The sequence below is a fragment of the Apium graveolens genome, chromosome 4 (genome assembly GCF_009905375.1).
Source record: "Apium graveolens cultivar Ventura chromosome 4, ASM990537v1, whole genome shotgun sequence".
Classification (NCBI taxonomy): Eukaryota; Viridiplantae; Streptophyta; class Magnoliopsida; order Apiales; family Apiaceae; genus Apium; species Apium graveolens.
In genome coordinates this window covers 311,114,073-311,186,161 of record NC_133650.1, presented here as the reverse complement: position 1 = coordinate 311,186,161, position 72,089 = coordinate 311,114,073, and the positions used below count along the sequence as shown (strand labels likewise).

Below are 72,089 nucleotides of genomic sequence, written 5' to 3'. Positions count from 1 at the left end.
AAAAATCAAAGAATAATATCAGGTACTCCTTTGAGATCTAGAGTAAAAATGTGAATGGGACGACCCAAGTGCATAGCTGGTATTAAGTAAATATGCATTAGAAAAGCAAAATATTTTTCTTGGTGACTGTTCACACTCTATGATTACTGGAGAAATACTCTGATAATAGCATAAATTCTGATAAGCAGTCGTGACTCACTTACACTGAGAAGCCACTGTAAAAGAGAATTTTAAAGATGCATAAAATTAGCACAAAAACAGTTGAGGTGGACTCATGCATGAACTCATTTATCAGTAGGTTTCAGGATAATGACAGCTCTTTAGCAAAATTTTAATTATGACTTATTTCTAAGATGTACTGAAGTAAATCAGACTTTACTCTTTATTAGTTAATTTAGCTTAATGCACACACAAATCACTCCATATGAATGATGAAATTTTTGTGGTGGTCTATGTTCTTTTAGACAAACAGTCACTGTGTCCCTTTGCACAAATTCTGAGGACACGTTCTAGTTATATGGTCTGATGATTAAGTCCTGAAGACTATAACTCAGAACTTGTATGAAAACTTACTAAGATAGATATTCCTTGTTCGAGTTAAGACATTATGTTCTGATGACTGTTAAGTTCTGGTATAGGTCTAAGTTCTGATTTTTCAGTCTAACCCTTTACTTGACTTATCTGTGAGTAAAATTTGGTAACAGTCTCAGATTAATTTCGAAATGTTGAAGTGGAAGATTAATAGTCTATGGTTAAAACATAATGGCACTCGTCCTTGAACAGTTCACTCTTGTTACAAGTGCACATTCCTTTTCCAATGGCTATTATTCTTTTTCAAGTCTAGGGAGACGAGGTAGACTTAACAAGTCCTGACACTTCCAAGGACTCTAAATTACCAAGGACATACCAGAAACAGAGGGCAAAAAGGCCAGTTTCAGATGATGAAGAGGAAGCAGCTAAGGAAGGGGATCAGGAATCTCTGATCTCACAAGAAAAAGAATTTGCTCCAGTTACTTCTTCTCCATCCACTCAATCTCAGGAAACTGTATCTGACAAGGCTAATTTCCCATCTGTGTCTCTTGGTCATCAAGGCACAAGTGCTGATAATGCTGATCAACACTTAGTTGTGCCTGGAGTAATTTTCTTAGAAGCTCCAACAACAACAAATCTTTTGCCAACAACTGTTACTGATGCTATTAAAACTCCGGAATTATCTAAGTCACCTTCTCTGCATCTAGACACTGATGATCAGACTTTAGGTGAGCATCAGGATTTGGCTGTTGATCAGAACTTAGCATCAGATCAGCAATTAGAGGATGCTGACGCCTCCATTGCTACTCACACTGCTATTATATCAGATGATACTGATTCTATAAGTTCTGATGCTGCACATGCTGGGGATACTGGTGATGCTGCTCCAACTGCAAATACTGATGCAGCAGGTCCTTCAGGACAAATTCCTCTTTCAAAGTCTGAACTAGTAAAGAAGTATGTTACAGAGGAACCACCAGTGCCTTGGAGTGAAACTCCTGCAGGACAGGAGTGGACTAAGGAATGGAACTCAGTCTCATGTATTCCATCTGCGTTACATCTTACTGAGCACTTTACTAAAGCTGATGAAATGTTAAATTCTGATGATTTCAAAGCTCAGCTTCGTGTCACTGCATTGAGTACTAAAAATCTACAAGGTCTTCATTCAATTACTCATGCCGAAATACACAAGATTCAGGAGAACTTTACCAAACAAGAACAAGTTTGGAAACTTGATAAGAAAAAGTTCTTTCAACCATCTATGGACAGGATTGCTTATATTGAGAAGACTCAAGATCGCCAACAAGCACAGATTGATAAAATTCTGCAAAATCAAGCTTCTCAGCAATCACAACTGACAGAAATCCAATCTTCAGTGGAATTGCTTATCTCTCTTCTACTTCCTACTGATGCCAAAAAGGGGGAGAAAGTGATTAAGTCCAAATGCAAGGATGACAAGACACTGCAAGGAAAGGATGATGAAAAAGATGACCAAGGAAACTCTGGAATGGGTGGAGGTCATAGTCAAAGTAAAAGATTCTCATCAAGAAATGCTGAAATTACAAGTCACAGGATAAGTTCTGATACTGGGAAGAGATTAAGTTCTGATACTGGTAAAAGAATAAATTCTGATGAACTTCTAGATCTTGATGAAGAAATGTCAAGACAGTTATTTCTTCAAGAAAATCCAGGAATGGACTTGGAAAGTTTAAAGGAAGAAGAAGCTAGACTTAAATCAGAGAAAGTCACATCTAAATCCGAAGCTTCTGGTAAAAAGTCACTTCCAAAACTGAAAGGTATTGTGATTAAAGAAAAGGCACAAACTGAAGCAACATTTGCTAAATCACAACCAAAGATAGACCCAAGATCCAAGGGTAAAGAAAAGGTTGGTGAACCTGTTAAAGTCTATGTACCTCCTGAAGATGAAGAAATTACTGATGACAAAGATAATCTTGCTCTGACTTCAAGAAAAGTTCTTAAAACAACCTCTGACACAGCTCAAGTTGTTCAGAGTCAAGAAATTAAAAGTTCTGATATTCAAAAGAAGCAAGTAACCTCTGACACAGCTCAAGTTAACTTGATATCAGAAGGAAGATCAAATACACTCCTACCAGGATTCACTAAAGCAAAACAAACTCAACCTTTGAAGACTACTGCAAGTCGTTTTGAAGCTAGAGTAGTTACTGGAAAGGAAGCAAGAGATAAAACTGGATTGGGAAGTGCTGATGAAAGAAGAGTACACAACACTACCAATGATCCAACTTCCTTGTGTGAACCAGGAATTGGAGCAACTCCTGAAAGATTAAATCAATTGGAATCTGTACAAATGGTTTACCATACCTACTTGAAGGAACACATCTTGTTGTATTTCATGACAGATGGTAGGGTTTATCATATAAGACAAAATGCCATTCCATTGAAGTATTTTGAAGAATTGGAGCATGTATTATTCTTACTTCAAGTGGATGACAGATTGACAGGGACTGCTGCAAATTATTTGAAAGAACAGATTCAGAGACAGAAAAGACTTTATTCTGTTAAGTCTGACAGCATATATGTTCCAAAGTACAGAAATCACAATGGTGATATTGTTGATATGAAGCCTAATACTGCACAGATCAGAACATATCTTGGTATTAAGGGGCTTGAATTCAATCTAGAGTCTAACAAAGCTTATGTCATAAGACTAGATCGGGAGTTGAGAAGAGCAAAGATTAATGATCTCAGAGCTGCAATATTTCAAACTGGTGAAGATACTGCAGAGCTTAAAGATGTCAAACGGAGAATGATTGATGAACTCAGATATGCTGAGAAATGTTTGTTGAAGAATTATCTCAGAACAACTCCTGACATCAGAGAGATCAGAAAATGATGAAGCCAAGTCAAAGATCTACAACTACTTAAATTCTGATGTGTATACAGACTAAAGTTGTTATCAGAAGTTGAATTGGTAAAAGCTTTAAGGACTGTAAGTTGTAGTTATCTTGTCTATTTCTCATGCATTTGTACTTAATGTTTTTGACATCATCAAATATCTGTTAAACTTGTATATTTTGATAATTTACAAGTTGGGGGAGATTGTTAGATATATTTGATAATGTCATGGCTAATATGTTTTATGTTTAGATTTCAGATCTTATTTGAACAGAACAAATCAGTACTTAACTGATCAGTACTTATACTGGACGTCAGAACTTAAGGGATATCAGTACTTATGTTATCAGGAGATAAGCATCAGGAGATAGATATCAGAACTTAAGTGCTGAAGGACGATCAGATAAGGACAGTAGCTGATTAAAGTTAAGAAGATCAAGATAAACATAAGAAGAGATATGCATGAAGAAGGAATTCCGTAAAGAATGGAATACTTGGAAGGAAAGATATCTGATTGATATATATTAGGAAGCAGAATTATATTCCATATCAATTAGCGATTATCTTGTAACTGTGTAATATATAAACACAGACATAGGGTTTACACTATAAGTGTTATCATTATCGAGAATATTATTTACTGTAACCCTAGCAGCTCTCGTGATATTTTGTTCATCACTGAGAGATAACAGTTCCAGATTGTAACAGAGTTTATTATTTCAATAAAGTTTGTTTTCTGTTACATAAGTTCTTGAAGTTTGATTTGATTGTAATAAACACTGTATTCACCCCCTCTACAGTGAAAGTGTGACCTAACAGTTTCACTGTGGTTAGGGGATGACTGTGGAGTATAGTGCTGATGCGATAAGGAGGGTGATTGAGCAACCCGCGAATAAGCCCGGTCAAGACACATGGAATGATAAGACTCCGGAGGACTTTGATCTGGATCTGATTGTTGCTACTTTGTGTGTGCCTGAGACTCATTGGAAGTTCAAGAGGGGCACGACTGATTATTCTACATTCCCTGCCTCGGGCATGAACAGGTTTACACGTGCTTGGAATTCGTTTATCTGTGCTAACATCATGCCATCTTCTCATGTGCATGAGATTACTGTGGAGCGTGCTCATCTGTTGTGGGGTATTCTTCAGGGGGACTATGTGGATCTTGGGATGGTTATTTACCAGGGTATTTTGAGGTTTTTGCGAGGAGGTACTACAGGTTCTATACCCTATGCGTCCGTTGTGACGAAGCTGTGCATGGCAGTTGGTGTTCATTGGCCCGCACATGAGTAGCTGTAGCTTCCCAGTGCTCCTATCGACAGTTCGACGCTGTTGAACATGAGCTTGGATATTCTTATGACCATCTTCCAGGTGGAAGGCTAGCGTATCAGACATTTGCTGGTGGGACTTCGCAGGCTCGTCGAGTAGCATGGAGAGCTCAGTTGGGAGAGGAGGCTAGTCCTTCGGGATCGCAGCAGCAGCAGGAGGAGGCATGAGCAGATGTTGGAGCTGGTTTAAGCACGACGCAGTATAGGCGTCTAGCGAGGATGATGGATGCGATGCGTGACATCCATAGTCAGTTTGCACGTGATCTCACCCAGGCACTAGGGACTGCATTCAGAGCCACATGTGTTGACATCCAGTGGCCAGTATTTGGTAAGGACTCCGTGTATCCACCTCCAGACATGCCTGACACTCCACCCGTTGAGGGTGATGATCCTGATTCCGAGTAGGTATGCCTGATTCCTTACTATTAGCTTTACCGAGGACAGTGAAAATTTTAAGTTTGGGGGTAGTAGTTGAAGAAATATATTTTGTGTGAGTCGCATATAGTTTGCATGTTCATGATAGTTTAGTGCATATAGTTGCATATTTTGCATGTAGTTTTTTTTTATTCTATTTTTTTGGTAGTTTTTATGATAGTTTATTCATATCGTTCATGCATTTGCATTATAACATGATCCCTTAGATGATTTTTCTGATTGACTTGTGATATTGATGCTAGTGTAGTGATGTCGTATTTAGTGATGTTAAGTCTTGTTGAATTAATTTGCATGCTTGATACAATTGTATTTCACTAATTCTTATAGGTTGCTTGAGTGCTAGATCATGATCATGGTTTATTTGTTTGTAGAAGTTTAATCGCTTGTTTATATTTAGAATTTAGGATATTCTCTTAATGCTAAAATAAAATGGATTTTGTAAAAATTTTTGGAGAAAATTGGATTTCATTGCTAGCTGTTGTGGCTAGGTGTCAAATGGGTAGTAGCCAGCTCATATTTATATGAGTAGTCTAGGGTTGAGCGAGATGGAGTGAAACACACTCGTTCAGAAATTTGTGAAAAAAAAGAAAAAAAAGAAAAAAGAAAAAAGGGAAAAAAATAAGTGTTATGTATAATTGATCACGAGTGGGCTCTTTAGTACTCGAGTTATTAAGTTCTTAGGGGACTTTGTGCCTAGTGACCTAAGGCTTTTATAGTCTGGGATCCACTAACCTAACGCTCGCTACATGGGTACTATTGTATAAGTCTTTTATGGACCTCACTCATTGCACGGTCAAGTAAGCATACTTGTCGTTTTGTTGTGAATAAAAGTATGAATCCATATAAAACTCCAAAATAAGAATTGAAGCGTTATAAGTTATTTTGACTCTAGCTTTTATTCTATTTATAACCTTACGATTACTTTGATGAGTAGTGAGTCATGATTATTGATCTAGTTGCGATAGTATATCTGTAAGTAGTTGCACACATGCACGTCTCTGGTTTGTAGGTTAATTTATGGGGTTTGATTGATGTTTATGCGAATAAATGTATTTATTGAGATGTTGCTTGTTGATTGGTTTAGTTATTCTATTGAGGATCGTTGCATTCATTTAGTTGTATTCATGCATTTTTATTTCTTGTTCTTTGAGTCTGTTTATGCTTGAGGACAAGCATTGATTCAAGTTTGGGGGTATGTTAAGTGGAATTTAAGACACTTTATTACGCTTCGTAAAGCTTAGGATTGGTGTATTTGTACTCGAGTTGTTGGTGTTTTTACGTGTTTTTGTAGTATTTTTGCATTGCAGGCATTTTTCAGGTAATCAGGTAAATTAGCATGGTTGTAGTGCTAATTTGGTGTTTGGATGGTGTTGGAATAAAGGCTCGTGAAAAGACCGGCTCAAATCAGCAAGGAGAAAGAAGAAGTCAGAATTTTATGCAAAAGGACGGGGCGCCCGCGCTGGTCAAGCGTGCGGCCGTGCCAGGTCGGGGTAGTAGAATTCTGTTTCTATTAGGAGTTTGAGAATTTGAAGCCCTGGTCAATTCTACAGCATATATATATATATAAAGACGTTTTACATACAGAGAGACATAACGGAGCTTAAGGAGAAGACGATAAGAAGACCTATAGCACAATTCAATGAAGGCGAAGAAGATCTAGTTTATTCTTGTGAATCTTTGTTCTAAGTTGTAATCTTGGATGCTCGTTTCTTGTTTTGTTGAACCTAATACTCTGGATTTCGTACTTTGTATATTATTTGTTTATAAAGACTACGTTTATTATAACATGCTTTCATCGGAACCCACGTTAATGATGAGTCCGATTATGGGCTAATCGTTATCGTGGGGTTTTAGCGGATTTATTTATGGATTTCTTTAGTTGATTTATTTCGATGCCTTAGTGTGTGGTGATTGTATGATATGATAACCTAGTATTGGTTGTGCTTATTCATCTTATGAGCATCGCGAACTTATAAGATAGTATGTTAATTCTTAATGAAGCAAAAATGAATTTAAGGATTTAGAACTTGCCATGCTAGCATAGGTTCATGTGTTATTGTTATGCATGATTCGTAGGTAATTTTAACCATCTTACTTGCCCTATGTAATCACGATAGATAACTTGTGCATTAAACCGTTATATTGTCAAATTTTATAGACATATAGGGTCTCAATATAATTGGTGTCTATTCAGATTCTATCTCTTTTGTGGATGTCTTGTAGTATGGTATTCGTACAACAAAAGTTGGCGTTTATCAGTTTCGTGTTATCTGATTAGTGTCATCACCATTACATGCTAAGGTTAAGAATGAAAAGGCTATTGAATGAAGTACTTAATGAAGTTAGAATCCCATGTTTGTGTCATATATTATTCAACTCTATTTACTCTCTTTAGTTAATGTTCTCTAGTATAATTCTCAATAGTTAATCGTAGTATAATCAAAACCCAATTTGTTATTCGTCTTAGCATTGAATAATAGCCATATCATTGTTGCATAAGTGCATAAATCACAAAGTTAATCTAAGCCTGTCCCTGTGGGAACGAACTAAAAATAATTCTATATTACTTGCGAACGTGTATACTTGCGTGAATTTTAGCGCGTGTTTAGAGACTAACAACTCCTTCAACTAAATGTATATCATTCAGTTTATGATTTAAAGTAGACATAATAAATCCAGGATAGAATATTTCTTTACCTCTAATTTCCAAAGGCATGGTTAACCTTGTGCTCAGCCTCCAAAAATCAGACTTCCAACATCAAGGTGTTTGTCACATGCCATTGAGTACACCTGCTTCTGGACCACACTTGAAATATTGTCATAACCTGTCTTCCTGCATGTAAATTCCCTAATAATGGTGTCAAAAACAAAAGACCACTTTTTTCTCATGTTCTTTTTGTTCAACCTGGCCATGTCAATCTCCTCACTATAATTGATAAAGTCCATGAATTCAGCCAGTTTTTAAGAAGTAGGGGCTTCAACCATGTTGTCAGTAGAAATGCCTAGTGCTTTGTTGATGTCATCTGCATTGAATTCCACAGCCACACCCTTCATTGTGCAAGTGACCATCATGGAAACTATTTGATTATCATCTATATTGGTATAAAGAACAACAATGTTCCAGAATTCGTTGAGAACATCCAAGTATAGCACAGGGTTGGCTGTAAGGGCTCCTGCAAGGTAAGAATCAACCATAAATTTCGCAAAGCACTTGAAATTTTCAGGTGCCTGTGTTGGGCCAACAAAAACAAGATAGTTGGTTCCATACGTGGGGATTACTGCTCTTACAGTGTTGCTATTTGATGTCATTTGATATTATTTTGAATTTCAATGGGTAAGTGTTTGTGAGAGAGAAAGTTTGAAAGGTTTGAGAATGGTGAAAAATCGTAGTAATTATGTTAATAGAAATCTCGAAAGCGTAAATAGGGGTTATGTCGAAATGTCTAGGTATTTATAGTATAGAGGTGTGACTTATCGATAAGAGAATAATGGACGGTTGAAAAGTTATGACCATTCAGGATGCTGTCCGGAACACAAATATGATAACAGGTACCCTTCTGTTAAATTCAGAATGTGCAAATGATATATTTGATCCCGGAGTGACCAAGTCATTTATATCTCAAACTTTTGCTAAGAAAATAAATCTTAATGTTGTACCTTTACGTGAGGTATTACAAGTAGAAATAGCGAACCCAGAGATCATTCCTGTTAATCAAGTACATCCCAGATGCGAGTTGAAACTAGAAGGGAAAGTCTTTGAGGTTGACTTAAACCCATTTGTGTTAGTAGAATTCAATGTGATCCTAGGAATGGACTGATCTTCCAGTAATGGAGCGCAAATAGATTGTGAGAAAAAGAAAATAAAAATAAGTTTGCAAGATGGAAAATAGATAGTGTTTAAAGGTCAACAACAGACACAAAAATTTTTGACCATGGTCCAGACCAAGAGGTTGTTAAAGAAAGGTAATGAGGCCTATTTGGTCTATGTGATGGACACTAAGAAAGAAGTCCCTGACATACATGACATACCTGTAGTGAATGAATTCGAGGATGTTTTTCCAAAGGACTTACCGGGGTTGCCACCCGACAGATAGATAGAATTTGCTATAGAACTAGCACCAGGAACTACACCAATATCTAAGGCCCCCTATAGGCTAGCCCCAGTCGAGATGAAAGAACTAGCTTCTCAACTATAAGAATTATTAGACAACGGGATGATAAAACTAAGTGTGTCATCATGGAGTGCACCATTGTTATTTGTAAAGAAAAAGGATGGAATTTGCTATAGAACTAGCACCAAGAACGACACCAGTATCTGAGGCCCCCTATAGGCCAGCCCTAGTCGAGATGAAGGAAGTAGCTTCTCAACTACAAGAATTATTAGACAACGGGATGATAAAAACTAGTAGGGAGATATAATTTGCTATATAAATTGCGACAGGGATAAAATTTGCTATGGAACTAGCACCAAGAAAGGCACCAGTATCTACGGCCCCCCTATAGGCTAGCCCCAGTCGAGATGAAGGAACTAGATTCTCAAGTACAAGAATTATTAGACAACAGGATGATAAGACCAAGTGTGTCACCATGGGGTGCACTTGTACTTTTTGTAAAGAAGAAGGATGGTAGCATGAGGCTATGCATAGACTATCGAGAGTTGAACAAACTGACCATCAAGAATAGGTACCCTCTCCCTAGGATTGACGACCTATTCGACCAACTTTAAGGTTTTGTGCACTTTTCCAAAATAAACTAGAGGACATGATATCACCAGTTGAAAATCAAGACTAAAGATATACCAAAAACTGCCTTTCACACTAGATATGGACATTATGAGTTCTTAGTCATGTCATTTGGGTTAACCAATGCACCCGCAGTCTTTATAAATTTGATGAACAGAGTGTTCAAGAAGTACCTAGACATGAATCTACTCAAAGACAGAGCAAGAACACGCGGAACATTTGAGGATAGCCTTAGAAATTTTGAGAAATGAGAAGTTATATGCCAAGTTCTCAAAGTGTGAGTTTTGGTTAAAGGAGGTTCAGTTCTTAGGACATGTGGTGAGTAGCGAAGGAGTGCTAGTCGACCCACCAAAATAGAAGTGGTATGCAATTGGGAAAGACCGACTACCCCAATCGAGGTTAGGAGTTGTGGGCTTAGCAAGATATTACCGGAGATTTGGGCAAGACTTTGCCAAGATAGTCAGCCTGTAATATCTGGGATATCGCAAGTAATTATTTTATCAATAAATGATTATTATATGATTATTATGTGAATTCTGGTGACTTATCTGCTGATGGATATTGATATTTAAATATTTATATGTGATAAATTGCGAGTGTTTTAATTTTATTATGTCCAGAATGTAATATAGATAATTGTGATATTTTTCTGGTAATTTTTGGATCGTTATATAATTTTATAATTATTAATTGATTTAATAAATATTTTCTGAATAATTACAAAATTATTTTATAAAACCGGAAATCGTCTAATCTCAACTATTTTTACGTTTTTAAAACCCAAAACTCTTCGGAAAACTCCTTCCTAACCTAATCTGGTAGTTCCGGACATTTTCCTTGTTTTGACTTATTCAATCCGGATTACGGTTTGACCCGTACGCGTCCCGGCGTACAATTTTTGTATGATAATCATTTCTATAAATCAACAAAACCCGTATTCTTGAAAGACGGGATATTATTACATTATTTTTGTAGATAGTGTTTTATAAGAAGCCCGGTTTGGATAATTATCCAATACGGGTATCAAAATGGATCATTTTTGCAGTTACTTAGCGGCTAAGTAACTAATTTATCGATCCAATACGATCGAACACGAACCAATATTCCATAAATATATATATATAGCCCTTTTATTATTTCATTTTATTCGTATAATCATAATCAGTCAGTAAAATCCAGTGAAATACAGAGAAAACCCTAATTAAACGTGACGTTCTTGAAAATCAAACGCACAAATGAAGGCGTTATCGAACTCCGATTCAAGCGTGCCATATATCAAATCGAAGCTCTCGAAAAGACCATTCTGAATCAATCAACCATTTTAGTACAGAAATCGAGGTATTTTTCTTATTTAATTATTTTATTTTGAATTAATTAAAGATTAAATTAGGAATTTTTGTTCTTAATGTTGTTGATATGATTTGATGCTAGAATCATGTAGATCTTTTCTTCCTGGTCATTTTGGTATATTATATGTCAAATTTGGATTTCAATAACATGTAGAAAAGTTGGTTTGATCTTCGAGTTTGAGTGTTCTTGATGTTCTTGAAGAAACTCTCCGGAAAATTCATACTTTTGGCCGGATTTTTGATCCGTTAAACCTGGGAACATAAAACTTACATCATTAAACAGATCGTGTGAAGGGAAACCAATTGGTAGTGTCCGTTTTAATAGGGGAAGTCAGAATCGACTTCGCCGAAAAAGTGGGGAGGAAAACGGCGGGAGGAACCCCGGCCGTTTGGCTGTAAATCTGGTGATTTTGAATTGATGAACTAATTTCTGTAATGACAGAGAGTTAATTGACTTATTTTTACACCGTTCTGGGTGAGTTGAACGTCGCCGGGAAGCTTCTAGCCGGCGGCCATGGCTGCCATGGCTTCGCTGGCGACAGTCGGGGAAGAAGTGGGAGGAAGGTGGTAAAAACCCTGACCCCCCAGGTTTTTTCAGAAATTGCAAATCTAATCCCCAATTTTTCAAAATTAAAAATTAAACCCTTTTGTTTAAAAATATTTTAAAAATTGTATTTTTATTATTTGAAAAATCAGAAAAATGTTTATTTAATTATTTTAAAATCAGAAAACTGTTTTTAATTATTTATTTACTTAAAAATAAATTTCATTTATTTTATTAATTAATTTTAATTAGTTTTTAATTATTTCAATTAATTGATTAATTTTTATATTAATTGATTAATTAATTAATTTAATTATTAATTGATTTAATAATTAGATTTAATTATTCTTTTTGATTTAAAAATCCTGAAAATTAGTTTTGAGCTTTCAAATATTATTTAAAATTATTTTCAAAGTTCGATAATTAGTATTAAATCATTTTAAAGTCAGATTCGGGCGTTCAAACCCTGTTATTTAATTATAAATTGATCCGGAGACCCGTTTTAATTCAGAAAAATGTTCAAAAATTCATATTAAATACCTGGAAAATCATTTTAACCCCAAATCTTCTTTGAACAATTATTTTAATTAAATATCTTATATTCTGCGTGTTATATGTGATCCAATTGAGGTATAATAGGACTGTATGTACGTTGTTTGACAATTTTATCCATAAATTTCAATCCGTATGGACGAAGGGTAGTTAGAAGCTTGTAATGAATAGAACGAGAGGAGAAGTAATATTGATAAATAAATGTGATTTTTAACAAAGGAAGCGAGACGTAGAAAGGGAAAGCAAGTGATTGACGAGTGGGAACCAACTGACAAGTGTTGGTAAAGTAAAAGCGGATTGATAAGGCAAGTATCCCTGAACTTTCTTGTATTATAATTCCAAGTATTCTTGAACTCTCTTCATTATGTTGGAATTATTCCAATTAGTTCTTATTCTATGTAACACCCCCAGATCCGGGGTCGGGGATCCGGGTCGTCACGGTCTTTCTTTCCACAATATCACTTCACTTAATTAATAATAAATAACCTTATGCTGTGACCCCACACTAACACACACCACAACCCGTTATAGTCTCAGAGATGAAATTTAAATAAGTACAAGTCTTTGAATCCACAATTTAAAAGTTATTACAACCCAAAATGATTACTTGATAAATTTACAGTTAATTGCCATTATCTGCCACAAGTTATAATTATACATAATTGATTCTCAAAAGTAGATGGTCTGATCTACAATAGATCTACCTCTGCAGCTCTAGCAGCTACAACATCAACGGGAAGACGCGGGACGCTTCCCACGCGCTTGCGCTGGGTCTGCTGGGGTCTGGCCATCTTTCCTAACTGTTGTTGTGTGATGAAGAAATAAAGCAAGGGTGAGCAGCAAGCCCACCAAAATAATATGTATAATGATTTACAATATATGAGCCTACTCATAATACTCATGAAAGTCTTGGTCAAAAGAAATGAACCAAGTTCGATATCTTAATGCGATGAAGTCGCAAAATATTCAGTATATATACATATATACTTTTCAAAATATTGGAAGTCCTCTTCCATGCATAATATACACAAAGTCCCAGTGTATAACTGTATATAAAAAAAATATCGTTGCAAGGTGATCTCATATATCTAACCTTGTCTCAACGTTTTTCTGAAAATCTTTGTCATTCATAAGACAATTATTACTTAGATATAAGTTTAAAAGATGAGGTTACCAAATACCCCAATATACTTATATCTTTCCCAATACTACTTGAACTACCACCGTTCAAGTTATAATCAGTTTCAAAAGTTCATCCCACTGATGAGACCACAAGATAAGACTTGAATAGATTCAATCTTTGAAATATTATTGAATGAAAAAGTTATGAGATACTTTATTTAGCCCCGATATATATATATATATCCACATATATATATCCCTTTAAACATTTCCTGGAACCTCTGTTATGCAAAGTATGAACAGAGTTTGAAACATCCAATGAATTTTGGAAAGGAAAAGAATTTTGGCATAAACCCGATATCTCGCTGATCAGGCAAAGATACCAATAAGTAACCTTTTCTACTAGTAGATGGACGAATTCCCCACTGGTCATCACCCTGGTCATAATTAAGACCTATGCTGGACTGCCACTCAGCCACCTATGCATTTGATGGACTCCCACTGAGCCACTTACACAATAATAGACCGTACCTCGGCCTGTCGCTTATGCCGACTCAATGAGAGGGGCTTACTTCCCGAACGTTGGGCAAGTAATCAATTCATTTACCAAATCTGCAACCTTGTTGCGAATGTAAATACACCACAGAGCCGGATTTCCCAGGTTTTGAGCGAGTATTTAAATCCCCTTTAAAAAGGAAGATCTTAAATATAAAAATGAGTTTTGGGATCCGCTCTGACTTTTAAAAATCATTTTGAAGACTCGAAAACACTTTAAAGAGTGTTTGGAGTAAGGCTGATTTAATGAAGTAAATCAGTCCCCAGAATATTAGAAAATATCTGAATATTATTAATTAAATAATATTCCCATAAAGAATAATCTTTATAAAAATAATTGAAGTAGAAGTATTAAAACTTATACTTGAAATAAACATTAAATAACCAAAGATATACTTATATGAAAGTATTATCTTTATTTGAATAATCGAAAATAAGTTTGATTATTGACATCTTATTCTTTAATAAAATAAAGAATATATCTCAGCAAATAATCGGAGTCATAGATCCTCAAATGAATATTCAAATAATATTCAATAAATAAAATAAGCTGAGTCATAATACCTCGAATGAATATTATAAATAATATTCATTAAATAAAATAAAGGAGTCATAAGTCCTCGAATGAATATTCAAATAATATTCAATAAATAATATAAAAGAGTCATAAGCCCTCGAATGAATATTCAAAATAATATTCAAAAATAAAATAAAGCTAAAGTTATCGAATAAACCTTATTCGATTAATAGTTTGGAAAACTATAACCATATATATATATAAATATATATATATATATATATATATCCATATCCATATATACAAAATCTACTCGGGATCCTCGACTCCCGGTTTTAGAAAATATTTTCACCTTTGGGTCCCTATACTAAGGGTATATGCAAGTTACCGCTATCCTCTATCATAGGTATTATGCAACTAATAAGCATTTGAACCAACAGATATATAAATCAAGAATACGAAACAGGCATGCATATATATACCATATCAGCATGCTTCAATATATCGCAACATTTGCTAATTAACCAACATGCATCTATCGCAAGATAATGCATATACATATATTCATCACAACAACAGTATAACGGGTAGAAAACTTGCCTGAGCGACTGGGGTTACGAATGGCTCGGGACGAGTCTGGTAACCTATAAGCAACAAGTAAGTTGGAATTAAACCAAAGTCACTTGTAAATCTATACTTTAACTAACTTAGACTCTAACGCTTGTTTTGCGCTCACTGATTCGCTTAAGTCACCCGGGTACCCTCGGCTCCACCATTTTTAATAATTTAACCTTTACGAGTTTTAAAGCGATTCCTTCGCGAGTGTCTTATCAACTGCCTAACACACTCTACATAAATGTTTCATGCTCCGATTAGTCATTTAAGGGCCTTAACCAAGGTTTCAAAGTAAGGCGAGGGGTAAAGGTTCGTTCGCGAAACACCGTTACTTAAAACGGTCGTTTCTCCTAAACCGTGCATCGGAATCGAACGAACTACATATCAAAACGAAGCTTGAAACATGAACTATCTAATCATGGCAATGGTCAGTTCATGGTAGTTAGTGTTCGGGTGCAAAAGTCATGCACAAAACAGTTTAAGGAAAATTGGGCATTACGACGGCTATACCTTAGCGATTCCCAAATTTTACCAAATCAATTCAATATCAAATCACCACCAATCAACACCAAACCAACCACAACAATCCAAACATCAACCACAAACAAACCAACCTACCACTCCACCATTTTCTAAGTCAAAACATCCATGGATCATAATTCTAATACCAAGTATGATAACGGCTCAATAATTAACTACAATAACTTACATACATAACTAAACATGCTTAATCTCTCATTCACTAATTCAACCATTAAAACCTCCATTTACAATCCAAGCTCATACAAACTTATAACTTAAATCAAAGGGGAAAGCTTGGTTATACCTTCTTGGAGCTTCTTAATATCATCAAAGAGCCTTGAAATTCCTAAGAGAGCCCTGATCTAAGCTTAAACAACCTTGAACTTCCAAAAGAAATCAAGAAATCAAAGTTAGTTCTTGAAAGTTACTATTCATTACTATTCATCATCATCTTTGATGAATTAATTAGCTAAGAAAGACATGATTTTTGAAGCTCAAACTTCTAGGATAACTAAGTTATAATATCAAGAAGCCATGGGAATTACCTTGAGAATTATGAATGAGCCAAGCTTGGACTTTGAATTTCTAAACCTCCATTTTTCATGAAAAAGTCGAAGCTACAAGGTGGGGAGAGAAGAAATGAGTTGCTTGGTTGATTACTTGGTTAAAAAATGTGATTAGAATACTTGGTGGAGGTTTAATCTTGGATAAATATCTTGACTAATGCTTGCATCACCATGCTTACCTCACCATCTAGCCACTTGTCTAATTCTTATGGATTGATGATGTCATCTATTTTCTACTCCACTTGATTAATCTCCCTTGCTTCTCTTACAAGCTTGTTTCTTGACCGTTTATTTATTTTACGGTTCGCTTAACTTTTGTTCTCGTTTATCGTTTGAGGGATCATACCCGGGATCTTATTACTTGGGTTCCCTTAACCTTTCTCAATACATTATATTCCTTTTATGATCCTCTCTTATAATCCTTGAATTTAAATCATTTTAATCATGTTACCTTATACTCAATTCTTTCGGTATCTGGTGGATTTTCGGGAAAAATTAAAGTGTTCGGATTTGGATTCTGACAATCTTTACATACACTTATATACCACATAGAGTACTAATAATATCTCAGAATATCCATATCAGAACCCCTACATAGTGTGGCATGAAAAGTTTTCTCGATCAGCAAAAACACTATTCATAAGGGTTTCAAAATTTCTCAAAAATTGGGGTTATTACATTCTATATTGAAAGTACTTTAAAGTACTTAACCCTAAACCCTGATTCTTATTGATTTTGAGCTATAAGCCTTATTCTTCGTAAACCATTAATTGTTGAATTCTCAGATACGAACCATACATATACGATACTACTCCACAAATACATATATACCACCTATGCTTCGAGATAAATATTGTTTATGATTTAGTTTATTGATTTACATTGTTTATCATATTGTTATTCTGGAATTGGATTGTTTTTAAATATGGACCAGATTCGTGGTCGGACCAGATTCGTGGTCGGACCAGATTCGTGGTCATAATAGGCCAATGTGTACCTTGAATCCAGTATATAGAGCAAAGCTGAGAGCCTTGCTCGGGGTTAGTGCGTGACTGATCAGCAACTTAACCTTGGTTTTTAAAATGAAAGTGAGCATCCAATTCTAATCATTGTTTGTCAGAAAACTTGATTCCTTGTATCATTTAAATTGATCAATGTTTAATCTCAGTGTTGTTACTGTGACTTGCAGAGCTAGTTAGCTCACTCTTGCAAATCTGTTTATATTCTTTTCCAGTGAAAAAGGAAACTGGTGGTAGCGAGGATCCCCAGATAAGTGTGCGAGCTAGGTATCCTGGTTGAGATGGAATAAGCTAATAGATGACATTCGGCTTAGTTTGTGTTGATAGTTTGTAATAAAGTTTACTGCCGTTGTAAGATAAATAAACTGGAATTTGGAACGATTGTAATATAAATAAGGGTGTGACTTGTGGGCATACTTTAAACTACTTCGATCCGTGGATAATGGTAAGTAGGGTCATTTCATATATATTATTATATTCAAAAATAGGTTTATATATGGTGTGTGTGTTATGGACCCCAAACTTCTGACCCGGGTTTGGAGGGCGCTACAGGTTTGATATCAGAGTTAAGGTTTAAAGTCACTGCCACAAGCTTAGATTGTCGGGAATGGGTAGAGGGTTAAGATTAGGATAAAGAAATAGAGAAATAGAACGTCGAGAGGTTGAGTGTGACTAAACAGTAGATTTTGATATGATTCGTGATGAGATTCAAGATTCTTATCTAGTAGCATAATTTTCAGATAGCAGCGATGACAGATCTTGATGTTCACCCGTCCCCTCACCACTCATACCTTGTTCACTCCCCTCAGGGTTTATGGTAGTTGTTACAACTGTTGTCTTTTGAGAAACAACAGAGGTGGTTTTCTTTGACTTTGGTCTTGAAACTTTAGGTTCGGTGGCTTTGGTAGGAATTTGTTGGGACAAGGACACAGATTCCATGGCCACACTTGAAGGCAAAGAATTAATGGGGTTGGAAGTAGTAGGAGTTGGAAAAGTATTTACCTCACTTACCTGAGTTGCATTCATTATTGGTAAATATACCAATGACACCTGATTGTTGAGGTTAATTCTCAATAGGTCTGCAAGGACCCTTTTCTCTTATGCCCAACATTTGAGTTTATTACTCTCATTGGTTATGACCAAACCTTCAGCAACATGGTTAGCCAATAACATAAAGAATCTAGCATAGTAGATGTTATGAGGTCTATTAGCTTTGTTACCTAACCTGGTACCCAATTCTAGCATGACATAGTTGCTAAAATTAAAATACCTATCAGAAACTAGCATATAAAGCATATTAACTAGAGATGATGTTATTGCATCAAAATTACTAATTTTCCCAGAGAAAACCTTGATAAAGGCATCACCAAAAAAACTCCATTATTTCCTAAGGCATTTCCTTCTAATACTCCCTAAACTAGCAGAATCAAAAGAATAGCCTATGGAATCTAACATGCTAGATACATCATTATCAGTGTGTGGTGTCATGGTATTGTTCTCAGGTAGTTTGAAATAGGACTGTATATCATCACAGTTAATACAGTAATCTTTACCTTTGAAAGTGAAAGAGTTGGTCATATCAGTGGGGTTGAACTCTGCAGTTGTCCAGATCTCCTCAATTACCTCACAGTAAATAGTTGGGGCTTCCAGCATTGCATAGCTTAGTTTGCAGTTTTTGATGAAGTCCATCAACTTGTGATAATCTTAGTGGGCTTCATTCTTTTCCACCAAAGCTATGAAATTGTTTTTCTCATAGACAAATCAAGACTGGGACATTATCTTTACCACTGGTGCCATCGTAATGGGTAGAGGTTGCAGCGAAAAGTTGAGAGTTTTGGGAGAGAAAGAGAGTAAAATCTTTTAAAAAATTGTAAGAACGCGTAAAGTGAGAATAAAAATTCAAGAGCTTTTATACGTTCTCAAATTAAAATGTAAGGAGAATGATTATCAATATTTTTAAGTAAATTACAGCCGTTTGATAGTCTACTGACCTAAAGCTTGGATAGTCTGGGATCCGCTAACCTAATGCTCGCTACATGGGTACTATTGTATAAGTCTTTCGTGGACCTCACTCATTACATGATCAAATAAGCATATGAGTTTTGTTTTTTTTAAATAAAAGCATGAATCCATTATTAACTCCGATATAAGAATTGAAGTGTTATAAGTTATTTTGAGTCTAGCTTTTATTCTGTTTATAAACTTGCGATTGTCTTGATAAGTAGTGAGTCTTGATTATTGATCTAGTGGCGATAGTATATCTGTAAGCATTTGCACACACGCACATCTTTAGTTTGTGAGTTGATTTGTATGATTTAATTGATCTTTATGCGAGTAACTGCATTTGCTGAGTTGTTGCTTGTTGATTGGTTGAGTTATTCTAGTGGGTATCATTGCATTCATATTAGTTGCATTCATGCATTATTTTTTTTATTCTCTTATTTTTGAGTCTGTTTATACTTGAGGACAAGCATTGATTCAAGTTTGGGGGTATGTTGAGTGGCATTTATGACACTTTATAATGCTCTATAAAGGCTTGGATTGATGTTTTGTACTCAAGTTATCTGTGTTTTTGATGTATTTTGTAGTGTTTTTGCATTTCAGACATATGTTGAGGATTCAGCTGAATTAGCATTGTTTTGATGCTAATATGGTGTTAGGATGGTGTCTAAAGAATAAAGTTCTGGAAGCCAACTTGTTTGCAGTAGGAATTAAAGAATTTCAGAAGTTTTCCAAAAGCAGGGCGCGCCTGCGTTGGTCAAGCGCGCGCCCGCGCCCATTTGTCATAGAGCCAGCGCGCCGGCGCTGAAGAAGCGCGCGGCCGCGCCAGGTCGGGACTTCAGAATCCTGATTCTAATTGATTTAAAATTTGGAGGACTTCTATCTTACTTGGGCTGCTATATAAACAACTCTAGGTCGATTTTAATGATATATCAAGATAGAATGCAAAGGAGAAGACGTCAAGAGACCTATAGCACAATTCAATAAAATCAAAGACGATCTAGTTTATTCTTGTGAATATTTGTTTTGAGTTGTAATTTTGGATGCTCGTTTCTTGTTTTGTTGAACCTATACTCTTTTTTTGTACTTGGTTTTAATTATTTGTTATAAAGACTACATTTGTTTTACCATGCTTTCATTGGAACTCACGTTGACGATGAGTCTGATTATGGGCTAATCGTTATCGTGAGGTTCTAGCGGATTTATTTATGGATTTCTTTAGTTAATTCGTTGATGCCTTAGTGTGTGGTGATTGTATGATAACCTAGTATTGGTTGTGCTTATTCGTCTTATGAGCGTCGCGAACTTATAAGATAGCGTGTTAATTCTTAATGAAGCGAAAGTGAATATAAGGGTTTAGAACTTGCCATGCTAGCATAGGTTCATGTATTATTATGCATGATTCGTAGGTAATTTTAACCATCTTACTTGCCCTGTCAAGATAGATAACTTGTGCTTAAACCGTTATGTTGTCAAATTCTATAGACATATAGGGTCTCAATATAATTGGTGTCTATTCAGCTTCTATCTCTTTTGTGGATGTCTGGTAGTATGTTACTCGTGCAACGAAAGTTGGCCTTTATCAGTTTCGTGTTATCTGATTAGTATCATCACCATTGCATGCTAAGGTTTGGAATGAAAAGGCTTTTGAATAAAGTATTTAATAAAGTTAGAATCCCATGTTGTCATACATATTAATTCAATCAATCTTATTTTTGTAGTTATAATTATTAGTTTAATTCTTAGTTAATAACAACCTCAAATTGTGATTCGTCTTAGCATTGAATAATAACCATACATTATTGCTTAGGTGCATGAATTAATTAGTTAACCAATACAGTCTTTGTGGGAACGAACTAGAAAAGATTCTATACTACTTGCGAACTCGTATACTTGCATGTATTAGTTGTGCTTGTTTAGAGACTAACACTTATCTTAACGTCGCATCATCTCTGAGGTTTATAACGCTTAGCTCTGATACCATTTTTGTAACACCCCCAAATCCGGGGTCGGGGATCCGGGTTGTCACGAGTTCCATTTCCCTTAATAATACTTAATCTTAATAATCAACCAACTACTGCGTACTGTGACCCGACAATATACACACACACCACAAGTTATAGTCTCAGAGATGAATACCAAAAATAACACAAGTCATGTTATTCCACAATTATAAACCATTACACCTTAAAAGGGTTTCTAAATAAATTTACATATTCTTTGCCATTAATATAATTCATAATATACATAAGTCTGGTACATTAACAGGTGAAAACCTAGTCTATTGGTAGTTCCTACCTCAGCTATAGCGGCATCAACGCCGACAGGAAACTGCGGAAGGTTTCCTATCCGCTTGCGAATTGGGAGCTTGGTCCTGTTCATCTTGTCTATCTGTTATTGTGTGATAAAAGAAGAAAGCAAGGGTAAGCAACAAGCCCACCAAAATAATATGTATAATGATTAACAATATATGAGCATTCTCATCATAATACTCATGAAAGTCTTGGTCAAGAAGAAATGAACCAAATATGATATCTTAACGCGACCAAGTCACAAAATATTCAGTATATATGTATATATACTTTTCAAAATCTTGGAAGTCCTTTTCCATGCATAATATACACAGAGTTCCAGTTTATAACTGTATAAAAATATCATTGCAAGGTGATCTCATATATCTAACCTTGTCTCAACGTTTTTCTGAAAATCTTTGTCATGTATAAGATAATCATTTACTAGATATAAGTTGAAAAGATGAAGTTACAAGATAATCCAATATACTTATATCTTTTCCGAATACTACTTGAACTACTACCGTTCAAGTTATAATCAGTTTAAAAGTTCATCACATAGATGAGACTACAAGATAAGACTCGAATAGATTCAATTTTTGTAATATCATTTGAGAGAATGAAGTTACGTGATACTTCATTAATTTCTGATATATATATATATATATATACATGCCTATATATATATATATACATTTCATACGCTCTTCTACTATGGAAGTATAAGCAGAGTTGTCATTCCCAAGAATTTTGGAATGAAGAAACTTTGGCATAAACCTGATATCTTACTGATTAGGAAAAGATACCAATTAAGTCACCTTTTCTACTAGTAGATGGATGAATTCCCCAATGCTCATCACCCTGGACGCATAAGGACCTATGCTGGACTGCCACTCAGCCACTTACGCATTGATGGACTCCCACTGAGCCACTTACACTTTCATGGAACCCCACTGAGCCCATGTTGCTTATGCCGACGCATTTCGATTGGGCTTACTTCTCGAATATTGGGCAAGTAATCAAACTCTTTTATCAAGTTAGCAACTTCGTTGCTCCAAAAATACACCATGGAGCCGGATCCCTTAGGTTTTGAGCGAGTATTTATATCCCCTTCGAAAGGAAGATCTTAAATCTGAAAATTAGTATTGGGATCCGCTCTAGCTTTTAAAATCATTTTGAAGACTCGAAAACATTTTAAAGAATGTTTAGAGTAATGATGATTAATAAAATAAATCATTTCCGATATGTTAGAAAATATCTGAATATTATTATTTAAATAATATTCCCATAAGGATAATCTTTATAAAAAAAATTGAAGTAGAAGTTTTAAAAATCATACTTGAAATGAATAATAAATAACAAAAGATATACTTATACGAAAGCACGATCTTTATTTGAATAATCGAAAATAAGTTTGATTATTATTCAAAACTATCGAATATACCTTATCTGATTAGTAGTTATAGAAACTATTGTTAGGTCTCACACACTGTAGAAGGGGGTTAAATACAGTATTTATCACAATCAAATCGAATATAAGAACACAGAAAACATATTTTATTTAACACAATAAACTCTGTTATAATATGGAACTGTCCTCTCTCAGTGATGAATAAATTATCACGAGAGCTGTTAGGGTTACAATGAATAATAACTTCGATTATGATAACACATATAGTGTAAACCCTATGTATGTGTTTATATACTACACAGTTACAAGATAAATTCTAATTGATATGGAATATAATTCTGCTTCCTAAAATATATCAACTAGTTATCTTTTCTTCCAAGTATTCTATTCTTCATAGAATTCCTTCTTCATGCATATCTCTTCTTACGTTTGTCTTGATCTTCTTTCCTTTCAATCAGCCGTCTTCCTTATCTGAAAGTCTCCTTAAGTCCTGATATTATCTCCTGATAAATATCTCATGATAACATAAGTTCTGACAACTTAAGTTCTGATATCTTAAGTTCTGACTTCAGTATAAGTACTGATTTCCAGTTAAGTATTGATTTGTCCTGTTAAGTAAGATCTGAAAACTAAACACAAATCATATTAGTCATGACATAGTCAAATATATCTAACAATCTCCCCCATCTTGTAAATTAGCATAATATACAAGTTTAACAGATATTTGATGATGTCAAAAACATTAAGTACAAATGCATGAAAATTTGACTAGATAACTACAACTTACAGTCCTTGTAGCTTTACCATCCTCAAGGTCTGATAACAGCTTCAGTCTGTATACACATCAGAATTTAAACAGTTGTAGATCTTTGACTTGGCTTCAATTAATGATCTATTTGATATCAGGAGTTGTTCTGAGATAGTTCTTTAACAAACATCTCTCAGCATATTCAAGTTCATTAACCATCCTCCTTTTAGCATTCTTCAATTCAACTGTATCTTCACCAATTTGAAAGATAGCAGCCCTGAGATCATTTATTCTAGCTTTCCTTATATCCTGATCTAGTCTGATTAAATATGCCTTGTCAGACTCAAGATTGAATTCCACAGCCTTATAACCCAGAAAAGTAGTTATAATCTTAGCAGAGTTAGGCTTCATCTCGACAATATCACCTTTGTGATCTCTGTACTTGGGACAGTATGTGCTGTCAGACTTTACAGAGTAAAGCTTCTTCTGTCTTTGAATTTGAGTCTTCAAATAATTTGCAGCACTATCTGTTAATCTGTTCTTCACTTAAAGTAATAATAGAACATGTTCCAGTTCCTCAAAATACTTCAGTGGTATAGCATTCTGCCTAATATGGTATACCCTTACATCTGTCATAAAATATAACAAGATATGTTCTTTCAAAAATGTATGGTAAACCATCTATACAGATTCAAGCTGATTCAATCTTTCAGGAGTTGCTCCAACACCTGGTTCACTTAAAGAAGTTTGATCATTAGTTGTGTTATGTATTCTTCTTTCATCAGCACTACCCAATCCAGATTTATCTCTGGATTCTTTTCCTGTAACAACTCTTGCTTCAAAACCACTTGTTGCAGTCTTCAAAGATTGAGTCTGTTTAGCTTTGGTGAATCCTGGTAGGAGTAACTTTGAAGGTTTAACATAAGCAATGTCAGAGGTTTTCTTTTCCTTATCTTCTGATATCAAGCCAACTTGAGCTATGTCAGAGGTTGCTTGCTTCACTGTCATATCAGAACTTACTATATCTTGACCCTGAACAACATGAGTCATGTCAGAAGTTGTTTGAGAAATATTCCTTTTTATCAGAGTAAGACTAGCATCTTCATCAGATATTTCTTCATCCATGAATGGCACATAAACCTTTACAGGTTCATCAACTTTTTTTTTGCCCTTGGACCTTGGATCTATCTCCACTTGTGATTTGGCTTTAGTTGCCTCAGGATTTGTCCTTTCTTTTATCACAATGCCTTTAGCCTTAGGAAGTTTCTTTTCAACAACAGAAGCTTTAGCTTTGGAGTTGACTTTTCTAACTTAAGTCTAGTTTCTTCTTCCTTTAGACTCTCAAAGTCCATTCCTGGATTTTCTTTCAGAAATAACTGTCTTAAAATTTCCTCATCAAGTTCCAGATGTTCATCAGAACTTATCCTTTTACCAGTATCAGAACTTATTCTTCTCCTAGTATCAGAACTTGTTCTTTGACTTGTAGTTCCAGCTTTGCTTGATGAAAAACCTTTACCTTGACCATGACCTCCACCCATTCCAGAGTTTCCCTGGTCATCTTTTTCATCATCCTTTCCATTCAGTGTCTTAACAGTTTTGTATTTGGACTTAATTACTTTCTCCCCCTTTTTGGCATCAGCTGGTAAAAGAAGAGAGACAAGCAATTCCACTGAGGATTGGATCTCATTGAGTTGATTTTGATGAGAAGCTCGATTCTTCAAAATTTCATCAATCTGAGCCTGTTGCTTCTCCTAAGTTTTCTCAATGTACTCAATTCTGTCAAAGGTAGGTTTGAAAAACCTTTTTTTGTCCAGCTTGACAAGCATATCTTGCCGATTTAAGGATTCTTGAATCTTGTCTACCTTGGCCTGAGTTACAGATTGTTGACCTTGAAGGTGCCTTGTACTTAGTGTTGTAACTATGAGTTGTGTCTTGAAATTATCATTGACTAGCATCTCATCAGCTTTAGCCAAATGCTCAGCAAGTATGTTTGAAGTAGGAACAAAATCAACTTTGTTCCATTCCTTAGTCCACTCCCTTCCTCTAGGAGTTTCACTCCAAGGTACTGGTGCATCTTCTCTAACAAAGTTCTTGATTAATTCAGCTTTGTTTGGAGCTTATTGAGGTGCATGTCCTGATGGACCAGCTGCATCAACATCTACATTGGCAGCAGCTTCACCAGTAAGTTCAGCATTAGCAGCATCAAAACTTATAGAATCAGCATCATCAACATCCTCTGATAAAAGAATAGTATGAGAAGCTATTGAGGCTTCAACATCATCCTCTAAGTGCTGATCTCCAACTAAGTTCTGATCAACAGTCAAACCTTGATGCCCACCTAAAATCTGATTTTCATCATCCAGATTCAGAATTGGTGTAGTAGGAATATCTTCATTAAAATCAGCATCTAGAATTGGTGTTGTTGGTGGAGTGATTTGAGTTGGTGGAGCTTCTAAGTACAAAACCTCAGGCACAATCAAGTTATGGATATCAATCTCAGCACTTGTACCTGGGTCATCAGTATGTACTTGTTCAATTATAGGTGACACAGGAGGAGTAGGCACTCTGTCTTGAGCAGTTTCTGGTTGTGCTGAAGGAAGTGATTCAATAACAATTGGTTCTGTTGGGATCAGAGATTCCTGACCCCCTTCCTTAGCTGCTTCCTTATCTTCTGATTCTGACTCAACTGTGTCCCTGTGAGCTCTTTGCTTTTTTATTTTCTTCAAGGGTGGAGACACTGTAGGAGCTTTATCATCAGGATTTAGCTTTCTAAGCCTTTTGAGAGGCCTAGAAGTCCCAGTTACAGTGTCTTTCTGAGAAGAGATTTTCTCAGCTTCTACTACAACAGGTTCAGATATGGGAACCTGTTCCTCATTGTCTGACTCATCTCTCAGAACAAGTTTCCTTCTCTTCTGTTGAGTCTGAGGTACCGTCTTAGTCCTCTTTGGTTTGGAAGATGAAGGCTTCACTGGATGTGCTGAAGGTTGAGATGACTGTGATGGTTTAAAATATGTCCTGATTGAGGGTTGAGTAGGTTGAGGTTGAGAGGTTTGAGGTGTTTGTGTAGATGTGGTATGTTCTAATGGCTGTTGTGGTGGCTGGGATGTGGGTTGAACATCAGGGTAAACAGGTGTGTAGGTTTGAGGATTAGCATTTACCAGTATATATTTCACTAACTGAGGTATTTGTAAGGGTCTAACCTCTTGTTTATTAATGTCAGCATTTAATAAATCATTAAAAGCCCTTTTTGCAAGCTTAAAGGGTGGAATTAAATCAGTGGTAGGTTGGGGTTCATCAGCACAACAAAAAGTATATATAAGCTGATAGAATCTAGCAAAGTATACTACATTCCTATCCCTTGTCATCCTATCCCCTATGAAACCTAGCACAGCACTTGCAAAATCAAAGTGAGTTTGATGAATAAGAGCATACCCGATTTGCTGACTCATGATTGGAATAACATCAAAGTTGGAGCATTTATTGGCGAATGCCTTAGTGATACAATCAAAGAAAAAGCTCCATTCTTTCCTGATATTTGCTCTTTTCAGTTGCCCAAGCTTTCCCAAACTTTTCTCATAACCCAAACTGGCCATAAGCTCCTGTAGAACAGGGTCCTCCACTGTTGAGAATGTACAGCCTTCTGGTAAGTGGAGAGCTTTGCGAACTGCCCCAGGTGTAACTACATGGTCAACATCATTTACTTTAAATACGATGCTTGGAGTACCAGTAGCACCACCATCATCAAAAATCCCAGTCCTCCAAAACGTTAGTACTTGTTGGCTTGAAATGGTTTGAGGTTGGGTCAAAGCATACCCAATCTCACTAATTGCTAAGAAATCTTGCACAAAGTGCAAATTTGATGGAGCTTCAGTCTTGTTCAAGATTGCAGCATAGTTATTTGGTACAAACTTGGCTCCATCAATAATTAAATCCTTGGGCGTCATCAGAAATAAGTGAGAAACTTGTTTGCCTGAAAGGTGTTTGTTGAAATGTCGTATAGTGAACCGTCAGAAAATGTGAGAGAATAAGAAAAGAGAGAGAGTGAAATAGTATAAAAATATGAATAAAAGATTTGAAAATCTTTTATCTCTTTTACTTAGAAAACCCACGTTACACCAGTTAATGAGGAGTGGAACAGACCATTACACCTGTCAAACATGCAGCAGTTAAGGCAAAAGTTAATGGGCACGGTAAATTAGCAATAATGACTTTGCACGTTCATTTTTTTAAAAATAACTGTTCCCACTAAACAAATGATTATTACTGCTTTATCTCACATAAACCAATATTCTGAAGAAAAAAAATGTGACCGTTGAGGTAATGACAAAAAATAAACCAAGTAAATAAGTATTGCCACGTCAACATCAGAACTTGATTATTATCAGAATTTAAAAGTCATCAGAATATGGCTTCTTAACTCGAAAAGTGAATGTTTATTCCTGTAATTCTTCACACAAATACTGATATGGGTACATCAGAACTTCCATTAGAACTTGTCCTCAGAATTTATGCAACTAACACTTAAACTATTCATCCAAAATAACATTTATCACCACAGTAATTTTCATCATTCATATGGAGTGTATGTGTGTGCATTAAGCTAAATATCAGACAAAGAGTAAAGTCTGATTTACTTCAGTACATCTTAGAAATAAGGCATAACTAAGAACTTTGCTTAAAATCTGTCATTATTCTGAAGTCTACTATAGAATGAGTTCATACATGAGTCCACCTCAACTATTTTGTGCTCATTTTATGCATCTTTTGAAATTCCTTTTTACAGTGGCTTCTCAGTGTAAGTGAGTCACAACTGCTTATCAGAATTTATGCTATTATCAGAGTATTTTTCCAGTAATCAGAGAATGTGAAAAGTCACCAAGAAAACTTTATTTTATTTTTCTAATGCATATTACTTAATACCAGCAATGCACTTGGGTCTTCCCTTCCACATTTTTACTCTAGATCTCAAAGGAGTACTTGATTTTTATTTCTTTTCTTTTCTATTGTTAAGTGAGGCTTATCAGCACTTAGTACATCCATCAGATTTACTAATATCAGAACTTAACATATAAGAAGTACCATTCTAGTTTTTGACTTAGTAATAAGATACACAAAGTAAACTTCAACTAAGCTCAATATCAGAATTTGCTTGTATTAAGAGATTTCCACATAAACAATTACTTCAGACATGGAATCTTTAGTATATTAAAGACTACTAGTTCAGCATCTAGCACAATTATCCTCATTGGATTGAATAGTAACAGATACATTCATATCACTATCAGAGTTTAGAAATTCACATCAGACAACAATCAGCATTTAAGCAAAATTTCAATTTAGGCACAGAATTCACAAAGATAATAATATCTATAAATACTGATCATAAAGTCTAATGTATCGAAACATGAACTAAGCAGATTTAGAAAAAAAACCTGAAACCATTCCAAGTTCATTTACCAATCTTGTAAAGGTCGCTTCACATAGTGGTTTTGTGAAGATATCTGCTAGTTGTTGATAACAAAATGTAATTCCACTGTACCATCATCCACATGTTCCCTTATGAAGTGGTACCTAATGCTGATGTGCTTTGTCATTGAGTGTTGAACTAGATTACCTGTCATAGCAATAGCACTTTGATTATCACAGTGAATAGGAATTTTAGAGTATGTTAACCCATAATCCAGTAACTGATTCTTCATCCAAAGAATCGGTGCACAACAGCTTCCTGCAGCAATGTACTCTGCTTCTGCAGTTGCTGTGGAAATTGACTTCTGTTTCTTGCTAAACCAAGAAACTAATCTGCCTCCAAGAAATTGGCAACTTCCACTTGTGCTTTTCCTGTCAATTTTGCATCCTGTAAAATCTGCATCTGAGTAACCTATTAGCTTAAAGTCTGATTCTCTAGGATACCACAATCCCAGATCAGCTATACCCTTAAGGTATTTCAAAATTCTTTTCACAGCTATTAAGTGAGGTTCTCTTGGATCTGCTTGAAATCTTGCACAAAGACAGGTAGCATACATGATATCAGGTCTACTTGCAGTTAGATAGAGTAGTGAGCCAATCATACCTCTGTAATCAGTAATATCTACTGATGTACCAGTATCCTTATCCAATTTTGTTGCAGTGGCCATAAGAGTGGATGCACTTGAACAATCTTGCATCCCAAATTTCTTCAACAAATTTCTGGTGTACTTAGATTGACAAATAAAAGTTCCTTCTTCATTCTGCTTGACTTGAAGGCCCAGAAAATAGCTAAGTTCTCACATCATACTCATTTGATATCTTGACTGCATTAGCTTGGCAAACCTTTTACAAAGTCTGTCATTTATAGAACCAAAAATGATATCATCAACATATATCTGCACCAAAAGTAAGTCATTTCCATGATTGAGATAAAACAGTGTTTTGTCAATAGTCCCTCTGTTAAATCCACTTTTTAGAAGAAACTGAGCTAATGTCTCATACCATGCTCTTGGAGCTTACTTAAGGTCATAAAGTGCTTTGTCAAGTCTATAGACATGATTAGGAAATTTTGAATCTACAAAACCTGGAGGTTGTTCAACATACACTTCTTCTTCCAATTCTCCATTAAGAAAAGCACTTTTTACATCCATTTGAAAGACTGTAAATTTTTTTGTGAGCAGCAGAAGCCAAAAATATCCTTATGGCTTCCAGTCTAGCAACTGGTACAAATGTTTCATCATAATCAATTCCCTCCTGTTGAGAATATCCTTTTGTAACCAGCCTTACTTTATTCCTTGTAATTATGCCATCACTATCAGTTTTGTTTCCGAACACCCACTTTGTACCAACTACAGATCTGTTCTTTGGTCTTGGCACTAGGGTCCAGACTTTATTTCTTTCAAATTAATTTAACTCTTCCTGCATTGCTTGCACCCAATCAGCATCTTGAAGAGCTTCTTCCACTTTCTTTGGTTCAGTCTGAGAAAGAAAAGAGTGATAGAGACATTCATTTGATGTAGCTGTTCTAGTTCTGACACCTGCATCAGGATTTCCAATAATTAAGTCAGGTGTATGTGCTTTTGTCCACTTCCTTGCAGATGGAAGGTTTTCTCTAGAACTGGATGCTCCCCCATGATCCATGCTGTCTTCATCAACCTTTTCTGATGCCCCCCCTGAAATTATGCTCTCTGAGTTGGATCCTTCAAAATTGGAGTTCACAGAATTATCAAAACTTGGCCCATCAGAACTTGATGAATCAGAACTTGAAGAGCCAGTTGTAGGTTTTGATGCTTCTTGAGATGTGGTTGTATCTTCAGTATGCTCCCCATGTACAGGTGCATCTTCCTTTGGCGTAGTCACTATAGATTCAATAACATCAGAGTTTAATCCATCCGAGTTTGCAGTATTAGGATTTAGACTGTCAGGATTTACAGTATCAGAATTTAAAACTTCATTATCAAAAATCTCAGCTGATCATGATCATTGAAATCTTCAAGTCATGTAATCTTCTTATCATCAAAAGAGACATTGATAGATTCCATGACAACCCTTGTTCTTAAATTGTAGACTCTAAAGGCTTTTGTGTAAAGTGGATATCCAACAAAAATTCCTTCATCAGCTTTTAGATCAAATTTGGATAGCTGTTCAGGATGAGTCTTAAAAATAAAATACTTGCATCCAAATACATGAAAATACTTCAGATTTGGCTTCTTTTTCTTCACCATCTCATATGGTGTCTTTCCATGCTTGTTAATGAGTGTTGCATTTTGAGTAAAACAAGCAGTCTAGCCTCTCTTTTTTTCTAGCCGCAGTTCCAAATCATCTATTTTCCTTGCTTTGGTCGTGTTTTTCAATAATACTCCTCCCCGGATAAGGATTTTTATCGTTCAAGATTGTATTTTTGTTTGATAAAATCTTTGTTGGATGAGATTGGTTCCTAATTTATTTGGGTTTTGTTTATTCTCTCCTTGTGAGAGTTTGATGTGTTTTTTGGTATGTTCTGGTGTGATTCGATATTCAGGACGTTAGATCTGCCGGATTTTCGGAGGTTTGATTCAGTGATAAAGATTTATATGGGATTGTAATTACGATCGATAGCTCAAACTGGTTTTGGTGAAGACGATACATGTGTATATATCAATTTTAACAAATCGCTTGATTGTGTCTTCATAAAGACTAAATTAATCAGCGATATGATCTGTTTTATGTTTGTTCGACTCGATTGTTCTTGTAGATGCCGTATGGTTTTTCATTATTGAATTAATTCTGTTTTTTTTCAAAAAAAAGATAATAAAAATAAAATAAACTGAGAATCTGATTTAGTAATAATAGAATGGAATATGATTTAGTAATAATATAATGGAATATTAAAAGTTGTTCGTTAAATCATTCTCGACCTACAGGCCAGCCCCAACAATTTATATCGAGATCGGGGAGTGTTATCCCCACCCCGACCCGTCAACCCGACCCACTCCGTGAACCCACCCCGATCCCATAAAGGAGATTATGGCGATTACCAATTCCCACCCCAAACGGGGAATAGGAATCCCGTGTGTAATCGGGGTTTTCAATATTTTTTATCAAAAAAACTTTAGATATTGTTAATGCTAATTTAATAAAAATAATTTAATAAATAATGATATGCAAATATGTTTTTATTTAAATATATAATATTTTAATTAACAATTCGAATTTAAATATATTTATAATTAAAAATAAATTATATTAGTTAAATCATATTCTACTCCAAATAAATTAATGTATTAGAAATGATTAAAAGATTTATACCGTAAATACATATACCCAACATATTTATTAAAAAGACTTTAGTTTTTATATATATATATATTACTATTTATTCAATAAATATGTTGATCAAAAATCAAGGTCGGCCCGAGGATGCCCTCATTCTCAGGTGTGGTGGTCCTCAATAGGGTGAAAAATGATCCAAAATGTAACTTCCGGAAATAATGGTAAAAAATATCACATCAAAATACTATATCGTGTAATATTTAGGTAAAATGCCCAAAACACTACATCGTGTAGATTTATAAACTTTTTACTTCTTTTTTTAAAAAATTTAAAATGTGCAAAACGTCTGTATCAAGTAGTATTTTGGTCCATTTAGCGTTTTACACATATTATTTATTTATAAAAATATTTTTAAACCCAAATAAGAAATTGTTGAATTCTAAAAAAATAAATTATTTAATTTAGAATTCATTATTAAATTATTTAGTTTTAATTTTAAATATTTTTAAAACCCAAAAGTGGATTATTCAACTCTAAAATTTTAAAAATTGTTAAATTAAATGTATCTTTTATTCAATTTTTCAATATTTTTAAAACACAAAAGGGAACTATTGAACCCTATAAAATTAAAATTTATTAAATTAGAGTACATCATTAAATTTAAAAAATTTAATTTAAAAATAAATATTAAAACCGTAATATTAAATAATATTTTCAAACCTCAAAATGAGACGCCATACCAAGCAAAAAATAATTAAAAAAATAAATCATAAACTATGGCAACACTACATGGTCTTGGGTTATTTATAATAAAAAAAAAGAGTTTTTACCCCTTTTTCAAAAAAGTGATATTTTGAAAAAAAAAGAATTAGTGAGATGGCTACATTTTGGTTGATTTCTCAGTTCTCACTTCTCAGACAAAAAGAGAGTTGTAGTGTAAACAAAAATCCAGTATTTGGGCTTATTATCTACAAGCAGTTTGTAGTCTTTTCCTTCTCGTCTCTCGTGAATTCCTCCGGTTAAGTTGAATAGGCGGCCTCTTTGGTTATCATAGATGAAGATGAAAACCGGTGATCTGCCTTGTTTTGGGTACGTACGTCCCCCCCTCACTTTCTCCTTTCATTTTTTTCTACCATATCAAATACATGGATTGTCAGCACTGAAGAAGACTATGCTGTATGAATTTATACCCTTTAATTTGCACTTCTATATGTACTTATTGGTTATTTAGAGCATCTCCGATAGGGGTTGCCAAGGAAGTTGTCGCATATTAAACAAAGGCTGTATAGGCCATTCAAGTGAGAAACTAGATTATTTTCACATGTCTTGAAACAAATTTGATAATGACCTTATCTAAACCTAATAGCTCATACACTACTTGATAATTACTTTCATTCAACACCGGTAGGAAATTATTGAGCGAGTTATTGTGCCATTCATATCATTTTTAAATGCTTTTATTCTAGTGTTGTAATCTTTTTATATGATTATGATCTCCCGTTTGTTGTAGAATTTTAGAATTATTATAACATGTTTAGTGATAATTATATTTTTTAGATATAATTGTATAATATTTGACATCTAATATAATTGTTTAAACAAGTTGATTTAATTTTTTGAACAAATCATATTATGTTAAATAAATGTAATAAAAATAAATCATAAATATTATGATAATTAAATTTTGTTCATTTAGTTTTTTTAAACCATTCGGGTAATACTATGATTCGGATATACCAAATGACTTATTTAGTTTTCATTTTAATGATTCCGATATTTGATTCGTTTAGAACTTTTATTGTTTTAGGAAAATTAATTCAGATTTGCCAAATGAACCCTGATTTGATTACAATAATCAATCCGTATTTATAAGAATCCTAACAATATTCCCTAATATGAATAGAACTCTAAAAGATTGATATTTTTAATTTAATAAATCATTATTAATATAATTAAATAATTCTAGAATTCTTCTAGCAGCTTTCTATTATCAACCCATGCAATGTCATAAGGCTGAAGATGAGGCTCCACCTTTGAACCCAACCGTTGAACTACATCACTAGATACCACATTCGCACAAATACCAGTGCCAACGATCACAGAGAAAATTTTACCAAAACATGTAGCTCTATTCTGAAATATGAATATCCGTTGACGTTCATGTGCTCGGACAAGTTTGGTGTTGTTGCAAAGGGTGATGAATGTAAAGCTCCAAGACAATTTTTCAACTCATCACTCTTTGTTTTCGTTATAACCATTTGGAGGGCATTCTTCTTCCTTTTCAACAATTGTTGCTCTTTTCCCTAGGTTTGGCGTTCTTGGAGGACACTCAAAATAATTATGACATGTCCCGTTGCAGTTTAAGCATTTAAGATCCTTTTAAGGCTGAGCTTTGTTGATTTTGTTATACGAATTCTGGGGCGGTGGCGAAACTCGTTTCTGAATAACACTAAACGGGCCACTGAATGGGCCAGGCGGCTTATAACTCGAGACAAGATTTTCCCTGAAATTACTAAACAACTCTTTTTCAATTTATTGAGCAGTTTGCATTATATCAGTAAGAGAGTTATAAAGATTGCCAAACATACATGCTAACTAAGCTACTTTCATCAAGATTGAAATCTAAACGAGTGGAAAAGTGATAAAACTTACTAGTATAATCAGCCACAGAAGATCATCTTGTCTCAATTGGATGAACCTGATATAATTTTGTTGCATGTCGTTAGCCGGCAAAAAATGATGTGGGAAGCTTTCTTCTCGTTCGACAACAATATTTCTCCTCTAGCAACACGATGATTGTTCCCACCACATGCGAGTTGTACCTCGTAGTTTAGCCTCACCAAAATAAGTTTTTCCTGAATCACTCATGTTGTGCCAATGAAAGAAACTTTCCTTACTATGTATCCAATTAAGGAAAACATCTCACGAGTATCTCCATTAAATTCAGGAACCTCTAACTTGATCCAAAGGCTCATTTGTGGGAATCCTTTGTTGTTTAGGCGGCTCTTTTTCTCATTCACGACCAAGTAATTGATTCATATTATTCTTCATGACTTTCCTTGCCTAATCATAGTACTAATATGCTCTTTTAACTCATCGGTTGAGAGTTTAAACTTTGCATTCTTCTTCTATTATTCTTGAATATGTTCTTTGAGTATTGCATTAACTTCTGCAGCTTTCAAAATTTACTACCTTAATGCAAACACTCTCGGCTAAATGAGAATACAAACAAGAGATATGCTATTTGGCGAGGGAAGCGCTGCTAGGTCACGGTAGCGAGAACTGTATGTAGCCCTTATCTTAGGCGAAAATCTTAGGCAAAAACTGAAAGAGCTAGAGGTATAGTAACTGAGGAGAAGACCAAGACCATCAGGGTAAAAAGAGGCACCAAGTTCGCAGATCTATGGTTTTCATATAGGCAGGAATGTCAAAATGAGGCCAGGGCTACGGTGTTGAAATAAGTGGGCTGGAACAGAGATCAGATGGAGATTTATTGTATACGTTTGCCAAGTGTTTGATGTAAATTCTGAGAGAAAATAATAGGGTAAAGATTTAATGGGTGATGTAGGCTGATTCACCGGTGTAGTATGATGTGTGAGGAACAATGCTTTTGATGGTTGCTGGTGGCTATTTGTTATAGAAATATAAGTATGATGCTGAACTCGAAGGCTCAAATTTCAAACCCATGAACAATGTCTTCAAACGCAACATCAAAAGAACAGTATGTTTTGATTCTATATTGTCAACGCCTAAATATTCAATATGTTCCACTATGATGACGTTCTCCTTCAAAACTTCCTTCTTTAAGTTTAGACGCCTCCTCTACCTCTACCTTCTTAATGTTAAAATCCTAAAAAATGTCTTCACTGCCTCTTCTCTTGTTATGTTAAAATACTGCATCTTAGGAGGTTTAACTATTTGATTTTCTTTAACCATTACATGTTCAATATGTGATTTTATATCCTTCTGGTGTCTACTATTTCTAGGTTCTCTTGGCACTTTTTCTCCACCCCATTTACTACAAAGTCATCAACTATAGCAAGTCTACTCTTAAGATCCCCCTAAATTCTAGAGGCGGTTACCGTCATATCATCAAGAACATGTATGGCTTTTTTCAAGATGAATAGTAACGTGAATAGTCTCGGTGAATAGTGCTGATGAACAACTTTTTTTTGCAAAACCCTTGATCTCTCACCAATTAAGTAATCGATGTAAAAAGCTAACCTCTTGATACCACTTTGATGTAGGACAACAATAAAAATAAGAAAATTGGTAGAATACTAACAACATTTGCTTACATTGCACCTGCCAGTGATGCTATTGCTGTCGTGTTGATGCAACTACCATTTTCATTCCCTCTGTTCAACTAGTACCATTTGTTTAAGTTGTCATTAAATATGTTTTCCTGAAATCTTGATTTATGACATGCATATATCAAATTTACAAATAAACAAAATTTATTTTTGATTGCAATTTTTCCGTTTCTCAGACCGATAAAATTATCATACATCTCAATTTAAAGATATTCGAATAAATTGTACTACATATGTATGCGATCATTTTCTTGGAACAGAGCGGGTTTTATAGTATATGTCTTTCCTGATTATTCAAATCTTTCACTATTTTTTTTATATTCTGGTATAATTGGTAATTGTGATTGCTATCAAAATAGTTGTTAATTTTGTTTTAATAAAATAGTTGTTATGGGTCTAGAATAAACAATTTTATATCCTCTTCCCCCAACCCCTTTTCACAGGCTGTTAGATGACCATTACAGCTTTACAGGTAAAGTAGTAATGATTACGAACTTACGGAGAACCTTGAACCTTCGTATCACTCTGTTTCCATTGTTTGATTTATTATAGCATTTTAATATTAGTATAACTAAGCAATGGATGTCAGCAATATGATTACAAAATTCTTGCCGCAATTTACTTTAAACATTATCTCTTTGATAGTTGTATGTGTGTTTTGTCGGGGAAACAGTGCACCTAATGAGATGTCAAGTTTGTAGGGATTGTCAAGAGCAAATAATCTCACTAGCAATGAACATGCACTACAGTTATATGAGCCCATATAGTTTACGTACCACATAATTCTAATTTTCTATTATGTGGCGAGTGGCAACTTTTACATCATAAGTTATCGAATAATGTGTTTTTGTTTAGTGGGTTGCTGAAAGTCATTCTATTGACGTAAAGGGTAATTATGGTGTAAGCATTATTGTATCCTTTTTCTTTAAGTTGGAAACTTGACCTCCCATAAATGGAGTAAGAGAGATACGCTTCACCAAGTGTCATTTGGTATTAACATATTTACCCTCTCATTCTATGAATAGATCCATGAATGCTTGTTACCTATTGCTTAATAAAATATTAGATTAGTATAGTTTTATTTGTATTGTGCCTGACCGTTATGTGTACTACATTAAACTTCTTATTACCCTATGACTACTGCCAAATGAACTTTTGGGAATTATATTTCCTGGAGGAATTTTTTTGAACAAACTTTATGTTTTTACATAAGAAATTACTTCAAAGTTTGTTCTAAATGGCTTTTGTCGTCACCGCTCTATTAACTGCCGCCATGTACTGTATGATTAATTAAAGTGATATCTTTGCACGATTAAAATTCTGATATTAGAATTTTGACTAGATGAATTTAATTTCTTGGTAGCTAATTGGATGGCAGTATGTCTGATGTTTATGCACATTGGTGCGTATGCCTCATTTTTTTCTCCAACTGCATATGCCTCATTTTTACACAAGTTGGTATTTTTTGCCGTGTTCGGCGCAAGTGGTAGCATCTAGAATGTAATCAACACAGCACCTACCATCTTCTTGTTTGCATTGATTGAAGTAGCTGTTCAACAGCTTGTAATCCTTGGAGTAGGAAAGCTTTCATTAGGCTTTACAGGATGTTTGATGAGTTTTACAGCATTATAGGTAAAGTATTAATGATTAGGAACTCATGGAGAACTTTGAACGTTGTTATCAATTTGCTTGTTTGACTGAGCTGTGGATGTCAGCAATATGATTATGACATTCTTGCCGCATTTTTATTTAATCATTAAATCTTTGATAGTTATTTTTGTATATCAGAAAAGCAGTGCACCTAATGAGATGTCAACTTTATCTAGGGAATATCAAGAGCAAATAACTTCACCAGCAATGGACATGCACACCGGCTATATGAGCTCATAATATTTAGGTAGCACATTTTCTTAATTTTCTATTAGCCAACGACTTTCATATCATTTTTTGTTTTTATTTCAGCGTGATGGGTTTTAAAAGTCATTATATAGGCACAAGGTATTTTTCTTGTAGGCATTGGCATAACCTTTTGTTTTATGTTTTAAAACTCAATCTCCCATTTCGGGAGTGGGAGAGATACCACTAGACCAAGAGGAATTTGGTTTGAGCATATTTACCCTCTCATTGCATGAACAGATCCATTTAAGCTTGTTGCCTGAATCAATAAAATCAGAAAAGTTTTTTCTGTACCTGACCATTATGTTTACATTTAATTTTTTTTATTACCCTATGACTTATGCCTTCACAACCTTCATGTTTTTACAATGAAAACTTCTAAATTTGTTCGAAATGGCTTTTGTCGTCACCCCATTATTTAACTGCTGCTATCTACCTGATGATTGAATTAGATTTTTCTGCTAGATTAAATTTGTGAAATTAGAATTCTTGCTGGAGGAAGTTATTTCTGTAGCTAATTTGATGGCATTTTTTCTGGTGTTTTTGCATGCTGGTTCATATGCCTCACTTGTACATTAGGAAAAATAATTTGTGGTACGTGTAAGTGGAAGAATCTGGAATGTCATGAACGCAGCACCTAGCATCTTCGTGTTTGCTTTTGTTAAAGTAACTGATCAACAACTTGTAATCCTTGAATTAGGAAAGCTCTTCTGATTGGACCAAAAAACTATTGCTTGTGATTCTCGCAACCTAAGTTACTCCGACTCTTCTGTTTAGATTTCCGTACCCGTGTCGGTCACTTGGACACTCGGACACGACACTTATTCCCTGTCGGATCCTTTGACTGAAACATGGACACTTTGACCAATTTATTGAGCAAATATTAGTCACACTTAATATTCAAAATAAATATGTAAGAAGAATGAAAGAAGCTATAATGAGATAAAAGTTGAGGATCCCAAATTCTTAAAGTCCTTTAGAAAATTAACTTTAATCTAAGTTATGTTGTTACTTTATTCTTAGATGTCTGACTTAACATACTTGTTTATTAGTAAAATATGCTGTGTCCCCGTACCCGTGTCCAAAAATAGGACAGTGTCCCCGTGTCCCCAATTTTTAGACTTCTAAAGTCCGACACTTGGATATTTGTCATGTCCGACACTCCGTACCCGAGTTTGTCCGTACCCGAGTCAGAGTAACATAGCTCGCAACTTTGTGGCCTACAAATTTTGCTTACATTGCACCTGTGATGCTATTGTTGCAGTGTTGATGCAGGTACTGTTTTTTATTTCCTTTGTTCAACTAGTACCATTTGTTGGAGTTTTTAATAAAAATGTTCTCAAGAAATCTTTATTCTGACATGCATACATCAACTTTGCAAATTAGCAAAAGTTATTCCTGGTTGCAATTTTTCTACTCAACAGACTGATGAAATTTTTATACATCTCAATTTAAATTTTGCTAATGAATTGCACTAAATACACCAGATATCATTTTATTAGAATGGAGGGATTATTATATATTATGTGTCTTTCCCTTATTGTTCAAACCTTTTACTTAATATGAATTTTTAGACTTCTGACATAAATGCAATTGTGTTTGTCTTTCAATACATTTGTTCATAGTATTTGAAAAAAATAGTTGTTATAGGTCTAATAATAAACAATCTATATTCTCTTCCCCGCTAACCTCTTTCCACGGGCTGTTAGATGACGTTACAGCTTTACAGTTACACGTTAAGTATTAATGATTAGGAACTTGGAGAGATTCTTGAACGTTTATCAATTTGTTTCCATTATTTGATTAATTAATCACATTCTTTGAATTTGAAATTAGTATGACTAAAAGCTGGATGTCAGCAATATGATTTTGACATTCTTGCGGCAGTTTACTTTGATCATTATCTTTTTAATAGTTATCTGTAAATAATTATGCACCTAATGAGATGTCAACTTTATTACTGACATAAGCTAATACTTTCACTAGCAATGAACATGCACACTAGCTATGTGAGCTCATAATGTTTATGTAGCACATTATTTTAATTTTTTATTTGGCGACGACTTTCATATCTTTCATTATTTGTTTTTGTTTTAGTGTGATGAGTTGTTCACAGTCAATCTTTAGCATAACCTTTTTCTTAGGTTTGAATACTCGACCTTCCATAAAGGGAGCGAGAGATATATCGCTAGACCAATAGGAATTTGGTATTAGCATATTGATATTACCCTCTCATTCTATGAATACAGGATGTTTGATGAGTTTTACAGCATTATAGGTAAAGTATTAATGATTAGGAACTCATGGAGAACTTTGAACGTTGTTATCAATTTGCTTGTTTGACTGAGCTGATATGATTATGACATTGTTGCCGCATTTTTATTTAATCATTAAATCTTTGGTAGTTATTTTTGTATATCAGAAAAGCAGTGCACCTAATGAGATGTCAACTTTATCTAGGGACTATCAAGAGCAAAAAACTTCACCAGCAATGGACATGCACAACAGCTATATGAGCTCATAATATTTAGGTAGCACATTGTCTTAATTTTCTATTAGCCAACGACTTTCATATCATTTTTTTTGTTTTTGTTTCAGCGTGATGGGTTTTAAAAGTCATTATATAGGCACAAGGTATTTTTGTTGTAGGCATTATCATATCCTTTTGTTTTATGTTTTAAAACTCAACCTCCCGTTTCGGGAGCGGGAGAGATACCACTAGACCAAGAGGTATTTGGTTTGAGCATATTTACCCTCTCATTCCATGAACAGATCCATTTAAGCTTGCTGCCTGAATCAATAAAATCAGAAAAGTTTTTTCTGTACCTGACCATTATGTTTACATTTAATTTTTGTATTACCCTATGACTTATGCCTTCACAACCTTCATGTTTTTACAATGAAAATTACTTCTAACTTTGTTCGAAATGGCTTTTGTCGTCGCCCCATTATTTAACTGCTACTATCTACCTAATGATTGAATTAAATGATTTCTCTGCTAGATTAAATTTCTAAAATTAGAATTCTTGCTGGAGGAAGTTATTTTTGTAGCTAAATTTGATGGCATTTTTTCTGGTATTTTTGCATGCTGGTTCATATGTCTCACTGGTGCATTAGGAAGAATAATATTTGGTACATGTAAGTGGAAGAATCTGGAATGTCATGAACGCAGCACCTAGCATCTTCGTGTTTGCTTTTGTTAAAGTAACTGATCAACAGCTTTTAATCCTTGAATTAGGAAAGCTCTTCTAATGGACCAAAAAACTATTGCTTGTGATTCTCGCAACTTTGTGTCCTACAAATTTGCTTACATTGCACCTGTGATGCTGTTGATGCAGGTACTGTTTTTTATTTCCTTTGTTCAACTATTACCATTTGTTTGTTCAATAAACATGTTCTCAAGAAATCTTTATTCTGACATGCATACATCAACTTTGCAAATTAGCAAAATTTATTCCTGGTTGCAATTTTTCTGCTCAACGGACTGATAAAATTTATATACATCTCAATTTAAATTTTGCTAATGAATTGCACTAAATACACCAGAGATCATTTTATTAGAATGGAGGGATTATTATATATTATGTGTCTTTCCCTGATTGTTCAAACCTTTTACTTAATTTGGTTTTTTAGACTACTGACATAAATGCAATTGTGTATTTCTATCAATACATTTGTTCATACTATTTGAAAAAAATAGTTGTTATAGGTCTAATAATAAACAATCTATATTCTCTTCCCCACTAACCTCTTTCCACAGGCTGTTAGATGACGTTACAGCCTTACAGTTATACGTTAAGTATTAATGATTAGGAACTTGGAGAGATTCCTGAATGTTTATCAATTTGTTTCCATTATTTGATTTATTAATCACATTCTTTGAATTAAAATTAGTATGACTAAAAGCTGGATGTCAGCAATATGATTTTGACATTCTTGCGGCAGTTTACTCTGATCATTATCTTTTTAATAGTTATCTGTATATTATTTATGCACCTAATGAGATGTCAACTTTATTACTGACATAAGCTAATACTTTTACTGGCAATGAACATGCACACTAGCTATGTGAGCTCAGAATGTTTATGTAGCACATTATTTTATTTTTTTATTTGGCGACGACTTTCATATCTTTCATTATTTGTTTTTGTTTTAGTGTGATGAGTTGTTCACAGTCATTCTTTAGCATATCCTTTTTCTTAGGTTTGAATACTCGACCTTTCATTAAGGGAGCGATGCTAGACCAAGAGGCATTTGGTATTAGCATATTGATATTACCCTCTCATTCTATGAATACATCCATCAAAGCTTGCAACTCATTGCTAATGATCAGAAAAGTTTTATTTTTACTGTACCATTCTGTGTACATTAAACTTTTATCACTCTGTGACTTATACTGAAAGAACGTTTAGGAATTCTATTTCTTGGATGATTTTTCTGTACAAACTTCCGTGCCAGAGTAAAATTCTGAGATTAGTTCTGACATTAGAATCTTGACTGGATTAAGTTTAAACATATGAAATTAATTAGATTGCATTTTGTTTGTTGTTAATGCACATTGATTCATAAGCCTCATTTGTTCACAAGTAGGTTTTTTTGGCTGTGGTTGGTGCGTGTGGTAGCATCTGGAATGTCATCAACACAGCACCTAGCATCTCTGTCTGCATTTATTCAAGTATGTTCATCTGGAATGTCATCAACACAGCACCTAGCATCTTCGTCTGCATTTATTCAAGTATGTTCAAGAACTTGTTGTCGCTGGATTAAGAAAGTACTTCAGGTTGGACCTACAACTATTACTGTCGGCATCCAACGCTAAAAGCGTTGGCTCTGCAACAGAATGCAGAATGGCTCCAAAAGGGTAGGGATCTTTAGTTGTCCCAGAAGTTCTGGTTGGAATCTTTGGAGTTTTTGGTACTACATGTAAATGATGAAACAATATGTATAATATTTCGCTTGGATAATTTTATGATATGTATTATATTAAGATTTTCAAGGGGGTCCAGGATTTATGTTCTGCGGGAAGAGGGGGGGGGGATAAATTATTGTGAACATATACAATCGAAGAACTCAAACAACATAGTAGCTTAGAGTCTATGGAATGCAGTTTGTACTGTACTACGTAAAATGTACTTCATTGTGTAGTGTACTTAACTTTTTAAACTAGAGGTCAACTGTCTGTACTGGTATTGTAAGCCTTTGCAATTTCTGTACTACATTCGGATATCTTTTTACCTAGTACTTTTTACTATACAGATTTATCCTGTGAATTATGATTTTTCTGTAATAAAATATGCTGCTTCATGTGCAGTTAGAGATGCACAAAAGGCCCGGCGGGTCGGGTTTTTCGGGTTTTGACTTTCACCGGCCGGCCCCGGCTTTCCGAAAATGTCAGAACCCGTTTGGGCCCTCGAGGCGGGCCTAATCGGGCTTTTTTCGAGCCTGGTCGGGCCGGGTTTTTTTCTAATTTAAATCGGATCGAGTATTATTAGAGATTCCGAAGAATGCAGATGTTAGCAACTAGATTATCGTAAAAATGTATTAGTTTACATGTAATATTTTATGAAAATATTATTTCGTTGAAAACATTTAAATTCGGCAAAAAATAAACATGTTTATAGAATAATACGTTTTATCATTGTTATGATAACAATGATATCCAAATATATACAGCGTACTTATTATATATTCTTTCATTATTTATGCAACGAAGTATATAAATAATATTACTAATCACAAATATGTAAATATATATGTGTTTAAAGTATTATTTATATTTATAATAAATGTGAATTTATAAATATATAAGAAAATATATTAGAATAATCATATTATAACCGGGTTTTTTCGGGCTTTTAACCGGACTGGGCCGGGCCGGGCTTTGCCTAAAAATATAGGGCCCGTCAAGGCCCGAAGCCCGGGCCGGGCTTTAACCGGGACAGGCTTGACCGGGCTAGACTTGACCGGGTTTTGACCGAATCGGGCGGGCCCTTTTATGCATCTCTATGTGCAGTTATGTGGTCACTGATTTTATGGGCCTGTTTGGTAGTGGTGAGCAGCTTTTGTCAATCCGGTCGATCCAATTTATAAGTAGAATTTATAACTTATAAGTTATAAGTTGATATTAGTAAGTCAATAACAATTTATCAGGGGTGTTTGTTGATCGAATTTATAATTTGAATTTATAACTTATAAACTGATAAGTTGAATGTTAACAAAGATTTACTTTTTCTCAACTTATTTTGACTTTTTGATTTTTTTTATTAAATTTAGTTTAAAAAAATATGTTTTAAAATATTAATTCAATTTAAAATTCATGAATTAAGATAATTATATTTAAAAATTATTTATTTTAGTTCATTTAAATTAAAAAATCTGACTTATAAGTAAAATTATCTAAACATTTATATAACTTATAAATAATTACCACTTATGAGTCATTTATTCAATTTAAGTTATAAGTTACTTATTTTAAGATTTCCCAAATGGGCATTATATAATTTTTTCCTGAACCATTTTTGTTTCATGATATCACATATAGAAAAACAATTATAACCCTTTAAATTTTTGAATGTCATGTTTAATTTATTAATTCTTTCTAACAAAAATAAATTATAAATATTTAAGATTTAATTGCCTATTTAGGAGACTTATTTGAGTGTATAGTATATTTTGATGGAAGAGTTGTAATCTTTTAAATAAATTATTTAATTACAACAATACCTCACATGCAGGGATTGAGGCGGGGGTGGCCGGCGAGTGCGGCCGCCATCCCAAACTCCGATATAATCGTGAAATTAGTATTAAAATTTATGAAAAAATTTTATATATTTATATTTTTAGTAGTAAAAAAAATTATTTTTAATTTTAGCCCCCTCAAAACTATATAAATTTTATGAATATAGTACTAAAATTAATGATGTTTACAATAATTATGAATTTAGATATACGAATTCAAGCATATTATCTACATCAAAGTTGTTAAAAAATATTATTTATTAATTTATTTAATATATAAAAAATAAAAAATATATATTAGTTATTCAGAAAAAAATTCAGCCACCCCAATCACCGATTTCTGGCTCGGTCCTTGCTCACATGAATTCATGTAAAAAAAAACTAACCAATCATTCTAAGTTATGACGTACTTGGGAGTATCAAGCCAATATATAACTACACTAAATTATCCGAAGATTAAAATTCCCGAGAACAAACATAATCTACGGGTAAGTCCAATGTTTAATGTAAAGTGGTTACAAGTTGTTGACGGAGGAATCTGGTAACAACAAAGATTGAGGTTTCTCGCCGGAACTAAGATCTGTGACGGTGGTTCTTTGCCGGAAACTTAAGCGGTGTGTGATTGATTGTGGTTGTTTTAGGCTGAGATTGATCAGAGTAAGTGGTGGCTCTCTTATCAGCTCTCAACTTCTTACCCTCTCAATGTGCCTACGTACCCTTTATATAGGGATCAAGCCTGACGTAGTTCTCGCAGAACAAGAAGTCTGATGGGTTTAGACTTCTTATTCCTAAGTCCAGTAGAAACCCATCCAATATCCGTCTTCCGCTAGCTTTAGGAATGTCCAACTATGAGGCCCAACCGCGAAGGCCCAAGACTCGTCCGTAATCACAGGACTTCACGGATAATGCATCTCCCTGCGCAAGGATAACACTCCGCTACAGCTATCTCCCTTGATTTACGAACGCAGGTATAGCCACGGTTCACCCCAAGTGCCAGACGCGTCCCTGTCCCCCGAATGAGGATAACCCACCAGATAGCAGGACAGGTGATCCCAAGCTCTTGGGTGCAAAGTGCAGGATGACTCCAAAGTTCTCCAACGAGGACACCCGTTAAATACAAGAACAGAGTTCCCAAAGCACACACCAAAGTTAACCCCGCATCCCCAATGAGGACACTCGTTGAATACAGGAGGAGACCTTCAATCATCAGGCATACCCCTGGAGGCCTTCAAGCTTTTCACGGACATCCCCCCCCTCCTTTACCGTCTCAAGGAGGGAATTCTTCAAAGAGTACCTGCAACAAATACGTTAGTGAAAATAATCCTCCATCGCTCTTCCCCATGCAAGCTCTGCCCTAAACTCATCAAAAGTATATAGACCAAAACAGGACGCGTCCTACCCTTTGGGCGCGTCTTAACCTTCATAAATCCAACCCTGCTTCCTCATCAATCATTCCTCATAACATGTAAAGCCACAGGATGCGTCCTAGTGGGGACAAGCGCGTCCTACCTCTTTCCTTACCACGATCATATTTGCCAGGTAATATTCCTAATGCTGACGCGTCAACCAAATGTGGGCGCGTCCATATCCAAACTTGCTACTACCAAAATATAAGGCACAAACTTAAATATACGCGCGTCCTATGTGTTAGGACGCGTCCTATCCTTCCATAACGCAATATCGGGTTTGACCGTATGTAATCCGTATTTGACCCGAATCAACTCAATGCCAAATTTCGGATATAACAACTACCCCCCAAATTCCACTTGCAGTTAAAAATAAAATTGGAATTTTTATCCTACAATCCAAGCAATGAAATTTGGTTCACAGGACGCGTCTAAAGCAGATGACGCGTCTTGCCTTTGCTCTGTACTCGCAACATACAGCTGTCCTCCACGTCAGCTATATCTTCCCCTATAAATACCCAGAGGCGTAACCGTCACTTTCATCCTTCATCTTCTCAGAAAACCACCATCACCGTCGCCTCTAAACTTTGAGCTCGAAACCCCGGCGATTTAGCCGGCCATTTCCTGATTTCTTTAGCTCAACCCACTCCTCAACTCAAAAGGTACACAAATCTCCTCTTACTTCTTTATTTGGCCAAATACATTGGTTTGAATAAGCAAGAAACCGTTCGTATACTTCATGTTCATATCAACTGCTCTTCATGTTCGTTTGTATGTATATATGTATGTATAGGCAAATATAACATGTTTAGCTTCCCTGATCTCGCAACTACATGTTTCTAGGATTTTATCATATTTCCCCCAAATTGTTAACAGTCAATTAATATTCCTCCGCATCATAACCACGTAGGACGCGTCTTCCAGTCAAGGCACGTCTTATTTTCCTTTTTTAAAGGCATATGTTTTAAGTCGTTTTAACTAAAGGTCATATAAGGGCAACACCCTACTAGGACGCGTGTTGATAGTGAATTTCATACGATAGGTTCTTAGGACGCGTCCTCAAATATCACTAGCATCTTCCTTATGGTTCATTCATCCACCATCTTTTTTTTTTTTGGACGCATCCTCAAATGTTTATTCCTTATTTTGTAGCCGGAGGGCGCATCTTCTTCCTCACCATTTCACCTGTTTAAGGCTCTCAACAAACGTATTGGAATCTATTCCCCACACCTGATCTCTTTTAAACCCAACTTTCCCGAAATCCACAGGACGAATTCCTTCCTTAGAGCAGAAAGACGCGTCTTTGGTTCCCTTAAATCAAAAAACTCAATAATGTCTGATTCCAGCTCCGATTCAATGGACCATGTTCCCATAAACACAAGAATGGAAAAAAGGGAGTTAAAAGGCAAAGAACCCCAGTTCTCCATACCAGGGCAGCCATCGAAGATTGGACGGACGACGAAATTATGCCTACTACAAGCCAAAAGCCCAGAGGAACATCTGTTTCAGATATGGACGCGTCAAATACACAGGACACGTCAACTTCTCAGGACGCGACTCATTCTGGGGACGCGTCCCCTCACAGCGTAAGTGAGTTCGAAAGAAGGGTTCCTGACCCTGAGACATACCCCGTATCTCCTCAGAAGTCTGATTCTCCCCTAGAGCATTGGGAACCTTCAGATGTAGAAGTAGATTGTAACTGGACCAGGTTTTGTACCCTAACTGAAACAGAGAAAAATGCCAGAAGGAAGAGAGAAGGTAAGCTGGCATGCGTAGCCCTTGATTCTACTGCGACTGACCTGGAAATCCAGTGGCACATGAAATACTATGACATGGAAGGCATCTGGGCGCGCCCTCTTCGGACCATGAGACCACACATCTTCAACATCGGGAACCAAAGGATCCCCAGAATGGTGCTTACACCGAAATTGATTTCTTTAGGCGTGAGCGCGCCCTTGCACCCATACATTAAGAAGATCCTGAAGTGGTGTGACGTTGCTCCGATCCAACTGTCTCCAAACTCATACAAACTGGCTTGGGCTTTGTACATGATGTACCACAACCTCAGACTAGGCGCGCCCTCTATGAAGGAATTCAGCTTCTTTTTCAGCATAAGAAAATCAATCCCTGGTTATCACTTCTTCGTTGTCAACAAGTGGCTGAACAACAAGGGATTTAATGAGGGCAAGATCAGCCATGAAAGGGATTGGAAAGAACCCTTCTTCTATATCTATGACGTCAAGAGATCCCATGTACGTTTCAACCTAGAACCAAGTAAGTGACTCGCAAAACATGTTTTCATACACTGGACGCGTCCTCTTGAAATGGCGCGTCCTCCCTTTTTCTTTAACAAGTTCTTACTATCCTTTATCTCTAGACAAAAGAGTCCAGAAGGAACTATCAGGGAAAAGGAAAAAGAGGGCAGACAAGGTACTCCAGTATGCAGAGAAACATTTTAACCTCAAGGACATGATTACAGAAGACAACCTCAAACTAGTGGGCGCGCTATCATCCCGGGTTGGCTCTATCTGCAAGTTCCGTGAATTTCATAACGGCAAACCCGTTCTTACAACCTCGGAAAAAACCAGGGGCCTTAGTGCCGCGGAGGTGATCGAAATCGATATTAGTAAGTAATTCGACTTAGAACAAGGTAAGTTTAAGTGAGGGAGGACGCGTCATAAATGTTGGGCGCGTCCACAGCTACACGAGTATCTCCCCATTCAAAAGTATTAACTTACATAAGTTTTACAGATGCACACATACGCGTTTTCGAGTTGGGCACGTCTCGCTCACAAGACGCGTCCTGTTTTTTTTTATTATTTAGGATTTGTACTATATACCTATGACTTATGATTTTCCCATAACTCATCATAGCTCCCCATTTGAAAAATGTCAACCTTCATAAAAATCAAAAATATTTCACGCACATACATCTGCTAAGGGCGCGTCCTGCCTGTTTTATATTCCCACGGCTTATGTTTTTCCATAATCTGTCATAGCTAATGTCCCTAGGCAGGGCGCGCTATATGTACAGGGCGCGTCATTCATTGCATGACACACTTATGCATTACTCATGTCTTTCACTTTCCTTGTTATATCTTTACACACTTATTTTGATTGCCATCTTTTCATGCATGTAGCATCATAATATGGACGCGTCTTACTCTCAAGACGCGTCTTCTGGTACATAACTAATCACTTTTCATGTTTATATCGCAGATATGGCCTCTCTTCCCAAAGGATTCGCAATTGGGGCCTCCAAAAAGCTAAGGGCCAAAAAACTGCCCCCTACAAAGGTTGATCCAAAGGCAAAAACCCCACCTCCTGTTGCAACTCCTTCTCCTCCGCCAAAGATAATCGACACTACCGTGTTTGACATTCCCGAGAAGGTGGATGACGCGCCCTCGAAGCGTCAAAAAGTAGTTCCTGATGACCAGTCTTTTGTTCTCAGATACCTGGGCGCGTCCTCTGTTGGGGATTTCACAGAGGATGAAGTCAGAGGTTGGACTTTTAGAATAGAGCAGCAAACAGAGGAGGCCATTGTGAGGGCTGCAGCTGAGCTTCACCTACATGCCAGGCAGAGTGTTAATATGGCCGCCAGGCTCAGGGCGCGTCTTGCTGCTACAGACACTGCAAAGAGCCAGGCCGAAGATAAAGTTAAATCTCTGGAGAGATACATTACCCTGCTTGTTGCAGAAAAAGATGCTGAGATCAAACGTCTGGAGGGGGAGAGGACGCGTCTGGAGACGGAAAAAGCTGTGTTGGAAGGCAATGTCTCCTCCATAGAGAAGCAAATGGACAGTGTCATTGCACTGAATTCCACTATGCAGCTGGAGCTTGACACCCTAAATGATGATAGGCTGCATGGATGGACAGAGGAAAAGAAGCTAGTTTACCAACACGGCTTCCAGGCTGGGTTTGAAGAATGGTGCTCTGGGTTCATTGCCAACGACCCAGAGTATACATTCTCAAAGTTTGATGCAGATACCCAGATATGGGTAAATGATTTCAGGGTCAGGGCCGCGGACTCCATCAAGAACAAGAGGATTTTTCTGGGCTTAGAGGAAGAGGACGCGTCCCCTGATCCTGCTCCACTTCAGACTCAGCCTCCCCCTGCAGAAGACCAAGACAAGCCACAGGACGCGCCTCCTACTTAGGACGCGTCCTTTATCTTCTATGTACTTGAACTATTTTAAGGGTGCGGGCCCCTTGAAGCCTTGCAAGTTGTAGTATCCATGTTTGAACTTCATTTGTCTGCACTTTTTTATAAAAACCTCTTCGCCTTATCTATGCATATTTTTACTTAGCATCCTATTTTGCCATTCACATGGACGCGTCCTAGTCTTAGGACACGTCTATTTTGACTATCACCAGTTAAGCAAGTAACCATCCTGGGCGCGTCCTCCTTGACTGGACGCGTCTTTTATTTATTTAATGAATATTTTTGTTTGCAAAACATACGAGAATAGCATCATGTTATACCTGTGTATTTAATCAAGGCACAAGGCTCAAGTGGGCGCGTCCTATGGTTTTGACGCGCCTCACCTTTGATCCAAAATACATCATCCTTCAAGCAGGACGCGTCCTTAACAAGGACTTTTTCTTTTTCAATTATGTTGTCAATATTACAGTAACATTCAGTCTAAAGGAGTATCAACCAAGATAACTTGGGCGCATCCTTGAAAATAGTACATTTTATTTGAGTTTCATTGTTCCTTTTGACAACCACTACTTCAGTTATCATTCATATAAAACCCTAGCTTAGGGCGCGCCCTACGTTTAGGACGCGTCATGTAACCAAGAAAACTGAGCAAATATCCTTTTGGAAAGTTTCAAAATTTTATTTATAATGCGCTCTGGTGTCAAAAGTGCACCAGTCCCACGGCTACTATGCTCTGTGGGGAAATTATTTCTAAAAATTGGCCCTTCAACTAGTTCCAAGGTAAGTAGTACATGCACTACCCCCTAGGCTAGGAGGAATTTATTTAATTCTAGCCTATAATCCGGGCATAACCCAAAATAATAAAAGAAATATGTAAGGGGCCAAAGCCGCGCCTTACTGGTAATACTTTCGGAGATGTTCCGCATTCCAAGCTCGCGGAACTAGCTTCCCTTCCATATCTTCAAGGTGATAAGTCCCCTTCCACAGGATGGACTTTATTCTGTATGGTCCTTCCCAATTAGCTCCAAACACTCCATATCGGGGGTTCTTTGTATTGGGCATCACTTTCCTAAGTACCAAATCTCCCACCTTCAGCAATTGTCCTTTTACCTTCTTGTTATAATACCTTGCGGCGCGTTGTTGATATGCCGCTAGCCTTAGCTGAGAATTTTCCCTCGTCTCCTCTAAGAGATCTAAATGAAGCCTTTGATTAACCTCAGCATCTTCTTTTCTGTAACAATCTCTGCGAAGTGATCCCGATCCAACTTCCACGGGGACCATAGCTTCGGAGCCGTAAGTCAGCATAAACGGCGTTTCTCCCGTAGTAGATCGTGGCGTAGTGTTGTATGACCACATCACCTTCGGGAGTTCTTCAGGCCAATTCCCTTTGCGTTCCTCCAGCTTGGTTTTGAGGGTATGCTTTATTATTTTGTTAACAGCTTCTGTTTGTCTATTGCTTTGAGGATGATAGACCGCCGCAAACTCCTTCTTGATTTTCAACTCCTCACATAGTTGTCGCAATTCCTTGCTATCAAACTGCTTTCCATTGTCGGAGACAAGCTTGTAAGGGATTCCGAACCTACATACGATTGAGTTGAACACAAAATCCCTGATTTTATTTACGGTGATAGTAGCCAGTGGCATAGCTTCCGCCCATTTAGTAAAGTAATCGACCGCAACCACTGCATACTTGACGTCTACTTTAGCTTTCGGCAATTCTCCAATAAGATCAATTCCCCACATGGAGAACGACCACGGGCTTGCCATAGGCGTCAAGAGTGTCGCCGGCATAGACGAGTAGTTTGCAAAGCGCTGGCAGCGATCACATGCCTTGACAAAATTCGTAGCATCTTCTTTCATTGTGGGCCAATAATATCCCTGGCACAAAACTTTCATTGCCAACGAGCTACCCTCGAGTGATTGCCACAGATTCCTTCATGTACTTCTCTTAGGATGTAATTTCCTTCTTCTTCTTCAACACACCTAAGCAGAGGTTGGTTGAACCCTCTCTTGTATAGGACGTCGTCGTATATCACATATCTTGCAGCCTGATAGCGGAGTCGGCGAGCCTTAAACTTATCCTCAGGGAGTATTCCCTTACGAATGTAAGCTAGAATGGGCGTCATCCATGTTTCCTTGGGAGCCTCATCCACTTGCATAGTTTCTATCTCTGGGATACTAGGAACCTCCTGGATTTCAAGGGGGATGGATCCTAACAACGCAGCCTCTTGTTGCGACCCCATTTTTGCCAGAGCATCCGCATTACTGTTCTTCTCCCGCGGAACACATTCCAATCTAACTTCTTTGAACATTCCAATCAGGCGCTGTGTACATCTTAAGTATAATTCTGTTCGCGGGCCTCGCGCTTGAAATCCCCCGTTCACCTGATTCACTACCAACTCTGAGTCACTTCTTGCAATTAAGTTCCGCACCCCCATTTCCAAAGCGATTTTCAGGCCATTAATCAGCGCCTCATACTCCGCATCATTATTGGTCGCATAAAACTTGAAATGAATGGCGCTCATCAGATGGTGGCCTTCCCGAGACACAAGTACTATACCCGCACCTGCTCCTCCATTGTTAACCGCCCCATCCACATGCAAGATCCACCAAAGATGTGGAAGCTCCTCCAAAGACTCCTCGGCATGAGGTGGATGTAATATTACCAAAGCTTTATCATCAATTTCAGAATCAAATTCCAACAAGAAGTCGGCTAAGGCTTGCCCTTTTATCGCTATTCGGGGCGCATATTACAAATTAAACTGTCCCAACTCCACAGCCCATTTCAGCATTCTTCCTGATGACTCTGGTTTATGCAAGACCTATCGCAGCGGGTACGCTGTACGAACTTCAATCCTATGGGCCTGAAAATACGGCCGCAATTTTCTTGATGCAAGAATCAGGGCGTAGACCAGTTTCTCCATGCTTGTGTAGCGAGTTTCAGCGTCGTGTAACCGCTTGCTCACGTAGTACACTGGTGATTGCTGCCCATCTTCTTCTCTTACCAGAACTGCACTAATCGAATACTCAGACACTGCGAGGTACAGTATTAGAGATTCCCCATCCAACGGCTTTGACAATATAGGAGGGTTTCCCAGTTGCTCCTTGATTCTTTTGAAAGCCTCTTCACATTCTGACGCCCATACAAAGTCTTTCCCAGCTAATTTAATCGCCTTGAAAAATTCCTTGCATCTATCGGACGACTTGGAAACAAATCGATTTAACGCAGCGATTCTCCCAGTCAAACTCTGCACTTGTTTCACATTGGTGGGTGACTTCATATCCATCAATGCCTTGATCTTTGCGGGGTTGGCTTCAATTCCCCTGTGGTTGACAATGAACCCGAGAAACTTGCCCGACTCCACGCCGAACACACATTTCTGTGGATTTAATTTCATACGAAACCTCCTTAGAATGTTAAACATCTCCATCAGGTGCTTGATGTGGTCACTCGCCACTTCGGACTTTACCAGCATATCATCCACATACACTTCCATAGTTCTCCCGATTTGATCCTTGAACATTATATTTACTAACCGCTGGTAGGTCGCGCCAACATTAATCAATCCAAACGGCATTCCTATATAACAGTATAACCCCCTGTCAATAATGAAGGATGTATATTCCTGATCGGGGCCATACATCGGAATTTGATTGTAACCGGAGTATGCATCCATAAAACTCAGCAACGCATGCCCCGCCGTTGCGTCAACCAGCTAATCGATTCTTGGCAGCGGAAAGCTGTCCTTTGGACATGCCTTATTTAAATCTGTGAAATCCACACATGTCCTCCACTTCCCATTCGGTTTCTTCACCAGTACTGGATTTGCAAGCCATTCGGGGTAGAAAGACTCTTTGATCAACCCCACCTCCAACAACCGGTCTACTTCTTCTTTTAATGCTATCGCCCTTTCTCCACTTACTGGGCGGCATTTCTGACGTATGCCCTTGCAATTCGGGAGGATATTCAAACGGTGACACATTACTTCCGGGTCGATTCCTATGATATCTGAATGACTCCATGCGAAGACATCAAGATTTGCAATTAGAAAGCGGGCAAGACTTCCTCTCATCTCATCATCCAACTGGGATCCCACTTTCAAAACCCTGCTCGGATCATTTTTATCGACTGGAATAGATATTGTGTCTTCGGCCGATCCCGTCTTTTCGGCGGGCATAGGGATCCTGGGATCCAAATCGAAATCAAAGTCTCGTGGGTCTTCGACTTCCACTTTCGCATCTGAGGGCGCGTCCTCGTTTGGAGGAGCTTCAACCTCAATTTCATTCAAGGGCACGTCCTTCTTTTGAGGAGCATCCACCTTGAAGTTATTCCCGAGACCTTGCAAAATCTCACTTCTTCCTTCCAACTTTTCCCCGTTAACTTCTTTCTGTATGATCGCCTCGGTATGGTTCACCACCACTTCCTCCACGCTACGGATCCTCGAAACACGTCCCCGCATCAAAAAAGAGTTCCCAGAGGCATTGGTTTCTTCCTTTCCGGGGCTTTCAACGAAATAGTGGGCATTGATCTCTCCACTTGGTTTTGTATGAATATTTTCTACATCCTCAAATGGGAGACCTTTCCCTTCATACCTTCTTCTACGAAATTCCTTGACAACCTTGTGATAGCAGTCGCGTGACTCATACTGTGACCCTCTCAGACTGCCAACTCCGTTTGGCGTTGGGAACTTTATTATCAAGTGGTGTATCGAGGTTATCACCCTGAACGCTCGCAACCAAGGTCTGCCGACCAGCACATTGTGCGCGGAATCCTGATCTAGCACCTTGAAATCTATCATTTGGGTAACCGACAAAGCTTCTTCCCCGAGCGTGACGGGAAGCCTGACAGAACCCATAACTCTCACTGCTTCCCCAATAAAGCCATAGACGTGCGCATCTTCGAAATACATGTCACTATTTGGGAAACCCAGCTTTTTGTAGGTGTTGTAGTACAAGATATTTGTAGAACTTCCATTATCCAAGAAGACTCGATGTACGTTCATTGCCTCAATAAGCATGGTAATCACCAACGCATCGTTGTGAGGATGATGCATCCACCTAGATTCTTTTTCCTTGAACGTAATATCAGCGGACTCTCCCTTAAAGACCTTCGGGGGTCTATCTTCCAAGCTGTGGATGTTGGTGAGCGGTGGATGTCGTACTTCTCTCGCGTTTTTCTCTAGTGCTCGATTACTATCACCAACAAAAGGGTGTCCTCCAAAAATTGTCCTGATACTGTCAGCCCTCTGAAACTTGACCTCTGTTGTTTTTTCAACATCCTCCGCCCGCGGAGGCTGTTTTTCATCCTTACCCTTGTCATCAAGTCCTCTGCGTCGCTTCACCTTGTCAATCCATTCTCCTAGGTATCCCGCCTTGATCAATTCCTCAATCTCATCCCGCAAGTGACGACACTCATGGGTGTCATGACCAGTAGACTCATGGTAGTCACAATACTTCTTCTTGTCTCTGCTCTGCCATGAAGTTAGATGGTCGGGCTTCTTGAAGATTCCTCTATCCTTATTTACCTCGAAGATATGATCAATGGACGCTGCCAGCGGTGTATAATTGCTGACTCTTCTCTCGTAGTTCGATGGTGAGCTCCATTCTCTCCGCGAGCTCACAACATTTACCCTGTTAGGGCTTCTGGCGTTTCGCCGATAATCTGGGCTCAAGGATATGTCCCTTCTCTTGGATCGCCCCTTGGAGTTATAGGTATTGTCATTCTTTTTTGTTTCTGCTAGCGACTGCTCGATTGCTTTGAACGACTCCGCCTGTGTAAGCACATCAGCAAGCGACACTGGGTCCTTCCCTTGTAGGTGCTTCCAGAAATCCGTCCCCATACGTAACCCAGCTATAAGCAATATTTTCAATGTTTCATCAGTTGCACCCCTTACAAGAGTAGATTCTGCATTAAACCTCTTGAAATACGAAGTCAAACTTTCTCCTTCCTTTTGTTTCACATTAGCCAGCGTAGTAACAGGTGGTGTATACTTCACCGCGGCTTGGAATTGTGTCAAAAATAAAGTTTTCATCTGTTCCCAGGATGAAATCACACCTGAACCAAGTTTTTGGAACCACTGCTGAGCGCCTTCTCTAAAAGTGGCGGCCAGGAGCCGACATCGAGCCAAATCAGGTACTTGATACACGTCCATTTCAATATTACAACGCCCCAGGAATTCCACAGGATCAGAATTCCCATAAAAACGCACGTCGTTGGTTGTGTTTCTGTATCCAGCGGGCAATTGCGCCTCCCTCACGACGGAAGCAAAAGGAGAAGGAGCTTGCGCAGTCGCCGTTACTCTTCCTCCCTCAAGATGGTTGAGCAACCTCTTGAGGTCGTTCACATTAAACGTCCCTACCCCAGGAATGGTTTGAACATTAGGCTGCTGGGCTTGCTCTGCGACTTGCTGAAATTCCCCTTGATTACCCCCCGGGTGTGGCGGAGGATCTCGCCGCCCTTCACCCTGAGGCTGAGGCGGTGGCATGTTATCATTTTGGTTCTGAATATTTTCCCGTACGCGAGGTTCATCTTGACCGCGTCGCGGAATTTCATCATTGTTCTGCATTCTCACTTGAATTCGCCCGCCGTCCTGGTCATGAGGACGCACCCCAGACCCATTACCAGTAACGCTGTGGGAAGCTACGGGGATAACGGCGGGGGCTTCTCCAGCGGAGTGTGCTCCACCTCTCCTGCCATTGTAAGGGGCTCTTCCGTATTGATATCTCATTCTTCCCCGTCCATTCTTCTGATATCCCCGGTAGTAATTCCCGGGCCTTCCTCGCGGAGGGGCACGCTCGTGCTCACGGTACCACGCCCCGTCATCCCTTTGGAATGCGGGGGGCACACGCGTCGTGTCACGGGGCCTCGCTTCTCCGGCGTTTCCTTCTTTTTGCCATTCTACCAGCAACATCCTCAAATCGTCGTCCTCCAACCTTATGCCAAGCCTCCTTTTCAAGGCTGAAAGATCCCTTCCTCCCTCATCTTGGTTTTGAGTGTTCTCCGCACGATGACGCTCGTCCATCGTACGCCCAGACCTATGTGGGTGTGGCACTACCTGGTTACCCAGACGAGGCCTTTCTCTGCCATCAGTGTCTTCATCCGCAAGCTCCACAATAGGCTCTACATCATCAGAGTACTCCAAGCGCCGCGGGGTGATTCGCGGGTTTTCCCCGCTCCCCTGGGTATCTCCTTCGACTACAGGGACTTTTCCCAAGGCATGACCGTGACGGGGGAAACGACGACCTCTCCTCGTCTTTCGACGCTCCACCGTGTTCAGTCTCGAGTTAAAACTGTTAAGAGTATCCCCCATGCGATAGAATTGCTCCAATATATCAGCGTTGCTGATGAGAACTGGAGGTGTCCCCCTACATCCGGAGCCCTTGGTGGATCCGCCATGTTTCTGGGAATGTAAGGTTTATGGCGAGTATAACGCCCCCCACCTTCTCCTTCTGACCTACTGTCACTTCCATCATAAGAACTCCCATCACGATTGTAAGACATCTTTTCCTCCTAAGATTGCGACCTTAATTAGCCCCCCTCCTTCTAGCGCCAATTTGTTGACGGAGGAATCTGGTAAAAACAAAGATTGAGGTTTCTCACCGGAACTAAGATCTGTGACGGTGGTTCTTTGCCGGAAACTTAAGCGGTGTGTGATTGATTGTGGTTGTTTTAGGCTGAGATTGATCAGAGTAAGTGATGGCTCTCTTATCAGCTCTCAACTTCTTACCCTCTCAATGTGCCTACGTACCCTTTATATAGGGATCAAGCCTGACGTAGTTCTCGCAGAACAAGAAGTCTGATGGGTTTAGACTTCTTATTCCTAAGTCCAGTAGAAGCCCATCCAATATCCGTCTTCTGCTAGCATTAGGAATGTCCAACTATGAGGCCCAACCGCGAAGGCCCAAGGCTCGTCCGTAATCACAGGACTTCACGGATAATGCATCTCCCTGCGGAAGGATAACACTCCGCTACAGCTATCTCCCTTGATTTACGAACGCAGGTATAGCCACGGTTCACCCCAAGTGCCAGACGCGTCCCTGTCCCCTGAATGAGGATAACCCACCAGATAGCAGGACAGGTGATCCCAAGCTCTTGGGTGCAAAGTGCAGGATAACTCCAAAGTTCTCCAACGAGGACACCCGTTGAATACAAGAACAGAGTTCCCAAAGCACACACCAAAGTTAACCCCGCATCCCCAACGAGGACACCCGTTGAATACAGGAGGAGGCCTTCAATCATCAGGCATACCCCTGGAGGCCTTCAAGATTTTCACGGACATCCCCCTCCTTGACCGTCTCAAGGAGGGAATTCTTCAAATAGTACCTGCAACAAATACGTTAGTGAAAATAATCCTCCATCGCTCTTTCCCATGCAAGCTCCTGCCCTAAACTCATCAAAAGTATATAGACCAAAACAGGACGCGTCCTACCCTTTGGGCGCGTCCTAACCTTCATAAATCCAACCCTGCTTCCTCATCAATCATTCCTCATAACATGTAAAGCCACAGGACGCGTCCTAGTGGGGACAAGCGCGTCCTACCTCTTTCATTGCCACAATCATATTTGCCAGGTAATATTCCTAATGCTGACGCGTCAACCAAATGTGGGCGCGTCCATATCCAAACTTGCTACTACCAAAATATAAGGCACCAACTTAAATATACGCGCGTCCTATGTGTTAGGACGCGTCCTATCCTTCCACAACGTAATATCGGGTTTGACCGTATGTAATCCGTATTTGACCCGAATCAACTCAATACCAAATTTCGGATATAACACAAGCTTACAACAAATTGTTAATTTGTTATTATATGACTTATTTGTTATCATGTTCTGATACTAAAATACAACTTGCATTCTAATGCAAGTTGAAAAATGCAAGCAAATGTATTTGTAAATGATGTACAAAGTAGCTATTGACGGAATTAAATACAAAATGTAGTGGTGCCAGAGTAACTTGTAATTAAGTAGGAGTCGCATAATAAATTTTGGTAAGCTAAATAATAATCAAGTAAATGAAGTGGGTAACTTGTGGTATCATCATTTTTCATGTTATAAATATCGGAAACACTTGCGGGTTTGAGGTATCAACAGCATTTGGAAAACTTGATGCTTTTGATTTTGCAAGTGTTGGAAGAGCTTGTTTATAATTTCTAAAACAAAGAATAATGTTGAAACTTGCAACATCAACGATGAGGATGTTGTTCTTTCTTATGTTTCTGGGATGGCTCTTTGCTTGGGTTATGCTTCCAACTAAGCTTTACAAAAACACATGGACTCCCAAGCTTAACACCAACCTTAACTCTACATACTTTAGAGAGCAAGGTTACTACTCTGTCTTGCATCTATTTACTAGCATTTTATATTGTTATTTTTAATTGTTGTTAGTTTTTAAGTCGGGACAATCTCAAATATGTTTCAGGTAGAAATCTTCTGCTGTTCACATTCCCCGTAATGTTCTTGGCTGCTTTTGGAGGAATTTTTATTCATTATAACAAGATATCTAAGAAATATAGCCATGAAAGGTTAGTATATGACTCAAGAAGTCGAGTTGCCTCTGTGTCTGACATGCTTAGTAATTGTGTTTTTAATACACTGTTTTCTACTGACACGCAGTGCCCAGAACAACAGCCGTCTGGCCTTCTTGAAACGTCCAGTACTTGTGATGGCTCCTATTGGGATAGTCAGCATGACGGAGCTCATATTTGCACTCATGTTTGTTGTGCTTTTGATCTGGTCTCTTGCAAATTATTTGTATACCAGCTTTGGTCACCTTCATATGAGTGGAGCTGGGGTGAAAGTGTAAGTCTTTGCATCTGTTACTGCTTATGCTGCTGCTTTGTAGTATCTCGCAAACGTATGAAGATAGTTCTATGCATATCTTGTTTCTACTTTCTGTATTCTACTTTCATATGTTTGTTCTAAGCTGCCTGTTTTCCTTGTAACTGGCAGTTGGGAAGCCAAGTTTCGTAGTGTGTCGTTGAGACTTGGATACATAGGTAATACGTGCTGGGCGTTCTTGTTCTTTCCAGTCACTCGGGGTTCTTCTATTCTGCCTCTTGTTGGCCTCACATCAGAGTCTAGTATCAAATACCATATTTGGCTTGGTCATCTCTCCAATATCTTGTTCTTTGCACATAGCGTTGGGTTCTTCATCTTCTGGGCCATGACTAATCAAATGGTTGAGGTATGCCATGATTCATGTCACCACCAATCTTTCTTTGCAAATGGTTGTCTTTGTTGATGAAAGACAGTGTTGATTAAATTTTTTGTTTGATTATATCAAAAGCTTTAAATATTAATGGGGAAAAAAATAAAAAGAAAAGATCATAATAAGTACTCTCTTGTTTACTTATAATCCAGGCAATAGAGTGGAGCAGAACTTATGTGTCCAATGTTGCCGGAGTGATTGCATTCGCAGTTTCACTGGTCATGTGGGTATTTAGCTTTCCGCATTATAGGAGGAAGATGTATGAGATATTCTATTACTCGCACCATCTTTACATCATCTACCTCATCTTCTACATGCTGCATGTTGGAGTTGCCTACCTCTGCTTGATTCTTCCCGGAATTTTCCTGTTCCTCATTGATCGATATTTAAGATTCTTACAGTCGCGAAATAATGTTATGTTGATTTCAGCACGCTTATTACCTTGCGACACCATTGAACTCAACTTCTGCAAAAGCTCAGGTGATGACTAAAAGACGGCACCTTTCAATCAGATTTGCAGTTGTATCAAATTACACTGGCAAATTATACTCTCGCTTCACTATGTGTCAAGTCTTTCTAATATATCTGTACTTCCCCAGGATTGGATTATAAGCCCACTAGCATAATGTCCGTGAATGTGCCTAGCATTTCGAAGCTGCAGTGGCACCCATTTACTATCACTTCTAATTCCGGTCTGGAGCCTCATACTCTCAGTGTTGTTATCAAAAGCGAAGGAAGTTGGTCTCAGAAGCTTTATCGACATCTTTCTTTACCACAAGAGCATCTAGACATATCTGTGGAAGGACCTTATGGTCCTACTTCATCTCATTTTCTTAGGTAATTGACGATAAAACTATTGTTAGTAATTCATGAAGAATCCAATATCATTGTAAAAAAATTTAGAACTTACAATTATATCTTGTTCCAAGCTTAGAGTTGTGCACTTATTTGAATATAAAATTTGTGGTATGTTATTGTAGGCACGAGGTTCTTGTGATGATCAGTGGAGGTAGCGGCATCACTCCTTTTATTTCTATTATCCGGGAAGTGATTTATCAAAGCACACACAACAGCAGAGTCCCAAAGCTTATCCTCGTTTGTGCATTCAAGAACTCATCTCAACTCAGCATGCTTAACCTTGTACTGCCATTATCTGCAACCCCATTAGATACTTCAAAAATCCAGCTACAAATAGAAGCTTACATCACTCAGGAGAACGAGAATACCAGAGAAGAATCCCAAAATGTCCTCCAAACCATAAGTTTTAAGCCTAATCCATCCGCCACCCCAGTCACTGCAGTGCTTGGCCCAAACAGCTGGCTCTGGCTTAGCGCCATCATTACGTCTTCTTTTATCATGTTCCTTCTTCTCCTGGCCTTTGTTACTAGATACTACATTTACCCATTTGATCATTACGCTGATCTAGTGGTGTACCATTACAGTTACAGAATATTGTGGGACATGTTTTTGGTATGTGTGAGTGTATTAGTATGCAGCAGTGCTTTATTTGTGTTACAAAAGAGACGAAATGCCAGGGAAGGTAAGCAAATCCAGAGCTTGGAGATGTCCAGTCCAACATCACCTGGAGGATCATATATAAATGATGAAGGTATAGAGGTTGAAAGCCTTCCCCATCAGTCCATTGTTGAAGCTACTCAAGTGCATTTCGGTGCAAGGCCTGATCTCAAAAGTAAGTAGTAACATATAGTAATACCAAAATCTTGTTTTTTCGACTTGTGTTGCTTAACTAAATTTATTGCATGAAAAATTATGAATGTGTATAGGTATATTGTTTGGATGTAAAGAATCAGATGTGGGGGTGTTAGTGTGCGGGCCGAGAAAGATGAGGCATGAAGTTGCCAAAATATGTTCGTCTGGTTTGGCAAAGAATCTGCAGTTTGAGTCCATCAGTTTCGACTGGTGATGGAAAAATGCTTCTCAATATACATCTGCTTCCTTATTTGTTCGTGTTATTTATGTTATCTAATCCGCATATAAATTTGTCAATAAAACACTGTACGTTAACTTGTGATGTTGTAGCATGTTATTTAATACAGCAAATATTTCCGCGCACTTGTTAATTTGGTGATACGTATGTGACATTAACTTGTATAATACTAATTATATATTATACTAGTCCTAAAATTGATATTATACTAGTCCTAAAATTGGAATGAAACTTATTTATTTAAAATTTTAAATAATTTTTTAAATTTAATTTTAAGTGAAAATTTTGCAATAAAACTTATTTATTTGAAATTTTAATAATAAGATTTGATAATCTATACTATTATATTAAAGATGAAACAATATAATTATATAAATACAAATAAAATTGTATATATCTAACGGTTTTGATTTAAACAAATTAATATATAATATTAAATAAAATTATACTATTGATCCAATCCCAAATAAAAAATAAAAATAAATTACGTGCAACTAGTTGGATTTGCAGTTTCGGATTAAAATAAAATAGTAAAGACTGATAAAAATAAACGAGCTCAAACAAAATAAATTAAAAGTAAATTCGTTCATAAATAGATTATTATTCACAATATAATTATATAAATACTAATAGAATTATAATTTGTCTGGCGGTTTTGATTTAATCAAAATAATATATAACATTAAATAAAATTATATTATTGATCCAATCCTAAATAAAAAAATAAAAATAAATTACGTACAATTAGTTGGATTTGCAGTCTTAGATTAAAATAAAATAATAAATACTGATAAAAATTTGAAAGCAAATTCGTTTGGTCGATATAATATCATCATGCTAAAACAAAAAAATTAACGAGCTCAAACCAAATAAATTAAAAGTAAATTCATTTGGAAAATATAATGTCATCAGATTAAAATAAAATTATACATATTATCAATTCGATGTAAAATATAATAATATTCATTCCGGGCTAAAAATGAAATTAAACAAAAAACTAAATATAATTAGCTGGATTTGGTTGACATAACTGGTTTAAGACTAAAACCAAGATTTGCTAACGAAACAAACAATATAATAAATACTACTGATCTAACTAAAAAAATATTTTATTAAACCAGGCTACAACATTATGTGTTTGTCGATATAATGTTATCAGAATAAAATAAAATATATTATCTATTTGATTTAAAACAAAATAATATTTAACCGGGGCTAAAATAAAATTGAAAACAAACTAAATGTAATTAGATGGTTAATATAACGGGTCTAAGGCTGAAACAAAATGTATATTATTGATCTACGCTAAAACTGAAATTAAATTCAAACTAAAGGGTTGTTAGGTATAATGTAGATTTTGGATTGTGTGATAAGTGGGATCCGACCCAAGAGTTTGATTGCGGATCTGTGTGTAAAATGTTTGGGTTCATATAATTATGGTTTTTTTTTAATTTCCATAATATTCAATTTTAATTTTAATTTATCATGAATGAATTATATAATTTTTTTACCTCAAATGAATAGTATATATTAATTTATTTTAGTCTGACTTTATTATAAAGGTTAAGGAATCATCTCTATTTTCGTTTTATTAACATATTATATATATTATAAAAATTAAGAAAACCAGTAATTATATGAACTCCATCAGTGAGTAGGGCGTTAGACTTCTCCCTGTGAAGGGGATAATTAGAGTCTTTGGGAGTGCATCTTTAGCTCTAACACTCCTTAGTTCTTCAATCTTATTCAGTACCAATCTTCTTGCAGTAACATTGAACCCAAAGTTCTTTTTGAAAGATGAATAAACCTTGATCAGTATAACTTGGATTTCTTGAAGGATCCTGTGAAGTGGCCACTGAATCTCCCTTCCTCCATTGTACTTGAACACTAACCTTTCAGGTAGGTTTCTGTATGCATCAATTCCTCTCACTTCATCTAGTTCATCCAAATAGAGGTTTAAATCAGAAAACTCCTTGATATCACATAAGTACAGGTAATCTCCCTTATTGGCTTTAGATTGAGCTTTGACTAGAGATTTGGATTTGAGAGGTGACAGCTTCACTTTCTTGATCGACTTTGTCCTTTTTGGCTTGCTAAGGATTGGTAAATTGAAGTCAGGAATTGGTAAGTTCTCCCATTCTATTGGCTCATCCTTAGGCACAATAGGTTCACCATGAATGTTCGTGTAGGGATCCACCACCTTGATATCTTCAAATACCACAAAGGGCTTTGATGTTTGAGTTGTAGTTGGAGTGGATTTCTTGGGAAACTAATTCTCCAATTCCTTATCAACAATGTCCAGTTTTCTTTTGGTTCTTTTAGCCAATTCCTTGATTCTTGGAGCTTTCTTCTGTTGTTCAACTTGCTTCTTTGGATCTTGAGATTCAATGATTTCAGATGGCTGAGCAGAGATTTGTTGTGATGAATTTATAGCATGTAGCTTGACCAAGATAACAATCTGCTCTTTCTTTTGTTTAACCTTTTTGGCATCTAGAACCGCTTGCTTCTTTTTCTGTTTCAATCTAGCCTTTTATTCTCTCTTTGCTTGAGCAAATTGAGGATGACTAACCACCACACAAATTTCTTTCCCATCCCTGAAAACTTTAGCAATTCTCTTTTTCAAAGCTGAATCAGCTGGATCTTTGTAGAAAGTAATTGACCTTGACAGAAGATTCTTTTCATCAGGCTTAGGTGTCTCATACACATTATCCAAAGGGTTCTTCAATGATGATTTTAGATAATTCACCTTTGGTTTCAGAATTATTTCAGCCTTTGGAGATTTGATGCAGGATGACTGTCCTCTTTCCAGATAGTTCATGCTCATCTCATTCACAGAAATTTGCTTGACTTGAGAATGATGGATGGCTGACTTTACTGGCTCCTTGACTTGTTCAAACTTCTTTTATATATCCTCATCAATCTTCTCCCAGTTGAGTGGACTCAACTTCTTCTTTTCAGCTGCTCTAAAGTTGGCTGCTGCTGCATTTATCAGATCTATACTATTTGTAACTGGTGGCTTTGAGATAGTAATTGAAGGCACAATTACTTTACAGATATGAATTTGAAGCTTCTCCCCCTCACTTGGTCCTTTCTCCCCCTTTTTTTTATCATCAAGTTGATCAGAGGAGGGGGTTTGAGCAACCACCAATTTTTGAAGTAAATCTGTCTGTTGGGCTTGATGAAGATGGATGGCTGTTAAAGATGCTTCCATGGCTGACATTCTTGTATCCAAGGCATCTATCTTGGTTGCAATATCATAATTTTTCCTTAATTGCCTTTTGATATCAAGCATTGTGGCTTCTGGAAGCTTAGAATCCATCTTGTCTGAAATGGCCTTCTTCATCTCATCAATATCACCCTTGATGGTGTTTACATCCCTAGCATATTGGAAGCCTTGAATTTGTTGAAGTTGCAGGGAGGCTAGATTAGCCTGAAGGAGCTTATAGGTGCTGACATTTGTAGTGGTTTGAAGAACAGTGTTTGTTTGATTGATTAGTTGGATTAGGGTTGTCTTGAAGTAGTGCTCATCACAGTTCTTTGAAAATGCCCATGATGGCATATATGATCTTGAACTGGAACCTACTTCTCCCCCTATGTCCGTTGCTTCATCTTTACTATCCCCACTTCCATTACCAAAGAAATCAGCTAAACCACCAGTCTCATAATCCACATCACCAGCTGTAGAGGGAAAAGCTGTGATGGAGTCCTTAGCTCTTAGCATAGACTGTGTGGTATGCACTAGATTGAGCATCCTTTCTGCATTGTCATTGCCCTGTTCAGCTAGAAGTTGATAAGCTGGGACATGATGAGTAAATGCCTCAGCATCAAGGGAGATGAAATCTATAACAGCTTGAGGTTACTGAGATAGTCCCTCCCTGTCTGCATCCTGGACATTCATTGACTCACTAACAATGACATCCATCCTTATAGCTCCAGTACCTCCATTTCTCTCATTTTCTCTCTTTTGTTGTATCAGGGTCTCACCCTGGCTCCCCACCCTCACACCCTCACCTTCACCATCTAAGGTGGGACTCCTCTCACTTTCTTTTGCCAATCCTGAAGAAGTGGATTGCATAATTTCACTCATTTCCTCTCCTTTTTCCTGGGAGCAACCCAGACTCTCACTCAAAACACTCTTCTCTCTCAATCCTAATAGTGACTGTGCAACCACTAAATCTTCTGCACTAGAGATAAATGAAGTTTGAAGCTGTGCAGACGTACTCGACGGATGAATGATATCCATCGGGTGAGTGGTTTGGCTATTCGACGGATAACTGCTGTTAAGCTTATCCGTCGGGATACAATCACTACTCGATGGATGAACAATATCCATCGAGAGAGTAGAAGTGAATGAACTAGGAATAGAAACTATTGTGGACTCTGTGCTAATTGAAGATATTTTGGGCACAGATGATTCAACAGTTCCTGAAAGAATTGACAAGTGAGCCAACAAATCATCTAAAAGATGATGCTCACTTGCACTAGATTTTGGCTTCCCCAACAAAGTTAAAGAAGGGGAATCAGGAATTGATGTATTTATCATATCCACATCCAGTGAGTTTGTGGGTGAGTTTGGTGTTTGAGGTGCTTCTATTACTAGAGATTTTGGCTGTGACTCCACATTTATTGGAGTCACATCAAGCTGAATTTGTGAAGGTGCAGTGACTGTATTTTTAGCACCAGTTTGCACAGTGTGTGTACCCTGTGCATCCCCAAGAGTTTTAGATTTCTTCTTTCTGCCATAAGTTTGGGGTGAGCTTGTGTCCCTAACCCTCTTGGTCTGTGCTCTTGGTTGAGAGCTTTGTTCAATAACTACATCCTTTAGGGAGGATGCAGCTAGAAATGAGCTATTATCCTTTTTAAGCACTGCAGTTTGTTGGGAAACTGCAATGTGGCTAGGCTGGGAACCACTCACCTTTCCATCCTTATCCTTAGGGTTTCTTTTATGTTCACCCCTTCCCTCACCTGTCTTACCCACCTGCACACTCCCCTCTTTGGTTTTGATGGATTTTACAACTGGCATCTTTTGAGAGATACCAGAGGGGGCTTTCTTTGATTTGGATTTTGAAATAATTGCAGGTTTGGTAGCTTGGGTAGGCAACTATTGGGTCATTGACACAGTTGCCATAGCCACACTAGAACTCAAAGAGATTTGTGAGGTTGGAATAGTGGTAGGGATAGATTAACTTACCTCACTTACCTGAGGTGCTTCCATTACAGGGAAATAGAACAATGGCACCTCCTTGTGATGATTGGCCCTATTCAAATCTGCAATGAGCCTTCTCTCTTGAACCCAACAATCTAATTTGTTGTTAGGGTTGTCAAGCACAATATTCTCAGAGAGATGGTTAGCTAATGTGGCGCCCTCCAAACCCGGGTCAGAAGTTTGGGGTCCACACACACACCTTATTTATAACCTGCTTATAACAATAATAAAGATAATAATAATATGCAGTGACCCTACTTACCAACTACCACGGACCGTGACGGGTTAAAGTATGCATACAAGCCGAACACACACTTATATTACAAACCGTTCAAATCCCAACTATCCAAACTCAGAACTGAGTATTAAACATTATTACAAACTTATATTATCTCAAAAGAAGCCTACTAGCTCAGCTCGATCAACCTGAACCCCTAGCTCTCGTGCTGGACTGAGGATCCTCGTTACCAACCTGTTCCTTCTTAACTGGAAAAGAACATAAACAACATCGCACAAATGAGCTAACTAGCTCAACAAGTCACAATGACAAAACTGAGAATAATGATCATCAGGTGAAAATGGTTACAATATCAAGTGAACAATGAATTATGATTTAGATATAGACATTATAATTTCATTTTAAAAACCAAGGTTAGGCTGCTGATCAGTCACGCACTAACCCCGAGCAAAACACACAATATTGCTCTAACTACTGGATCCAAGGCACACATTGGCCTAATTTAACCATCATATGGTCTGACCACGAATCTGGTCCACAAATTTTATAAAAACAATCCAATTATAGCATAATAACAGAATAAGCAATAATAAACAATAAACAGAATCATTAACAACATTGGATGTTTCATAATGAAATGGTTTCAGAGTTCATGAGGATCAATATGGCATTTTCAAAGCTTAGCTGTTGGGTAATGAAAGAATTGGATAACAAAGGAATCAGTGTTTCAAGGTTTCAAGGATTTTGCCTTTCAAAGCGCAGGATACAATGGTTTGAGTGTGAAGATAATTCGATTCAGTGTTTGGTATATAGTTTGTATGTATTTGCAGAATGATATTGTATATTTGTGGTTCGGCTTTAGGTATATAACAATCAATGGTCTAGAAAGAATCAGGTTTACGGCTCAAGATCAAAACTGGAATCAGGGTTTGGGTTTTAGTGCTTCAAAGCACTTGTAATTTAGAACAGGACTATCAATCACTATAATATCTCGAGAAAGTTCAGAACATTTGCCTGGTGTTAGCTTACTACACTGTACTCGCTTCCAATCTCAATCGCCTTACTCCTCAACTACCTGTTTCCCTTTCCTACGTTTTGCCTCTTCTGCTCACATATCATAAACATCTATCAATAATCAACTCATACAATTCTATTCAACACATACTTCTATCTATCCTTCGTTTCACCCAAATCCGATTAACAGATTGAAAGTTATGCAATAAACAAGTACACATCGAATATAGAGACCGACAGTCAACCAACAAATCATATATAACACATAATACGTCATATAATCAATGGCATATCATTTATAAAGAAGTTTCGGGTCATAAATAAGCTTTGTGGTATTTAAAATGATTTTTAAAACATTTTTCGGAATTAAAACGGGTCGTTGGATCAATTTCGGGTTAATAAACTGGGTTCGGTTAGCCAATTCTGGCTTCGAAACAATTTTATAATAATAATCGAGCCTTGGAAATAATTTAGAATAATATTTTAAAGCTCGAAACTATGTTTCAGAATTTTTAAATCATTTTTAAATAATTAAATCTAATTAAATAATTAATTAAAATCAATTAATAATTAATTAGAATCAATTAATTTTCGAATTAATTGACCAATTAATCAATTAAAAATTAACTGAAATTAATTAACTAAATAATTCAGATTTATTTTTGAATTAAAAATAATTTTCGGAATTAAAATAATAGTTATTAGAATTTTCAGAAATTAAAAATGAATTTTTCTAATAAAAATAAATAGGAAATATGATTTTTAAACATTTTTAAAACAGGAATCCTAAATTAGCAAAGTCTGGAAACTTCAGGGACCTAACTGTATCGTCCCCAAAAGTTCAGGTACCAAACTGCAATTTTTACAGGGGGTCACCGGAAAACACCCTGTCTCGCCGGAGAACACGATCCAGGGGTGCTCAGGCCACCACCACCTCCAGATCACAACTACACTTCACCAGGAACACACCCATGCTAACAAATCAACCTAACAGTCCCTGAGTTGGCCGGAATTTGGCCGTGAAGTTTACCAGTTTCCGGCGAACTTCGGAAATATTCAAAACACAACTCCCTTCTCTACAGACCTCGTTGATTCATGAAACTTATACGAATGGATTGTAAATTTCACAGAGAACAGAACCCACTATATCACAACATCAATCTTTTCCAGAATAAGAAACCCCCAAATTTCAATTAAGAACATTCATACGGGTTATAAACCCTAATTTTAAAATTCGAAAATCAAACTCAAATTTGAACATGTTATTGAACTCCAAATCAGACGTATAATATATCAAAATCATCAGGAAAACAAGCTCTACAACATGCAATCATCAAATCATACAAACAATCATCCGAACAAAAATTCATATTTTTACTAAAATTAATTCGAAAATAAATAAAATTATAGTAAAATAACCTTGATTTCTGCAGGTGTATGGATTACAGAATCTGGTAGAGCTCTTCAAGACCTTCAGATTGGTTACTCGAGCTTTCCAAACCGAATTCAATAACACCTCCAAAGGCTTGTTTGATTCTTAGAACAGTTTATGAAATTAGGGTTTTTCTCTGAAAATTATATAATTATCTGTCTGCAAATGATTTTGATACGAAATAAAATACGGGTAAAGGCTATTTATATTTACGGAAAATTAGTATCCCGTTGGATCATTCCGGATATAAAACGGTACGTTTATTTATAAAAACTGATCCAAACGGTATCGGTTTTCGGGATAATTATCCAAATTAGTACAATTTGTACTGTGGTCTTGGTCTCAGCGCCTGGTTACACGTACTACGAAGTGATAATTGTGATAGTTTAATAAAAAGATCCCGTTTATCAAAAATACGAGTTTTATTGATTTACCGAAACGAATATTGTATCGAAAATGTTGCGCCGGGACCCGCGCAGGACAAACTGTACGCCGGATCGAAAAAGTCGAAACATGGAAAATGCTCAGAATATTACAATTAGGTTAGGAAGGAGTTCTCGGAAGAGTTTTGGGTTCCAAAAACGTAACAACGGGTGACGTCGATTGGTTCCCATTTTTATAAAATAAATTTAAATACCTGGAAAAAGATTTTATAAATTTCATATGATTCTTATAAATTCATAAATCATCATAAAAATAATTAGGAAGATATGACAATTATCTATATTTTATTTTGGACATATAAAAATTAAAATACTCAATTAATATTATTTTTGAATATCCAAATACAGATAACATTTAACAATTAATTCATAGAATAGATACTGAACACATATAATAATTATTTAATAGCAAAATAATTACATGATATACCCCGGATATTACATCCTTCCCCCTTTAAAAGGATTTTGTCCTCAGAATCTCCTAAGAAAACAAATGAGGGTACTTTTCTCTCATATCACTTTCTAACTCCCAGGTTGACTCTTCAAGCTTTGGGTTTCTCCACAAAACTCTTACTAACTTTACCATTTTATTTCTTAATACTTTCTCTCTCTCTCTCTCTCTCTCTCTCTCTCTCTCTCTCTC

The 72,089-nt window shown here is 36.9% G+C and overlaps 2 protein-coding genes across 26 annotated transcripts; both read left to right on the top strand.

Moving 5' to 3' along the window:
* The first annotated feature begins 33,308 nt into the window (after nucleotides 1–33,308).
* Nucleotides 33,309–43,638, top strand: LOC141721756 (uncharacterized). Of its 25 annotated transcripts, XM_074524828.1 has the most exons (7): nucleotides 33,314–33,529; nucleotides 35,388–35,466; nucleotides 35,616–36,161; nucleotides 41,110–41,180; nucleotides 41,767–41,781; nucleotides 41,888–41,987; nucleotides 43,240–43,638. In XM_074524828.1, the coding sequence occupies exons 3-7, from the start codon at nucleotides 36,126–36,128 to the stop codon at nucleotides 43,414–43,416; spliced, it is 399 nt and encodes a 132-aa protein (XP_074380929.1). In that variant the 5' UTR covers nucleotides 33,314–33,529; nucleotides 35,388–35,466; nucleotides 35,616–36,125; the 3' UTR covers nucleotides 43,417–43,638. The 25 variants fall into 25 exon arrangements, 8 of the variants coding, with proteins under 8 accessions (XP_074380935.1, XP_074380929.1, XP_074380928.1 ...); XR_012574858.1 differs by lacking the exons at nucleotides 35,388–35,466; nucleotides 35,616–36,161 and adding an exon at nucleotides 38,580–38,650 and having other exon boundaries at nucleotides 33,309–33,529; XR_012574850.1 differs by lacking the exons at nucleotides 35,388–35,466; nucleotides 41,767–41,781 and adding an exon at nucleotides 38,580–38,650 and having other exon boundaries at nucleotides 33,309–33,529.
* A 16,423-nt stretch (nucleotides 43,639–60,061) lies between these two features.
* LOC141717333 (ferric reduction oxidase 4-like) lies at nucleotides 60,062–63,179 on the top strand. The gene is made up of 8 exons (XM_074519414.1): nucleotides 60,062–60,279; nucleotides 60,377–60,479; nucleotides 60,571–60,756; nucleotides 60,907–61,141; nucleotides 61,318–61,645; nucleotides 61,765–62,002; nucleotides 62,146–62,855; nucleotides 62,950–63,179. The coding sequence occupies exons 1-8, from the start codon at nucleotides 60,123–60,125 to the stop codon at nucleotides 63,087–63,089; spliced, it is 2,097 nt and encodes a 698-aa protein (XP_074375515.1). The 5' UTR covers nucleotides 60,062–60,122; the 3' UTR covers nucleotides 63,090–63,179.
* Nucleotides 63,180–72,089: the final 8,910 nt, after the last annotated feature.

What these genes read in the sequence shown, in the direction of transcription:
- LOC141721756 (XM_074524826.1), top strand. Translation starts at nt 33,495, where the DNA reads ATGAAGATGAAAACCGGTGATCTGCCTTGTTTTGGGTAC. An exon ending in ATCTGCCTTGTTTTGGGTAC is followed by an intron (nt 33,534 to 41,109) that starts GTACGTCCCCCC and finishes AACTTTATCTAG; the next exon opens with GGACTATCAAGAGCAAAAAA. An exon ending in CTGTGATGCTGTTGATGCAG is followed by an intron (nt 41,988 to 43,239) that starts GTACTGTTTTTT and finishes GTTCACAAGTAG; the next exon opens with GTTTTTTTGGCTGTGGTTGG.
- LOC141717333 (XM_074519414.1), top strand. Translation starts at nt 60,123, where the DNA reads ATGTTGAAACTTGCAACATCAACGATGAGGATGTTGTTCTTTCTTATG. An exon ending in AGTGGAGCTGGGGTGAAAGT is followed by an intron (nt 60,757 to 60,906) that starts GTAAGTCTTTGC and finishes TGTAACTGGCAG; the next exon opens with TTGGGAAGCCAAGTTTCGTA. An exon ending in TGACTAATCAAATGGTTGAG is followed by an intron (nt 61,142 to 61,317) that starts GTATGCCATGAT and finishes CTTATAATCCAG; the next exon opens with GCAATAGAGTGGAGCAGAAC.